This window comes from Asterias amurensis, chromosome 13 (assembly GCF_032118995.1).
Source record: "Asterias amurensis chromosome 13, ASM3211899v1".
NCBI lineage: Eukaryota > Metazoa > Echinodermata > Asteroidea > Forcipulatida > Asteriidae > Asterias > Asterias amurensis.
Genome location: NC_092660.1, coordinates 4,786,146 through 4,840,866, shown reverse-complemented (window position 1 = coordinate 4,840,866; position 54,721 = coordinate 4,786,146). Strand labels below are relative to the sequence as shown.

Below are 54,721 nucleotides of genomic sequence, written 5' to 3'. Positions count from 1 at the left end.
TGAAAATCAATGGGATTTAAATGGTTTTCCAACCCATTAACTCTAAAGGCCTTGTCACAGGAGTCAATTAACAGCAAGCAGTTTCAGGCAATCACCAATAAGAACAACCAGTTACATTTCAGTTTTCACATTAAATTTTTGTCCTTTGGGAATGTGAGCTACAGCTGTAGAATGTCTGTATGAGAGACCCCTTGCACGCGCGTCACATGCGGCCACTGATTAGTGGGTAGTTAGGTCTACGTGTATTAAAGCAATTGGCCACTTTCGGTAAACAGTTTGTCCAAAGGCCTACACTTCGTGTATAACAACTTATAATATAAATTAACAAACCTGTGGAAATTTAGGCTCAATCGGTCATCGGAGTCGGGAGAAAATAACGGGAAAACCCACCCTTGTTTCCGCACGTTTCGCCGTGTCATGACATGTGTTTACTATAATCCGTAAGTATCGATGTCGAGAATTGATAACTGTTTTAATGTTTTCTCAAAAAGTAAAGCATTTCATGGAACAGTATTTCAAGAGAAATCTTTTACCATTACCTTCTGTAAACCCTGTAAGTTATTTGTAAATCTGTGAATTTTTTTTTTTTTTTCTATTCCGAAAGTGTATAATGGCCAAAAATGTTTTTGTTTCGCTCCAGTAGCTGTTGAAATTCTCACAGGGCTGTTTATGTCATAACTTGTTGGGTCACATAAAGTGCGAGTAGGCCCTAATGCCCCTAAGAATGACTATTGCTACGTGCCCTTTGCCTTAATTTTTTAATTTATTTGATTAGACTCGGAGCTGTCTGTGAGTGTTCGAATCCATTTTTTATTGAAAATGTCTCGGCATTTGGAATTCGGTTAAAAGTGATTCGATAATCGAACGACTTTTTTATAAAGTAATTATTCGCCTCAACGACTACTTCGTGGGTTTAAAGGAACATTCATAAATACCTCAGACAGCTTCGCTATTCCTATTGGTGGAGAGCGCGTGTTAATTCATGGGCGTGACACGCGACCTTGCACCTGTTCTTATAAGACAGTTTCTTCATTCCTATTGGTCGAGAGCAACGGCTGAAACAGCAGTGCCACATTACGCGATACGCGCGACGCCCACAGCATTCCCTTATAAGGAGTTGTTTACGCGAGAGGGCGGCGGAGGGCTCCACCATTTCATAGCTGGAGGGGTGTTGTGTTAGAAAGAAATCATTTACAATTACAATTTTTGTCTTTATTTTACTTTTTGACCAAAAAGTGATGATGTTCTTGACCGAAAAGGTATTTATGAATGGAAATCAAAGTGTGGTAAAGAGGTTTTCAATTAGTGGTTTAAACCCGCCGAGGCCTGGTTCTTTATAATTTTACCTCGACTTCGTCTCGGTAAATTATCAAGAACCAGGCCTCGTTGGGATTAAACCACTAGTTGAAAACCTCTTCACCACACATTGATTCCCTTATTACAGAATTGGCTTTTGCTAACAAAACAGTTGCTGGCTGTGTGAGCACTTTATGTAATCCACTATATGAAATCGATCCACTAAAAATAAATGTGAGTAACACGCTCACCGAGCGATAAACTATTGGAAATGTAGTGTTATTTATTTCTCATCAAATGTGAATTTTGCCGCTGTTTGTGTGTTATTAGTGATTCCTTTGTAGAAAATGAACGATCCCGATTTGAAACGCGTGGTTGGTCATTAAGAACTCTGATGGTTCCCTCGTCACATTAGCTGTCAAAAAAAATAATTAATTAAGTTGGATCAATGTCAAATGTATTAGACAAACTAATGCATTATACAATAGGGGTGTTGGCAGACAGCCTGGATCTACTCATTGCCATATATTTGCGAATTATGACACATCTTGTCACCTTTATTATTGCATAGAACCGTGTACAGTGTGCGTGTGTAGCATTGAATGTGGGGACTCAAGACTACTGATGGAAATGGAGGGTTGGAAGATTTTTTGATAACGAAAAACAAAATTGCACTCAGTTTCTGTGAATCAGAAGATCAGAATTCAACTACTCTTTGAGAATCCAGGGCCCAATTTCACAAAGAGTTAGGACTAGTCCCAACTTAGGACTAGTCCTAGGAGATATACAAATTGCATGGGATGGATAGTCCTAATGTTAGGACGAGTAACTGGTCCTATCTCGAGATAAGACTAGTCCTAACTATTTTTGAAATCCACCCCTGGGCCCAACTTCAACTCGGATATCGGGTACACATTAATCGGATACAAAAACTAGCTCAATGCAATTCCTATGGGCTGTTTGTGGGCGTCCGTAATGGTCGTTTACGACCAACTTAATGACCTCGCCTTCGGCTCTGACGTCATTTGTTATACCCGGCGACCTTTCTATACATTAACCTAGCCTCTAGTTATTATTAGTCTAAAATAATCTCAGACGAATGTATTTTGCCTCTAAATCATCAAACTATTTTGACATTTGGGTCACGTACCTCTACAGAGCAGAAGTTCTGGGAAGGATTGTTAATGTTGTTTTCCCGCTTGTCTTCGGGCCGTTAATCTTGACCGGGAGTGCGGCACGTGCGTGGCGGGTGTCAACGTGCCATTAACCCACTATAGGTCGGTGGGAAGGAATTGTTATTGTTATTCTTTGGAAGCTCATAGCACGGGGTTTCTGTTTCCTCTTCTGTTATCCTATAGGCTGAAATGGATTTTTTCACGGTTTCACGGCACTGCAAAGAATGTGTTCACTCAATGGGTGCGTTCGTTTAGCTTTCCTGGGTCGACCTCGGTGTGTGGCGTGGTTTTTTTTCCAGGACGAACGTGTGCAGATAATAACCCATGTTCGTCCTGGGAAAAAAAACCGCCACACACCGGGGTCGACCTAGGAAAGCTAAACGAACGCACCCTATATTATAACATGCGCCGAAGCAAGTGTAGATCTGCGCTTTCTATTGTCAAAATGGGTCAAACAACTTCGGATGGTGTGCCATTTTGTCCCATAATGGCCACCCGATGTCTATTTCTCCCTCCATTTTTGAATTTAAGCAGGATGATGTATAATCTTTAGCCGGTGTAACTACCAATCGTTTACACGTATTAATGTGTATTTTTATCAGTAAAACCATAGCGCAAAGGTAAAACCAATGGGTTTGAAATCGACGGAATCTGAAATCGGGAACCCGAAGACTTCGGGTTGGACACTCAACGGTCACAAGCTCGCGCAAGCGCAAAATGGTATAACACAGGTTGTATTTTGTATGATGACGTGCCGTGATCCGTGACTAAAGTGCTCTTTGTTGATAATGTGTGCCCAGTCACAACGACAGTCTACCACAGAGAGAGTGACGTCAAAACCTGCTGGATTATTCAGAGCATGTTGTGACCGAGCAGCGGCCCAGACGGTAAGCCGTAAAACGACGCTGCATGACCCATCAACTTCACTTCACCAAGTATCGTTAAATCATATAAGTACAGTTTATCCATTTACGCACAGGGCAGGTGGGAAGTCTGGTGCCGTGACACACACAAGGTGCGTGTTTGTGCAACTGACAAGAAGAAGTCACCTAATTATGACCTGATTTTAGTATTTTCTGAAGTGTGTTTATATCCACATTGGATGCCGTGAGCAAGCCTTGGTAGGACGTCAGGCTGCGCCACTGCAACGGAGGACAGACCTGGGCTAGCCCTGCACATGCTCCATTGGTTCTACTATAAGTAACCTTGATCAAACACCGCTACTCCAGACAGGCAAAGAAACCTATGGCTAAATATTGCCTGGACAATCCACTCAGTAACGCTGGGCATTTCGAACTGTCAGCAGGACAGAAACTGGACAAACATTTGGTGACATTCTTCCGGACGCGGTGGTGGTAACTGATGGTGTGATTTTTAGGAACGTTTTGGAAAAAGGTAAGATTTTAATGATTTAAATTATGTTTCTTTTTAAATGAAATTTCACTGGAGACAAATATGAATTTACTATTTTGAGACGAAGAAAAATATGAATTTATTATTATGGGACCACTTTTGTTATATTAGAAAAAATGAATACACAAAATACACACTAACAGTTTTCGGATCAGAGTACCTCGGATCAGGGTCCTGTTGGTCCTGATATATATTTTTCTTCTGAGGTATTAGATTCAGAAAACTTGTTCAAAATGTCATTACAGAAATGGGTCGCAATTCAACCTATTTACTGGCTAAGTGCATTCTACTCCTTTTTCGAAATTTGTTGTTATCAGTAGCACGCCGGTCGTACGACCGATAATAACAAACTTCGAAAAAGGAGTACAGCGCCCAAGTAACTGGGATTTATAGGTCAAAATTACGCATACGCTCAATTAAAATCTCATTCCTCTTGTGTTAACCGCAATACACGAAAATGGGTTAGGACTAGACCAAGTATATTTCAATACAAGCCCATTCCCGCAGTGGACAGGCTATTTCTCAAACTGTCCAAAACGCCATCCCTAAAACACTTAGCCTACGATTTCCCCATCAAATTTGTGTCAACGTATCAATCAATTCGTCAAAAGTCATTGGTGTGGCAACACTGTGCCCTCAATAAAACCCTCCCCCTACAATATTTCTCAAAGTTTCCAAAAACGCCCACCCTATTAGACCTACTTAGCCTTAAGGTGGTATATTGACTTTACAATATTTACACTTACTTAAAGGCAGTGGACACTATTGGTAATTGTCAAAGACTAGCCTTCACAGTTGGTGTATCTCAACATAAGCATAAAATAACAAACCTGTGAAAATTTGAGCTTAATCGGTCATCGAACTTGCGAGATAATAATGAAAGAAACAAACACCCTTGTCACACGAAGTTGTGTGCGTTTAGATGGTTGATTTCGAGACCTCAAGTTCTAAACTTGAGGTCTCGAAATCAAATTCGTGAAAAATTACTTCTTTCTCGAAAACTATGGCACTTCAGAGGGAGCCGTTTCTCACAATGTTTTATACCATCAACCTCTCCCCATTACTCGTCAACAAGAAAGGTTTAATGCTAATAATTATTTTGAGTAATTACCAATAGTGTCCACTGCCTTTAAACACCAGGTTAATGTCATATACAAACGTGTAATGTTTACTTGACTCTTGTGAAATTAACACAGGTGTTGTACCGGGTACATGGTTTACAAAAAGTTTACAGGGCATACAGACAAAGTCCAGACTTCGGTCGGCTGTTAGCAGTCTGAAGTAGTTTGCATCGCAATGCGAAGCCTATATATAATGTGTAGTATTTGATTTATAATTTATTTTAAAGGAACATTACATAATTGGTAAGAAAAAAAACTCGTATAAGATCACAGATTTGCACGGTCTTATGGTGATGATAGTATAAAAAATCCGGCGAAAAATTTCTGTCTGAAATGTCATAAATATTTGATGAGAAATAAAAAAAGTCCTTCCCTATTTGGAGTTCATCGCGCAGTGAGCGGTTATTCCTTTTTTTTTTTTAAGTCAATGTCATGCAACATTGTGTTACAGGTTTTTCACTATTTTCTCGTGACCCAGATGGCCGATCGATCTCAAACTTTTATACAGGTTTGTCAGTTTATGTATATGTGGGATTATATAAAGTGCTTCACTGCCGGTAAATGTTTTGTTAGCAAAGACCGATTATGTAGTGTTCCTTCAAGCATCGATTCGATCCTACAAAACTCTTACGGGTCGACAGAACGATTGTTAAATATTGTACATTGATTGATGACTTTGCAAATGTTTGCAGCCAGGTGTAACCTTTAATGGAAGTCGGTTCGTTTTTCCAATACAGTTTAGAAGTGCTTAAAAAAACAATCCCTTTTAAAAAGAGGTTCAATATTGTTTGCGTTAATTTGGTTTTAATGAAAAAAGGGCACGTTTAGTTCACAACTTATCCCTATTTAGGATGTTTATCTGTGCTGTTTTACAGAGTCCTAAATATTAGGGCCCGTTTCTGGGGCGGAAAATTTTCAAAGCTTCACAACTCAAATATTAACCTTCAAGAAGCCACTTCTTTCAACAGTTATTCACATTCCATGGTAGCATACATTTGTCTGCGGTGGGATTTTGTCGTCATATATTCCTCACAAATCCGTAATTTTCGTGAAATATTTAGGACGTCACTGTTAGAATAGGCTAACACGTTTAAAAAAAAGCTGAACAGCAATTGACATTTTGCATCATATTTGGTACCTTATACGTTTTTATAGTTGAAGTAAAAAATATAGGCCTACCTTTTTTAACCGTTCGGAAGCGGGGAATTCCTTTTTTAATATACCTACACAGCTTAGTAGGTAATTTTCGCTCGTTGGGCTTATAAGTCAAGGCCTACTTCACGATGCTATGGGCATTCTTTGCCTACACAACTGGCGCATAAATCGATCCTTGCCCTGTAAGCAAAGAATGATGATCTCAAGCGCAGAATTCGGGGGCTAGGATATAAAATGTAGCACGTGGTTTCACAATATAGACCTTATGCATTGACGTCATCCAGCGGCCATCTTAGTGGAAAAACGATGGTGGAACAATCGAAACGCACAGATTTGTACGCGCGCAGCACAGGATTGGCCAATGAACAACCTCCTTTTGACCTTTAGGTGAGGGCGCCCTACTAAAATGACGTCATGTGCATAAGGACTATAGGGGCTATAAAAGCGTTTCAAGTCTGCGCTAAGCAGTGTCGTGAAACTCGGCAACGCTGTTTTATTTTTCGGATAACAACACTGTGCCCGATTTAATAGTGCTATTTAACAATTTTCAGCTAAGTAGAAATGAGTAGGATACCAGTCACCATTTGTACTTGTGCCCCGGTATTCCGATAAGCGTAATTTTGTTAAAGGAACACGTTGCCAGGATCGGTCGAGTTGGTCTATAAAAAGCGTTTGTAACCCTTTTTGTATAAAATGCATATGGTTGGAAAGATGTTTTAAAAATCGAATACAATGATCAGAAGTTTGCCTTTAAATTGCGTGGTTTTCCTTTTACTGCGCAAACAAACACGGTCGGCCATTTATGCGAGTCAAAAATTTGACTCCCATAAATGGCCGACCGTGCAAGTCGACGAGGTAAAAGGAAAACCGTGCAATTTCGAGGCATGTTTGTGTGGATCATAGATTCTACTTTAACAACATTTTTCTTCTCATATGCATTTTATAAAAAAAACCGGTTTCAAACGCTTTTTTATAGACCAACTCGACCGATCCAAGGCAACGTGTTCCTTTAAGCTCCACTTGGTGTACTCTGGTGGGCCCTGCTGCTGGTCATTGACTTTTCAATGTCTGCAGACAACCAACTTAATTAAATGATAAATTACCTTGCCTAGTAATAAACTAGTTTTAACTGACAGCCAGCTGCCCAAATATATTATGTGTGATGGATTTAATGACATGGCTTAATGTTGAAACCGAAACATTATATTTGTTTGAAAACTACTACAAAAAGTCATTGATGCCGAGACGCGTGTAATCTTAAGTGTCTGAGCGAATACCAATCATTTGGGATTTACGATTTACACAAATTTGTATCCAGGTTTAAAGACGACATCTTCGGCAATTGTCATAGGCCAATTTTCTCACTTGGTGTATCTCAACATTATGCATAAAATAATAAACCTGTGAAACTTTGAACTCAATTGGTCGTCGGAGTTGCGAGATAATAATGAAAGAGAAAACACCCTTGTCACACGAAGTTTTGTGATTTCAGATGCTTGAATTCGAGACCGCAAAATCAAATTCTGAGTTCTCGAAGTTAAATTCAAATGTTTTAGTGAGAAACACTTTCATCCTCGAAACCGATGCTACATCAGAGGGTGCCGTTTCTCACAATGTTTTGTGCTATCAACATCTCTCCGCTGATCGCTTACAAGTAAGTTTTTATGCCAACAATTATACTTTAAGCAATTACCATTAGTATCCAGTGCCTTGAGGGACACCGTCCTAACAGCAAAGCGAGTTAATCAATTTTTATAGGTTAAAGGCAGTGGACACTATTGGTACTGTCAAACACCAGTCTTCTCACTTGGTGTATCTCAACATATGCATAAAATAACTAACCTGTGAAAATTTGAGCTCAATCGGTCATCGAAGTTGCGAGATAATAATGAAAGAAAAAACACCCGTGTGACACGAAGTTGCGTGCGTTCAGATGGTTGATTTCGAGACCTCAAATTCTAAATCCGAGCTCTTGAAATCAAATTCGTGGCAAATTACTTCTTTCTCGAAAACTACGTCACTTCAGAGACAGCTGTTTCTCACAATGTTTTATACTATCAACATCTCCCCATTACTCGTTACCAAGTAAGGTTTTATGCCAATAATTATTTTGAGTAATTACCAATAGTGTCCACTGCCTTTAAGGGTGTATATAAGAGCAAAATGAGACTAAATTTTGGTTTTCTCTTGTTGGGAGGCGTAACGTTGTATGGTTGTAGATAGGAGACTGGGTCATACTTTGCTTGATTAGTAACCAGAAAAAAAAGTATGTAATTTCTATCCGAGAGCCTCCTTGTTAAGTAGATGGTATAATGGGAGTGAGCAACGGGGGAAATCAATTGGTCTGAAAGCTGCCCCCTGTTGTATAGAAATAAATGATGTAAAAAAATTAATTGAATTGTCAAAATTAACTTTAAAGGGAAAGTGTAGGCCAGCAGTAAAATGAAAAGCGATAAAAAATGATGGTGATAAAGCACATCAAAGTAATGGTGCACTTAAAAGTGATGTGCAAATGTAAAAAGATATCGGTTTTTATCCCCTAAATTTCGAATATGAGAAGCGTTACTGTCAGTAACGTTTGGAACTGGATTTCATATTACATACCGAAGACAGAATCAAAGTTAACTTCGCAGGGTGTTAAAACAACACCAAATGTAATTGTTTGGCAGATTGTAACATATAGGCCTATGGCGTAAAATACATATATATGTAGGTTTTTGCTGGGTTTTTTTTTTTTTGGGGGGGGGGTGGGCGTGGAGGTATCTAGAGAAACCAACACACAGGCTGTAAATGTTGAAATCCCAGTCCTTGTAAGTGCATCTTCGATACTTCGATGTAGGCCTATACTTATTGGTTTGGTTATGATGAGTGTATAGGTAAAACTTCTTACGACTGTAACAAACTGTATTCAGACACACGAGGAACAAAAATAGTCTTGTATTTGTTTTCGAAGTAGCCTATGGCCATTGTTCAACTTCCATATAGTTTTGTTTTTTTTGCAACAAATTACTAGTTGGGATTTTATTTTTTCCGCGTTAGATAGTTCGTCAATCCTGCAATATCTCATTTTGTAAAAGTTGGAAAAATCAGGGCTGATATTTCACGGCGGCAACGAAATGCGATTGACTTCATGTCGTCGCCTTCATGCCCATTGTCATTGCCTTGGTGCCATTGAAAAGCTCCAGTCCTCACCAGGTGCCCTTAAGGAGAGCATGCCTTGGTGCCCTTGTCCTTTTGCCCTTTCAAAAATTAAGCTTATACATGCATCCGCGGATAATATTCCAGACCTGTGACACAATAATCCATGGGAAGATTCGATCTTTCGAACAATCATTTTAGGTGTCTCGCAACTAGCATGCTTCGATTGCAATGAAACTTGAATGGCGTGTAAACTAATGATAAGAAAACGGTAAAGAAACATTACTAAGACCTAGGAGATTTATATAAAAATTTGAAATGGAGACGACGTTCCACAGAAACGTATCCACCCCGCCACGGGGTGTAGGCTTGTACCCATAAATTATAGTATATATTTTGTTTAGAGTTTAGATAAATTTGAGAAAATGTTTTTAGGTTTGCCTTTTAAAAAATGTAATATGATCTGACGGTTTTAACATTTTTGAGGCTAAAATAAAGGTATGAATAAATTCGTCACGTTATTCTGGGTTTTTTTTGTGCAAACTTATCATGAAAGAGGTGTTCGTGAATATTTTGCATACTTGTCTTGTTCAACACCTAAAAGCATAATAATAATTCCTGGTCACGGGCAAGTAGATCGCGTTTCTAGTGACCTTTTAACGCAATCCCCTCAAAAACTTCAGCCTTTTGACACATACCAGGGGATTTATTCACCTCTTAAGGGCAGTGATGGACACTATTGGTAATTACTCAAGAATTTTTCATCATAAAAACTTACTTGGTAACGAGCAATGGAGAGCTGTTGGTTGTTTAAAACATTGTAATAAACGGCTCCCTCTGAGGTAACGTAGTTTTTGAGAAAGAAGTAATTTCTCAGTAAAATATTTAAGTTGATTTCGAAATCTCGGCTGAAGTCTCGAATTCAAGCATGTTAAAGCACACAACTTGTGCGACAGGGGTGTTTTTACTTCCATTTTTATTCTCGCAACTTCGACGACCAATTAAGCTAAATTTTGACAGGTTTATTATTGTGTGCGTATGTTGAGATACACCAGGTGAGAAGCATGGTTTTTGACAATATTATTAAAGAGGGAAATGTTTCAGCGAAAAACTGTTTCAAGCATGAACTTCATAATTTATCAAACTAAATTAAAAATTGTTGATTTTCATCCTGCCACTCCTGTATTATACCTTTAATTGAACTGTGTTGATCAAACGAGAAAAACTGTCTCACACTCGCGTTTACTGGGTTCCGTCAAAAGACATTGATGACATTTCAGGGGTAACCAATTGCCCAAAGAACTTGGTAGTCGTTGTGGAAAGGTTGCTATGGAAACCTATGTTTCCCACCGGACAACAGAACACAGTTGGATGGTTTTAGAGAGAGAAAACCATTTTAGTTAGTACGCTGATTTGGTATCTCGGTAATGGAGGAACTAAGGTCTGGTTTTCAATTACACCCAGAAAAAAAAGACTGGATCGATAACTCACAGGGCCTTATTTCATAGAGCTGCAAAAGCAGAAAGTTCTGCTTAAACAATTTCTGCTTAAACAATTTCTGCTTAGCAAAATTAAGAAGGATATCAGCCACAGATAGTACATGTGAGATGGTATTTTGGCGGGTTCTTATTCTTGTACAAAACATAACTTTGATGCGCTTAACTACCTTTTGTGCTTAAAAAGCTCCATATTTTTAGGCCAATATTATCACATAACAATCCTTTTTAAGACACGCTTTGTGAGGTCATAAAACATGAGCTATTGAATATACCCCCATAAACTGGCTAGTTATATGGTTGATGTTGTATACTTTACGAATCGTATTTTATTAAAAGTATTTTTTATTCCAAGTTATTACTTTTTTCCACGAACCGACATCAATGCAATTTTGGGGCAGGGGATACAAATATTAATGACGGGATTAAATCATTATATTTCTTTGGATATGATGTCACTTTGTATTGTTAATCATGCATTGCGTCGGTGAAATAGGCTGTAAACGAACAATGAAAACCCGAACAAACAAGCTCATTTGGTTGTTTTATTTGTTATCTTATTATTATTATTAGGATTTAAAACTTTGCATGGTGGAAATACGATATAGAAAGGTTTGCGGTAACACCATGTAATGACAATCTCTAATGAGTTGGGGGTGGTTCTGAAAAGAACCGTTGATTTCAACTCAACGTTTCGATCAGTATGCTCTGATCGTCTTCTGGAGAGAAAGCTTTCTCTCCAGAAGACGATCAGAGCATACTGATCGAAACGTCGAGTTGAAACTAATAGACTATTTATTTTTTGAGCTGTCTTCTTACGCGGCACAATGACGACGTGTCATATATTGTTTGTTAACGGAAGCAACTTAATTAGACTAATGACTCTATAAGAATAGGAAGTGTTTTGACTTAAATTACTAATTCCCTAAAGGGAACCATTTACATTTGGTTACTCAGAATAACTACAAGCACACAAACTTACGTGGTAACAAGCTATTGGGAGCTGTTGACAGTTTAAAATTTTGTGAGAAACGGCTCCCTCTCAGGTAACGTAGTTTTTTTTCAAAAGAGGTGATTTTTTTCACTCAAGAAGTAAAATACTTTACTTTGGAAAGCGAACATCATTTTCAAAATAAACTACTAACTTGAGTTTAAAATACTTGAGTTTTAAATACACGAAGTAACGAGTTCACGAGTTTGTAACGAATCTACAGTTAAGTGTCTATTTACAAATCTACTAGATTTGTAAAAATAATCTACACTTTCATCAATAGAGTGACGTCACAGAAATTGTTGATGTAGATTCGAGTTGTAATATCTTGGCTCGTTATACGGCCACTTGTTCATTATTTGTCTGTTTGCCGTGGCAAGTCCAAAAATGCATTGACCTTGAAGACGTTATGAGAGATTTTCGTAAAGTGCTGTCTTAATAAATCGGAAGGAAGTCTTGTGATGGATGACGTATCACTAGTTATTCTAGCCCTGATTGCTAATGATGGGACTGCAGGAGTTTTGCTCCGTGGAACATTTTATAATTACTGAACGTGTGGATAAGTTATAAAAGTCTAAAATAATCTAGTTCCAAACGGGAGTTTGGAGAAGTGCACCATTAACGTTGGTACACGTTTCTCTCAGGAACATGCCATTGGCTATGTTGCAGTTGTCTAGTATCATTGAAAATGTGTTTGTTAATCAGTATGAGCGGTTTGATTTGATTGAACTATAAACTTTAAACCAATGTGATTTATCTCTGTAAACTGTTTTATTTGCTTAGAGGCAGTGGACACTATTGGGTAAATTACTGTTAGCATAAAACCTTACTTGTATACGAGTATGGGGAGTTGTTGATAGCCTAAAACATTGTGGGATACTGCTCCCTCTGAAGTAACGTAGTTGTCGAGAAAGAAGTAAATTTCGACGAATTTGATTTCGATACCTCGGAATTAGAATTTGAGGTCTCGAAATAAAACATCTAAAAGCACACAACTTCGTGTGACTAGGGTGTTTTTTCTTTCATTATTATCTCGCAAATTTTCACATGTTTGTTTTTTGGAGCATGTTGAGGTACACCAAGTGAGAGACTGGTCTTTGACAATTACCAATAGTGGTCAGTGTCTTTAACTTGTCGCCTCTTCTTTCGAGCAGATTTTGTTGACTACTAGGCCTATATGAACTTTAAATTACTGTGATTTATCTCCGTAAAATGGTTCAATTGTTTAATCTGTCAACTCGCCTTTTATGGTTGGACGTAACGTTCAGTTTTGTTCGAAATTAACGTTGACAGCAGCAGGCCGACGCCAGGCTAAACCGCACCAATACCATGCAGCTGTAGGGTCAGAGTCCGACGCCTTTATGGTGAGGCCGAAGACGTCCAAAAACAGTCTCTAAATTGGCCTCGCTTTTAAACTAATCACAAAGGTTATTGGTTCACATTGTTTTCAAGACAACAAGATTGAAAAACAAGTTAATTGGATTTGATAGCGATCAAACTCTTGAACTTTTCATCTTAATGACTTACGAATCAATCACAGTTGTGTTCATCCGAACCGAAAGTGACGTGTGCTGTGAATTTTTCTTTAAGAATAAATCGCTGCGCTGCTTGAGGGTAGAATTGGAAACACGGTATAACACTTGTTATACATAAGGACGAAAACAATCAGCTCCCGTCCGGCAGGCTCTATGCATTGGTTCCGCCATTGATGAAGGAGATATCAAAAAAAGATGGAGCGATCCTATAGTGCCAATTAAGAACTCATTCTCTTCACGGAAATCTGCCTGGGAGGGCACGTAGATCAACAATAGGGGTTGTTTGGAGGGCCTGAACGGTATCAATATTGGCGCAATCGGCGTGGTTCCGGGGCAGAACGTGTCCGAATGGGAGATTGGGTGAGTTTCTCACCATATCTGGCAGTTTGATTGGAGGGTATTCTAGGGACAGCTTCACTGCTTTTGTCAGCAAGAGGAAGGGGAAGTTTGAACTTATTTGGCTTTCATTATTACATTGCTGTTCGGTGTAAAGAAATATCAGCAGGTTGGTAGAGAAATATAATGACTAGCTGCGTATCCCATGTACCTCAATTTCTCTAATCATCATCATCATCAACGTTAAAAGGCAGTGGACACTATTGGTAATTACTCAAAATAATTATTAGCATAAAACCTTTCTTGGTGACGAGTAATGGAGAGCTGTTGACAGTATAAAACATTGTGAGAAACGACTCCCTCTGAAGTGCCATAGTTTTTGAGAAAGAAGTAATTTTCCACGAATTTGATTTCGAGAGCTTAGGTTTAGAACTTGGGGTATCGAAATCAAGCATCTAAAAGCACACAACTTCGATGACCGATTGAGCTAAAATTTTCACAGGTTAGTTATTTTATGTATGTGTTGAGATACACCAACTGTGAAGGCTAGTCTTTGACAATTACCAATAGTGTCCCCTGCCTTTAAGTCCAATCGGGTGCTCTATCTGCTGACTGTAATCACAATCAGCAAGACACTGACCTTGTCCATCCCTCGCGAGACGTAAGATTACCATGGATTATTATCACACTAATAAGGGCAGCCTGATGACAAATGAGAAATTACCGATTACGGCAAAACACTGTGCAATCGCCCAGTCGAAGGGCAACAGAAACGCTTGCAGTGTTAATAAACACAACACACGCAAGGTCTAGTGTTTTGAAGGCTTCAATCAAGCTGAGGTCGTGCGTATAAAATATCAACAAACCAGAGCCTTCCAAGTTCTGATAAATTTAAACCTGAATCAAATCAACTTCTCTTCCCATGGCTGAGACAAATGTGACCTACATGAATTGATTGCAGTGTAAAAAATTCGGCCATGCTTCAGGGTCTCATTGTGAATGAATTGTTTAAGGTTGAGGCAACTTAGAAGTGCAAATAATTAAAACAAAATGTTGAACCGAATCCCCTCATATTCTAACAATAATCATGTGCTTTATGTGACGGTTTTATCATGCGCTATTTTGTAGTATCAATTTTCTATCACGCGAAATGCTTGAACCGTTTAAAGTTTACGTTCCCTTTTGAGAACAGTGGAAATGAGCTCAAAATCAAGCATCTCACGTCGTCGTGTCTAGACCATGGAGGTATATAGGAATTCCTACCTCCATGAAAAGACTTACAAAATTTGCCTCATCTCTCTTAGGCGAGGAGCTTATGTCAGGACTCACACACTGTCATGAGCTACAAGTGTTACCTGATTTTATGTTCATCTGGTTGTACCAGCATCACAGTTCTGGTGTATCTTATTTGTACTTAATCGTTATAGCTAAAGCGATGTTCAACTTGCAAATACAGGTATTTGTAACGCGTAATGGCAGTTTATACAATGTTTTCCCCAAAAGGTATGACATTAGTTTGATTTGAAAACCAATCTCAATTGTCACACCTGCAATTCAGATTGCTCGTTTGCCCATTTAGTGCGATGTGTGAACATTGTTTTATCAGAAGTAACGTTAATGCGTTTTTGATTTGGTCGTTTTGAGAGATAATTTTGTACTATTAAATAACGTTCTAAATCACCTTTACCTTAAAGTCTGAGTTTTCTGGTATCACTGTCTTTTTAGGTTTTCTGTCTCTTCATTGGATGTTAAAGTCACCTGGACAACAATTTTTTTTTCTTTCAAACATAAGAGTATTGCTTACGAACAAAAAAACAATTTCTTTAGTAATTGTTTGTCACGATTTATATTTTAAAAATTATGTAAGGTTGTTTGGGGGCTGACTCCGCCTACCCCTTTTGGGACGTCAATCGAGGCAGACTTTGCCTGCAATGCGTATAGTAAACACACGTGCAAAGTACATGTACGTCCAAGTCGTGAGTTGGTATGTTTCAAAAAGTGTTTTTCTGCATTCAGCAGCAATACACCTGGTCGGCATTGCCGGAAAAAAAAAAAAAAAAAAAAATATTTTTGAAACGTACAAACTCACGACTTGGTCCGTACATGTACTTTGCAATTGTGTTTACTCTACGCATTACAGGCAAAGTCTGCCTCGATTGACGTCACGAACAGCGCCCTCTCGGGTCGGGGTCTACTCTTAAATTTGTGAATAACATAAGAACTGATTTTTTAAAACCTTAGTTAACTGTTTATTCACATTCCACTCATCCAAACACATATATTAGTGACAAAAGCTTTATTTTGAAAAAATACCACTTCCAGGTGACTTTAAAGTGTTTGCAGTGTACCTGTCTGTCTGAAGAAAACACGTACAAAGTTTGAATTGTACTTATCGGGGTTCAAAACAATGGCGTTGTTGTATGAACTTTTCTTGTGGCATTATCATAAAACTCTGGCCTTCACTCTAAAAAGTCCCGGGTCAGCTCTGACCCGGAAAGGGTCAGATCTGACCCGGAATTAATTGCAAATGTCTTTCCAAGAACATAACCAGCTTCATTTGTTGAGAACTGTAAGTCATTGTGGTTGATGGAATTCATCATCAGTTATAGGACGACCAGTAGGCATGGCTTATTATTTTGACTGGTCTGTTATCAGTTCGGGCGAAATCATTTATTAAAAACGGTGTCATGCTTTTAAGAGTTTACTGGGAAAGTCACACCAGTGAAACAGATGATTGTGTTTGAAAACTCGATATAGGAACTCAATAAAGGGGTAGGCTTAACCCCAAGGCGACCAGGAGAGGCATGCTATGTCATGTTCACGGTAGGAGATCTCACATTAATGTGGTTGGCATTAAACAGCCTCTGAGATTTCCCCCGTGTGCGTCTCGTCGGGGTCGTTGGGGTTTGGTCGAAGACATTTCGAGTTCGCTGAAATTAGTCCTAGTTGATTAATAACAAGAGCAGATGGTTTTGAGCTCGACCTGTGTTTACCAGTTGCATGTTTTTGTTTGCACTCAGAAATCTGGAGAACACAAAGCTACTATGATACAAAAAATAATGTTTTAAACAAACTGCATAGATTGAGGTAAATTTTACATTGTGATTATCAGTAAACCGCGAAGTGTGACGTATCGGACTACGTGCGTGTTGGGGCATTTGTGGCAGTTTTGGGCGCCAATGTATAATTCAAATCACAAGTGTGCACATGTGGTTTTGCTTCAGCGCTGAAAACGTGAAAGGGGTTATTAAAAATATTGGTCCTTGAGGAAGTGTATACAGCCAATATACTAGGCCTACTGGCGTCACAAAAGTACTAGGCCGCGATGAATTTCCTACGATTTTGAACCAATGATAACGAATATCGGTCAATTCAATGTACACGGGTAAGCGGACAGGGCTCAATTTCATGACTCTGCTTCCGGTAAGCAAAGAATCGGTGCTTAGGAAAGCGGGGAACTCCGCGCTTACATCAAGCATTGTCAAGCATTGTTCGCACAGAAACTCGGCACTTGCACACTTTATAAGCGGAGAATGGTGATTGTAAGAGCAGAATTCGGCGGTAAGCAGAGCCATTCAAAAGGACACTGATGATGGCCACAAATCATTGAATGTGATCTGTGACCGTTGGTTTGTAACAATAACGCAGTTGCCTTGTTTTTTGCTCCCAATGAGATTAGTATAACAGTAATGAGGTTGGAGAAGAAACAAAATGTCCTTATTTTCTGGCGTAAGAATCCGTATCCACGATGTGAACTGCGTGCCACTTGCGCAAACAGGACCCAATTTCATGAGGACTAAAAGACGCTAAACACAGAGTAGTGTTGCTGAACAGCATCAGGTAACCAGCCAAATTACTTTAAGTTTGCATTGTTGTGGCTGGTACCCGACTAAATTTTTGATCAGCAAAGACAATGTCAAGCAACATTTGTTGGATTTTGGGGAAAGGGAGTATTACTATTAGAACAACAATAAGAAGTCCCCACAACTCTGTGTGCAAAAATTGGGTGTGTACGCGGGGAACAAGGTTGGCAAGACAGAGGATGGCTTCCGGATTTATGCTCCTGTAAAGTGTTATGAACAGCTGTTGTCTCACTCCATCCACACAGACGCCCCGACGCGACGATATACTCCGTGCTTCATCGCTGGTAATCTCCTAAAGTAGATCCGTTTTCCTTTCAGTAAATTAGTTTTCTAGAACATGCCGAGTAGCCCAACTATACATCGCTCTAAGTGGGCATTTGTATTGGTTTACACATTCAACACATATCGTCCAATTAAAACGCAAATAACACACGCGGGTTGACTTTATGCACCCTCACGTACGTCGGCATGCATTAAAACAAAAGGAGGTTTTAATTAGAGAGAGCCTTTCGTTCGGACTTTCAATATGATTCTTCCCGCCTCTCTACTCCGTCAAGATTTGTAACTGAGAGTTCATATTTTAAAGGCACTGGACACTACTGGTAATTATACACTACTGGTAATTATTCAAAATTAGGTAGCATAAAATCTTCCTTTGTGAGGAGCAATGTGGAGCTGTTGATAGTATACAACATTGTGACATACAGCTCCCTCTAAAGTAACGTATAGTTTTTAAGAAAGAGGTAATTTCTGTTTTATATAATAACACCTCAGCTGAAGCATTTTATTATGCATCTGAAATTACACAAAGTAATGCAACAAAGGGTGTTTTTCTTTCAATATTCTCTGGCAACTTCCATGAGCAATACCAAAGGTGTCCAGTGCCTTTAAGAACTCTATGTTCGTGAGTTGGATCGAAACTTCCTCATGAAATTGAAATAGGGTTTAATGTCACGGCCATGGAGGTGACTACCGGTAGTTTGGATCTAATATTTAGAATCGGTGGGACTCTCTAGCTCATTAAACACTGTGTTCTCGTACGTGCCAGTATCGTCAAAGTGTCGGAAACGGTGCCGTTTCTGAAGTGAGGATGTTTTTTACAGTGTTTGTAATTAGAAGTTGTTGCGATATGCAAGGACACATTTGATCAGCCACTTTAGATGCGTATGAGCTTTATGCTTTATATTCACCGAGTTTATTACTTTCTTTCCTCCGTATTATAAACCTGGTTGGAGAAGAATTAGCAACTACACTGCAACCCCTTTCTCTCAATATATTTGCCAGCATTTTGTTGGCAATAAACAATCTATTTATGACTCCTCCTTGTGTAAAAAAGAAATGACACCATTTCTGTAACCTGTTTATCAAAAGTACATTAAACTTTTACATCGATTTTCACAATGGCGAGGTGATTCTCTGTAGGGCATTAGGCTTATTCATGTATAGTGTGAGTCGCACCGCCACGATCCCATATACACTTCCCCGAGGGGGTCTGAAGCCAGACCATTGCGGATTCCAGCCGCAATCCCGTACACACCTCCCCGAGGGGGTCCGAAGCCAGACCATTGCGGTATTCAGGGCGAATTTCTTTTTAATATCATCGACTTTCCAAATGGCGCGAAAGAACAGGCGGAGCAAAACAAATACAGCTACCGGGGCTGCTTGCTTCTTAACGGTGTCAAATTCCCCAGACACACATCGGTCAACATGGCTAAGAGGGCTCCCGCGCTTAATGAATTAAAATACTGGCCCTTTATTGGTAAGATCTGGTTTCAGGAAATGCTGTGTCGCGTAATGACCGATTGGGTTCAATTTCATTTTTTTTTTCCTTTCTTTCATGATTGAACAAAATTGTTAATCGTAATATCTCATTTGTGTTTACACGATGATGCCGGCGGTATGATGCAATGTGATCCTTATTACAGTTCAAAGGACATTTTCAGGGCCGAGTAGGATGTAACTAAAGTACGCACAGCTTACTTTACCTTGGCCATCTCCGCATTGACGGGGTTGGTACACTGTGCAATTATTATTTAGCAAAATGTTGGTGGGCTATGTTGTAGCTGAACCGACCTTCTTTAAGAGACCTGCCGTCAATTTCACCAAACTCTTCCTAACTTAGGATTACTCTTCAGACTTTTGGGACATATCCGAAGACGTTAGGACGCATTGAACCCATTCTTAGTTAGGACAAGTCACTTATCCTAACCCGAGGTATGATCAATCCTAGCATTTCTTGAAATCGGATGCGGTTCCTTGAAAGGAGTTTTGTTTGATTGACGTACTACTACCTTGTGAGCAGTTTTCCTTGATACGTATAACGTACAAGACTTGTTCCATGGGGTTGGGTTTGCATTAAAGGCAGTGGACACTATTGGTAATTGTCAAAGACTAGCCTTCACAGTCTGTGTGTCTCAACATATGCATAAAATAACAAACCTGTGAAAATTTGAGCTCAATCGGTCATCGAAGTTGCGAGATAATAATGAAAGAAAAATCGCCCTTGTCACACGAAGTTGTGTGCGTTTAGATGGTTGATTTCAAGACCTCACATTCTCAATTTGAGGTCTCGAAATCAAATTCGTGGAAAATTACTTCTTTCTCGAAAACTATGTCACTTCAGAGGGAGCCGTTTCTCACAATGTTTTATACTATCAACCTCTCCCCATTACTTGTCACAAAGTAAGGTTTTATGCTAATAGTTATTCTGAGTAACTACCAATAGTGTCCAGTGCCTTTAAGAACTCACTTCTAGCAATAGTAGTAGCTGTAGCCCTTTAGCCACAATTCTTGTAAACTTGAAAAAGCGGCCTAATTCACCTGTTATTTACCTGAAACTTGCGAGAAAAGCTTGGCATCGATCACATCTGTTTCTGGTTCGTAAACCCACAAGCGGCCTAATTCACCTGTTATTTACCTGAAACTTGCGAGAAAAGCTTGGCATCGATCACATCTGTTTCTGGTTCGTAAACCCAATTACCCAGTCCTGTCAGTAGTTTGTAAAGGAAACTTTGCTGTTCATTATAACCATAATTACGGAATTCATCAATGTCTCATTATTCATAAAAAAAAAACAATTATGTCAGCCTATGCATTTATTTGTACAACCGTAATAGGGCTATTGTGAATGTTGACTTAGTTCCACGAGTAATCAAGTAAAAGTTAATTTGTACAAACTACATCATTAATTAGGATTAGTAGCTCGTGCGTGCTACCGACCATTCGTTTCTTTTGATGTTCAGCCATACGTTAATGATACCTCCTTCATCAAAGCCATATGCCTACGCATAACGAACATCTAAATACACGTCATCGGACGTAGCTTGAATTCGAATGTGGTCCGAGTTCCTGACGTTAACAGGAAGATTTATAGGTTCCTGCCTTAGACTTATAAAAGTTATCCATTTAATAACGGCTCCTTATTACGAATTAATCCGGATTAGTTCCGGTGACGCGGCAATTCATCCAAAGCAATTTTTTCAGATAAAAATGTTCTGATTGCATGAAAATACAAAAATCAATAAATTAATTAAGAAAAAATTTAAAAAGACCAAATTAATTGTCGTACCACTTAATTGAAAGTGAGGGGGAAATAACATTTAATATTAATGGTACAGTACTTGCTTTCGTTTGCAAATTACCTCCATTTTGGAACGGTAAACGTTTATTGTTGCATGAAAATGCAGCTTAACCACTTTTTATCAAATCAGGTTTATAACAGAATAGGAACTTTAATGGAGGCAGGGGAAACAATACATTTTATTAATGGTACAGGCATTTCTTTCGTTTGCAAACAATTACCTCCATTTTGGAACGGTACAATGTTTCTAAATGCATTAACATACAACTTAACCACAATCCTTCAATCAGGTTTATAACTAAGAACAAATTTAAGTTAATGTATAACTTCATGGCTTGACAGAGATTTACCGTCCTTATTAAAATATTCGTGGTTTTATGGAGCATTAATTTGTAATTTATAAAGTGTTGATATTGATTGTGTATTCTTGTATATTTGGCCAGTGGATGTCAAGTTTCTGTTTGTTAACGTGGACAATAAATAAGTCTTTAATCTAGCTAACTATCTATCTACCTTACTTTTTGTTTTGAATACCAAATTCTATCTTCACTATCAAATTAGTTTGAATTAACAAGGTTGGATTGTTTGCAATTAATTTTAAAGACCTAATGAGCAGAGCTTATAGTTGGTGAACAAAATTATGCTTAGCAGACATGAGCAAGATATATCAGACACAAGTGTTCCAGTGAAATAGTAGCTTGGCTGGTTCTGGTAGCCGTAAATTTGTTATGCTTAGCTACTTTTTGTGCTACAAAATCGGGTCCTGCTTAGCGGCTGGGTTCGACGTTGTAAAGGAAATTGGCATATAGGCCAACGATGTGCAGCAGTGCCTTGATGTTCTCTCGAAATAAATTCGTTGTATATTTTAACAGCATGTTTTTTTTTAGGTTTTTGTTATGCAAGTCGCCTGACACACAAGGCCTGAAGGCCACTTCAAGGTGTGGGCTACAATTATTTTTTCCAGAGGCCGTTGCCACCTACTCCTAGGGCTGAAACAGGGTTAACCCCTTTACAGTCCATACGGATATAGGCTTGGGTATCATCAATTCGAAGCCTGGCCGGTAGAGCAGAAAGCACTACCTCCCCAATTTTATGTAGCAAGTGTCACGTCCGGGATCCGAACCCACACCCTGCTGATCAAACACCAGGCGGCCTGTGATTTCTTTTGTTCATAGCAGCCTATCTGGTTTCTACTTGATATTGACTCAGTCCGCAGGTGGTCGTCGTATTTGAATGATGCAGCAACTTGGTCAGAAACTCATTTGACAGGTTCTGTCTTTCGTATATAGGCCTATCCCACTATTACATTTTCCCACCGTACTCTCTAAATGTAAAACACGACTCTTTACATTTCGAGCTGTCCTTCGTATATGGCTCTTCAAGAAGAGTGGTGGTTATTTCACTTTTTTAGAGGGGTTTCACCCCAGGACAGAGTGAAGAATCACTAAAAAAGATGCAAATCTCGATCTAAAAGAGTGGAAGACCACTCAAAAAAGAGTTGTCCTTCATATGGCTCTTCAAAGAGTGCTTTTTTACTCTTTTACATTAAAGGCAGTTGACACTATTGGTAATTGTCAAAGACCAGTCTTCATAGTTGGTGTATCTCAACATATGCATAAAATAACAAACCTGTGAAAATTTGAGCTCAATCGGTCATCGAACTTGCGAGATAATAATGAAAGAAAAAAACACCCTTGTCATACGAAGTTGTGTCCGTTTAGATGGTTGATTTCGAGACCTCAAGTTCTAAATCTGAGGTCTCGAAATCAAATTCGTGGAAAATTACTTCTTCCTCGAAAACAATGGCACTTCAGAGGGAGCCGTATCTCACAATGTTTTACACCATCAACTTCTCCCCATTACTCGTCATTAAGAAAGATGTTATGCCAATAATTATTTTGAGTAATTACCAATAGTGTCTACTGCCTTTAAGAGAGTATTGTTGAGAGGGTATACGTTTGGTCGAAACAATTATACTTAATAGCTGTTGGTAGTAGGCCTCATCAGCTTACGATAGTATAAAGCATTTTCCTTACCGCAGCAACATTTCTCAGGTTGTGCTATTCTATCAGTGATTATCCTGTCTGCATGAAAATTATTCGCTCAAGATTTTCGGCGACATCTAAAAAGCGAAATTAATTTTTCACATGTCAGTTTTGATGACACATCTAAATTACAGGATTAAAACAATCGAGCGGTTCAAAAATCAAAGGTACACTTTTTAAGATTCTGACCTATATATTCCAGACTTAAGAGCTTTAAGAGTATTATTTACCGTGTCCAATCTGTTCTCCGCAATAACACCCCAGTTCACGATAAACCTTTCTCTTTGACGTAATCCCGATGTAAAACCCCCTGGTAAGATCGCTAATACCAGAGGTGAATAATTAAACCAATGAAGTAAATCTGTACTCTGACTTTTTTCTCTTGCTGTTTATTCCTGGAAAATAACGGCAAGAATGTCGGTCGTTGTGATGACTGGCACGGCTTGGGTCTGGTAGCAACGCGGGAAGCTACTCTAAATTTACCATAAAAGGGTCAACTCGTCATGGGACACCGTGCATGTTGTTTATTTAAAGCAATGTAGGAAAGAGCAAATTAATGTTTCTATAGTTTTTCAATATGACCGACCACGCCTGCAGCTGTGACATTTCGTCGAATTGAGGGTCAAGTTATGCTGAAAACGACGCCAGATCACCAAATTGTGCACGTTCATACCTGTTTATGAGATATTAACTTTGCATCAGGGGATGACGAATATTAATTGCGGGTTTACATCGTTGTGTGTCAGCACATACTCAGCATGCACGTTCACACATTCTCAAAATATGCATCACTTTGGAGACTATATTTTGTTCTTTCCATTATACCTGTAGTTAAGATTTTTCCTTGGACTTTTTACACAAAATGGCTTGTGGAGCACCCCGGTCTTTGGAATTTCCCGACTTTATTTTCCCTTCTTTGTTTTGTCATTGGTCTCCAGAAGTCACCAAATATTATGAGAGCACACCGCTCTTATTTCCATCGCTGCAATCGATTTAAGGTTGCTTTTCCCAAAAATGTTATAATTTTCAGTTTTGACAATCTCATTAGACGAAGATTTGCCCCCAGAAATGTTTCACTTGAGCTGTATGGTCACTTGTGTTACCGGTTTGGAGCTTAATTTTGTATACCACCCAGACGGTTAGATTCGGGTTAGATTGGTAAACGGCGTCAAAGACACCATACTTGCGTCTGTGCAACAAACGTCGATGTTACACTGTTTGAACATTTTTTTTTATGTTGGCATGTGCGATACATGTTTTAATAAACAATTTGTTTTAATTGAATTGAATTGAATTAAGTCAACAAATACAAAATATGCTTTATTTGCGTCTTATTGTTAACCTTTCAAAATTAAAGTGATGTCCAAACATTAATTAGAATGTTACACGGTCAGTAACAATAAGTAGCGTCGTTAAAGGAACACGTTGCCTTGGATCGGTCGAGTTGGTCTTTGAAAAGCGTTTGTAACCGTTTTTTATAAAATGCATATGGGTAGAAAGATGTTGTAAAAGTAGAATACAATGATCCACACAAACATGTCTCGAAATTGCGTGGTTTTCCTTTTACCTTGTCGACTAACACGTCGGTCATTTATTGGGGTCAAAATTTTGACTCCCATAAATGGCCGACCATGTTAGTTCGCACAGTAGAAGGAAAACCACGCAATTTCGAGGCAAACTTGTGTGGATCATTGTATTCTACTTTTAAAACATCTTTCCAACCATATGCATTTTATAAAAAACGGTTACAAACGCTTTTGTTTTGACCAACTCGTCCGATCCAAGGCAACGTGTTCCTTTAATATGATAAGAGAAACAAAGTCACAAACTTGTGTTGGACGGATGCGTCCGGACGCGACGACAAAACAGTATTTTTTTGTCGGAAGAGGGGGGGGGGGCAATAAAGGGGAAACGAGAAGGGGGCTTCCGCCCCTTCTGCTTCCCTCTTAAAACTCTTCATTAATTTTTTTCCCCGCGTTTTTCACCAATTTTGTATAGATTTAGAGAAGTATATAAAAAGGCATCTATAGGCACAATTGGTATAATATACCGTCTAGTTTCATTAGGCTGTAGTGTTCAAATTTACCTAACGAATAAACCACATTGCTAAGCAACGGACGTATAACCAGCTGTTTGCGACTGGTTTCTCCGCGTACATTTTTTCAGCAAATGAAAAATGTTCTTCAAATTTGCTTAATTTTTAATGCAGTTAAGCCGAGATGGAAGATTGAGTTAGGCTTTTTGAGGTAATGGTGGACACTCTTTTCGCGCACTGTTTGGATTGGGTTTTATACACCAGACAAATTTACCCCAACCAAACAGTATGCTCGTTTTCGGTTATATATGGTGGCCCTGAAGGGACATCGCACATCGCAAATATCTTTGCAAATATTTGCGATGTGGCAATTATTTGCAAAGATATTTGCGATGGGCGATGTCCCTTCATGGCCACCATAGTTATAGGTCTAACTGATGGAGACCAAGGTCAAAACAAAAAAGTGAAAATAAAAAGACTCCATCTGGGGAAATCTAAAGCCCGGGTGCTCCAACGGGAAATGTGTGCACAAAGTCTACAGAAACCCGCTAATTGTGGGTGGGATAAATGAAGGAACAAAACAGTGTTCCACAAGGATAACGGTAATGTTAGTTTGATAATGGATATTGGACATTCATTTAATATTTGTATAGCAAATATCGATGTTGCTTTTAAGATATTGGATACTGGACATTTCCATATGTTTGTACAGTGAATGTCTACATTGTACATCGATATTGGATATTGGGCATTCCCGTAGGTTTGTACAGTGAATGTCTTTGTATATCGATATTGGATATTGGACATTCCCATAGGTTTGTACAGTGAATGTCTACATTGTATATCGATATTGGATATTGGACATTCCCATAGGTTTGTACAGTGAAGTATCCACCCAGTATATCGATATTGGATATTGGGCTTACCAATAATTTTGTATATCCAATATCGATGTACAAGGTAGACATCCACTGTACAAACCTATGGGAATGCCCAATATCCATTGTCGAAAAACCGACATCCATCATCTGTACAAACATAAGTCCAATATCCAATATCAAACTAAGTTTACTGTCATTCCACAAGGATGCATTTTGAGAATGTGTGCTTTATTTGAGTGTCCACCCCACTGTACTTCAAATATGCCTCATGGAGTTGATCAAGTATTGTGCACGGACGTCTAGTATTAATTTATAATTATCTTCAAGAGAACAGTTATTTCCAGACGGGTTCGAGTGCAAGGGACTTTTCATTAATTATTGTATCAATATACCATGAATATATAAGTGGAAAGTAAACACATCTTGTTTTTAATCCTTTCAAGTGTTCGAAGGGGAAAATATTAAAGGTAGGCAACAACCCGAAGGCTCAAACTTGGATCAAATAATAGTTACCTTTGTGAAGATTTTGACTATTTTGGTCATCGAAGTTGCAAGAGAATATTTAACGAAAAACACCCATGTTGCACAATTTTTTGTGATTTCATCAAATGCCTAAAAGGGGCTTTAGGTCTGAAGTCTTTCAATATTATTTGAGTGAGAAATTACCTTTCACCAAAAACTACGTATTCAAGAGGGAGCCATTTCTCACATTGTTTTATGCTATCATGAAAGAGCTCTCATAATGCTCGTTACCACGTAAGTGTTTATGCTCAATTTTTTTGAGTGTCTAGGATGATTTCAAAAAGTGTAGGAAATATAAATTACGTTTAACTCGTCCTAACTCGAGGTAAGACAAGTCTTAACTCTTTGTGAAATCCAGCCCAGTGTATTTAATGCTAGTAGGACAGGTTAAAGGTGTGAGTGCGCGATGTGGGTTCACTCATAGCGTTAACTAGAACCGCCGGTAAGTTAGCGTTCCGTTTTCCTCCATCTGTAATACCATTAAACGGGTGCAGTCACAGCTTTGTTTGTGCTTAGAGAAGGGACTTTTCTTCTCTATGGCCCGTCTTACTGTTGACCATTACCTTCTGTCAATTACTTATGACCGGTGTTGTTATAGGATGTCACGACCGTGGCCTGTTAATATTTACTCATCTAATGGAGGAAAGCTTCTGTAGTTTGCTCAACTACTCCTCTTGACTGCAAACATTTTGCAATATAGCACCTCACCTGAAGATGAAATACCAAAGAAGCAATTGCAAAATCAAGTTATAAATGTGAACGGCTTCAATTGGGTCAACTCTTTAAGTGGTTTGGAAAGGAACTCAGGAAATACCATTCCACTTGTTGAGAACATGAGATAATTTGGGAGTTGTTTTTTAGAATAAGCAATCAACAGGTAAATACAAGCAAAAACACTATGCAATAAAAAGCGAAACTTGATTGGTAATCCTGTTTTTATCAATGAAGACATTTCATGCTAAGCAAACCTTTGTGCTGAGCAGCTCTATGAAATTGGGCTCTGGTGTTTAAGATAAGCAGAGTGTGGGTTGGAGAGTCGTGACCCTTGTGTCCTTAAGCACGACACTTAACCAGTATTGACTCGTCCTTCGGATGGGACATAAAGCCGTTGGTCCCGTACGCTGTGTAATGGACGTAAAAGATCCCACAGTTACACTTATCGCTTAGAGAAGGTGCTGCATAATTGGGTCTCAGAATGCATAACTTAAATCACTCATCTTTCTGAGGAAAAGAAGTATATACATAAAAAATAAACGCCTCGATACGTGCGCTATATAAGACTTCTACTTTTTGTGGTGGAACATCATTTGAACTAAATTTGGTACTGAAATATTTTTGTGATGTTTTATTCTTTACTCAGAACCGGTCCAGTGTTGATATGGCGGATCCACCAGTTGCGACTTTTACCACAGACATCATGACTCGTGGCGTCTTATATTGGGCGAATCAGTCGAATTCAATTACCAACTCGTCCGACTCCACTTATTCGTACGACGTTGAAGCTTTCCAACGAGAAAAACACATCTATTTGATCATGGAAATCATCACAATCATCTGCTACAGTTTAACAATGGTGGTCGGGACCCTTGGAAACATCTTAGTTATTTACACCATTTGGAGGTGTCGAAATCTTCACACGGTCATGTATACTCTCCTTGCCAGCTTATCTGTTGCCGATCTTATCATGGTCGCAATTGTGTTACCATGGCTTTTGAAGATAACTATTTATGCTGGATCGTGGAAGTGGGGTGAAGTCCTATGCAGGACCCCTGGATATTTGCAACTGCTTTCCGCCATCAGTTCGGTTTTTCATCTCGCTGCGATCAGCATGGAGAGGTAGGTACATTGTGAGCCAATGATAGATCATTGAGTAAAACTAACTGAACTGAAGTGAAGGTACTGAAACAGTTACTTAGTGCAGCTATCTGTTTTTGTTTTTACTTATAGGCAGTGGACACTATTGGTATTATTGTCAAAGACTAGCATTCACAGTTGGTGTATCTCAACATATGCATAAAATAACAAACCTGTGAAAATTTGAGCTCAATCGGTCATCAGTTGCGAGATAATAATGAAAGAAAAATAACCCTTGTCACACGAAGTTGTGTGCGTTTAGATGGTTGGTTTCGAGACCTCAAGTTCTAAACTTGAGGTCTCGAAATCAAATTCGTGGAAAATTACTTCTTTCTCGAAATCTATGGCACTTCAGAGGGAGCCGCTTTTCACAATGTTTTATACCATCAACCTCTCCCCATTACTCGTCACCAAGAAAGGTCTTATGCCAATAATTGTTTTGAGTAATAACCAATAGTGTCCACTGCCTTTAATATTATTTGACATCTCATTTAGCAAACATGATTGCCTCTTTGTGAAATTGAACTAAATTAAATAAGTAAAATCTCAAGTCGAAAACCAGCATTGCTAAATTGAATGATGGCTTTTAGCCACGAAATAGTGGCGATAAATTATGCTAAATTTAAAACAGTGCTAAAAGGAATTTGAATGCCTCACAATGAAATTGAATGACCGAAATTGAAATTTGAAACATGGAGCGACAAATTAACTTTAATTTGAACTAACGAACATTAAATCGGCTGCTCATTTGCCGAAATGGACCTAAACAGAAAACGTACAGTATCAATGACTTTCATTCTTAAGTCAACACATTCTTTTATAGGCTATGGCCAGATCGCTAAAAAGTCATACACTCAAGAACAAGAATAGTATCAAAAATCAGAAGTGACATAAATTCCTGACCTGGAAGTTCTTTACCCATTTTCAGATGCAAATGTGATTTTTGGTTCCGTAAACCAAGTACGCCTGTCTTTATCTTGGGCCCCCATCCGTTAACCAATTTCATAGCGCTGCTAAAAATGCTAAGCAAATTTTCGGGCTTACTGTAGCAAAACAATTTGCTAAGAAGTAAGCGTATTTCACAAGTTAGCAAGAAAATTAGGCGGCCATCTTGCACGTTCACCATTGCATTGTGACGTCATTCATTTGCGTGCAGTCACCACCGACATGTTTCCCTTTTCGTGTGCTTTAAAAAAAAAGTTTAGCATCGCTCCGAAATGGAAATCGCACAGTACAAAATCGGCCATTTATAAAGCACTGCGCTCCATAAAATTGGGCAGAGTAAGGCCGTGTCCGAAACGACGACTTCGGCTACAGCTACGTCTAGATCAGCGCGTCTACCAGTGTTGAAGAATAGGCAGACGCGGGCGATCTAGCCGTAGCTGTAGCCGAAGTCGCCGTTTCGGACACGGCCTAATGTTTAAACTTCTATATCAAGCGCCCTCTAGTGCTTGCCTGACCCAATAAAATTGAGTAAATTTTTACTCTTTCAGGTGTTATGCGGTAATGTTTCCGTTGAAATCACGTACTAAGCTGACCATAAGAAACGCCTACAAGATCATAGTGACTGTGTGGATAAGTGCAGCGATCGCAAGTGTTCCGCATTTGCTTAGCGTGGTAAGTGAATTTCCCCCTTTTTTTGTTATTGGAGCTCCGGAATTGTTATATTTTGCTGAGCGATATCATGATATGCTTATAGCACCACTTGTGTGGCCAAGGATAGCTGTCCTTGACCACACAAGTGGGGCTATGCTTAATCATAGAGTATGAAAGACTACCAATGTTGAACATTGGCACTGAAGTTAGCCCAGGTTGGACTCCTCCGTTGCAGACGTCCTACCAGGGCTAGCACTGAAGTGAAAGTCACTTGAAGTTATTGTTAATTACTTCAAAAACTTCTTCTTCTTCTTCTTTTTCCTAAACGAGTACGAGCCTCACATGTGAGTAACATCGTACTATAAAGTGCAAAAGTAAAGCATAATTGTTGTTGGCATTAAAACTTACTTGGTATCGAGTAATAGAAAACTGTAATTGATACTCAAAACATAGTGTGAAGTATCTTTTTGAGGGAAGCATTTTACTGGGCATACGAAAACACACAAATGCGTGCAACACGTGTTTTTACTTTAGGCTGCTAAGCCAAAAAATTGCTTTTAAAACATGAAATTTTTGTCTTAATAAAAACAGGATTTACCAACCAAATTTTCACATGATTTTTCAGGATATAAGCAAACAACAGCTGAATACCAGTATCAAGCAATATGCAACAAATGGAAATTTTGTTGCAAGTTCTGTTTTTATCAGGCAAGATATTTCATGCTAAGCAAATTTTTGTGCTTAGCACCTCAATGAAATTGGGCCCAGGTTTTGACATTACCAAACGTGTCCAGTGTCTTAAAAAGGTCCACACAAAATTAATATCAACTTGTTCATTTGTAGCCTAGTATAAACAGATTTTATACAATTTGGTAAACCTGTGTCCAGTGCTTTATTACAAACCATCAATGTTGATAATTGACACTTAACCTGCCTATTATGCCCAACTTGTATGCAATATGTTTTAAAGTGGTTGTGAGAGCACCAGTGTAAAGTTTCGCTCCTTTCTCTGCGACATACGAGGGGCCACTTTCACAGAGAACTAAAATGGATCTTTACTTCAAATCAAACGTAGTTGCTAAAGTAAAGTGTCAGTCACAAACACTATGGTAAAACTGACAACAATTGTCTCATGGTGAATTGTGTTGCTTTGTGTTGCAGTGGACCGTTCCGGCTTTCCACTAAGCTCCACCCACTGCGCACGTGAGCAAGACACGTGTACGAGCACTCCCAATGACATTCTGCACAATTCTGCCGCGCGTGCCAAATATATGCGCACGCATGACCGAGTTTGTCCGACCACAATCATTGCTGTGATTGGTCAAATGGGTGAACGCGCACAGTTTGATTGACAGGCCGGATCGGTTCATTAGCCCAAGGGGTTGATTTCACAAAGAGTTGGGACAAGTCCTACTAAAAAACTTGAGGCTTTGTCCTAAGTTCGAGTAACTCGTCATAACTCGTCAAGTTCAGACTAGTTTCCACTCTTTGTGAAATCCACCCCTGGTCCTTGATATTCTCAACGTAACTTAGAGCACTATATTTGCTTTCAGGGTGTTGTCTCCATCGACATGTGGGGAATAACTATCCAATTATGCAAGAACGTCTGGAACGAAGAGGGGAAGCAAGCTTACTCCCTCTATCTCTTCTTCATAGTGTTCGCCATACCGTTAGTCCAAATCACCGGCTCCTATGCTTTCATCATCCGAACAATATCCACCCGCCGGATACCAAGTGTGGGCGGGACGAATGGTTCAATAGCCTTGAACCAGTCCCGTAAATACAAGACTGGAAGCACCCGCAATGGTAATGGATCAGTCCACGCGCCCAGGACCAGCTCCGTGTATGTTGCTTATAGCACTTCGAAGTTGAACGTTAACTCCACCAGGAATAAAGAGGCAGAAATCAGACAGGTAATTCTCTTCCCCATGCAGAGGTCAAGTTTTTTTTTTTCACTTTCAAAGTCAACTTTTAAAAAGTGCTATATTTTCAAAAGGGATTGAAAGTACAGCAGATTTAATAGTAATAATAATAATAATAACCCATTTTTATATAGCGCTTTTCACACCAGGAGGGCTTCCAAAGCGTTTCACAAATTTTAGCCCCTGGGGCCTCAATTCACTCCTTAAACCATCTCAGCTGCCTGGTGGGGAGTATGCAGCCTGTGCAACATTAATACACATGTATGCACTACTCGGCTAAATCAATCACAAGAACCATCTCTGCCCTCACAGGTACCCATTTACCCCTGGGTGGAGAGAAGCAATTAAAGTTAAGTGTCTTGCTCAGGGACACTAGTGTCACAACCGGGATTCGAACCCACACTCTGCTGAACAGAAGCACCAGAGCTTGAGTTCGGTGCTCTTATCCGCTCGGCCACGACACACTATGTCTAAAGCATTTTCCAAAACTTTTCACTTCGAAATACTGTTGTTATAGAAAAGTTATCACTTATTATCCACCTAAAAAGCGTTACTGACAGAAAGGGGTTTTTCAGATAGTGTATTCCAAATGCAGATTATTCTTCTCGCGTGAACAAAAGTGCTCCAGATTTTCGGCAAAGCTCTAGCAATTTTTGAAATAGAATACTCACAGGTGATAGTTATAGGCGTGTGGTCTACAACTATATGATTAAACCAAACAGTTGGTTTCAATGACCAAACATATATCATCCCTTTTATAGATGCTATGTCAGATTTTTTGCTGATTTGACCCAAACATTTTGATGGGGGTCGAGAAAGTTACAAGCTTTCATTTGAGCCATTGCTCGAAAAAGTCCGCCAATTATTAGTAGCAGTGAAATGAAGTGCTCAAAATTAGTAAAAGTTAAACTTTTTTTTGTTAGAGCGGGTGATACTCTTTGAAATACCATTCACTCAAAAATAATTTTTTTTTTTTAATGTTTGGGGCCAAAAATCTGACATAGCATCTTTAAAGTCACCAGACACTATTGGCAGTTACTCAAAATAAATGTTTGCATAAAAAAATAATTACTTGGTAGTAAGCATCGGAGAGCTTGATTTTATAAGACATTGTGAGAACCGGCTTCTTCTGAAGTAACATAGTTTTTGAGAAAGTTGTAATTTCTCACTCAACATTTAAAGACTTCAGGCATGAAGCCTTTTATTAGACATCTGAAAGCACACATATTTGCAACAAGCGTGTTTTATTATATATTATTCTTTGCAACTTCGTACACCAAAATGAGTAAAACACTTTACAGATTTGTTAGTTTATGCATACTGTGTCGAGTGAGAAAACTGACCTTTGCTAGTTAAGACTAGTATTATCTCAAGCTAGGATAAATAACTCGTCCGAAAGGACCTAAACTTCGTCCACACTTTAAAGGCAGTGGACACTATTGGTAATTACTCGAAATAATTAGTATCATAAAACCTTTCTTGATTACGAGTAATGTGGAGAGGTTGATGGTATTAAACATTGTGTGAAACAGCTCCCTCTGAAGTGACGTAGTTTTCGAGAAAGAAGTAATTTTCCACGAATTTGATTTCGAGACCTCAAGTTTAGAATTTGAGGTCTCGAAATCAACCATCTTAATGCACAGAACTTCGTGTGACAAGGGTTATTTTTCTTCCATTATTATCTCGCAACTTCGATGACCGATTGAGCTCAAATTTTCACAGGTTCGTTATTTTATGCATTTGTTGAGATACATCAACTGTGAAGGCTAGTCTTTGACAACTACCAATAGTGTCCACTGCCTTTAAGTTACTAGTCCTAACTCTTTGTGAATAAAATAAATACACCCAGTGCCTTTAAAGACAACTATTTAAACATGCGTTTAAATTTTGTGTTCTTGCGTCTCTTTTTAGATGACAGCAATGCTTGTAGTGGTCATCATACTCTTCGCAATTTGTTGGGGTCCCAACCTTGGCTTCACCGTCTATAGTCGCTTCTACCTTGACCCCGCAGAGAGGAACATACAGAAGTGGAGGTTAATCTCATCAGCCCTCCAACTTCTGTCGCTGATGAACAGCGCTTGGAATCCTGTCATCTACGCCTTGATGTCAGTCAGCTTCAGAGAGAACTGCAAGTGGGCTTTACAGGTAAATAAGAGTCTAGGTGCTAGACCTGTCGATTTTGAGAGAGAGTGATGGGAAGATGACGTCAACATCAGCTTTGTTTGATGAACTACTTCCAGTCAGCACATTCTCAGTTGAGTTGAAACTTCGCATGGTGTGAAACAATTTGTGGGTCCTTAAGTATTGAGGTGCAATAATGTGACGTGTCGATCAGTATGTTCATGACCCAATTACTCAAAAGACCCTTCCCATGAAATATGTAAATTGCACTAATGTTTTGGTTGGCAAAACGAGGGAACATCGCACTGTTGTACACGGCTAATGGGTGCGTGACGCAGACACGACTGCGCGTCTGCTTAGTGCACAACTCTTTAGCGTTTGCCAACCAACAGGGTCTGTACGCATGCGTGAATGTAATTAGCATATTTCATGGGAAGGGTCCATTTGTTTTGCTAACGTTGGAAATGCCGGTACCAGAAATGTTTGTTGGGGGGGGGGGGGGGGTGGGGGGGCTCTAACTACCAGTTCAGACAGTAGCACACAATTACTGAATGGAGTGACTAGAGACACTAAAGATCAAAAGATCAACAGTTCTGTTGCAGTCGGTCGGAACAATTCTGGAGCATCTTGGGTTCAGAGGTCGATTTTAAAATGAATACATCTCTGTTCACATAACAACAATTTAGCAGGGCTCCCTCGCTTGATTTGAGCATTTATTGCACTTAAAGACACTGGACACTATTGGTAATTGTCCAAGACCAGTCTTCTCACTTGGTGTATATCAACATACGCATGAAATAACAAACCTGTGAAAATTTGAGCTCGATTGGTCATCGAAGTAACTATGAAAGAAAAAACACCCTTGTCACATGAAAATGTCTGCTTTTAGTTGCTTGATTTTGAGACCTCAAATTCTAAACTTGAGGTCTTGAAATCAAATTCGTGGAAAATTACTTCTTTTCCGAAAACTATGTCACTACAGAGAGAGCTGTTTCTCAGAATGTTTTATACTATCAACCTCTCCCCATTACTTGTTACCAAGTGAGGTTTTATGCTGATAACTATTTTGAGTAATTACCAATAGTGTCCACTGCCTTTAAGATGACAGGACAATAATGCTTGGACTGTGTCATTTGTCCTCAAGTAAGTCTCAGTGTTGCAGTCCTTAGTGGACATACAGTTTATATAAACATTATTGTCCTTTCACACGAGTTGAATTTTTGCAACCATGCTTTAGGAACCCTTGCTAAATTGCTGTCGTGAGAAAGAGGCATTTAGAATCCAATTAAACTCAGCTCTAAATCACCATAATCATGTTTTACACTTTGATGTTTCTTATTAAATTTTGCTAATTCTTTCTGTTCAGGTTTGCTGTAAGCCAAGGAGTGTTCGTCGGAGAATGAGCACCATGTCCCGGGCGAACACGGTCAGCCGGCCTGGCATCAGTGCCGTAGGTGGCTCCACTGCGTTTGACAACGTCAGTGAATCTTCTCACTGCGTCGCGGAGAAACTGATAACGACGCACGAACCATCCAGGATGTCACGGTCAGCGAAATCTTTCAGTTTACCAAAATAATCTTTAAAAAATAAATATATTTTATAGACTTCTATGAAAAGGTCTTCACCTGTTTTAAAATGTTTAAACTTTGTTGATTGCATTTCGCTATAATCGTGCAGTATTCAATTAAAGGCAGTGGACACTATTGGTAATTGTCAAAGACTAACCTTCACAGTTGGTGTATCTCAACATATGCATAAAATAACAAACAAGTGAAAATTTGAGCTCAATGGATCATTGAAGTTGCGAGATAATAATGAAAGAAAAATAACCCTTGTCACATGAAGTTGTGTGCGTTTAGATGGTTGATTTCGAGACCTCAAGTTCTAAATCTGAGGTCTCGAAATCAAATTCGTGGAAAATCACTTCTTTCTCAAAAACTATGGCACTTCAGAGGGAGCCGTTTCTCACAATGTTTTATACCGTCAACCTCTCCCCATTACTCGTCAGGTTTTTGGCCAATAATTATTTTGAGTAATTACCAATAGTGTCCACTGCCTTTAAAGCAAGTCTGATAACGTCTTATCAGTTATTTATTTGTTTTATCAAGGATCTTGATGCCGATGAGAACCTTGCTATATTTAATATAGCCTATGAATTTTCGTGTTTCGTAAAATCAAGCACAAGGGGGGGGGTAATCAAAGCGAGTCTTTGGGTGTTGTTTTTTATTAGATGCACAGCATACTGTTTATTATTGTGCCTTGCTCAAGTTATTTAATCAATCGAGTCTGACATCTTATTAAGCAGCTTGTTCAAAAGAATAGCAACAGTTAATGAGTATTCTTATCAATCTTAACTTTTTACAAGATTTGTTATTAATATTATTAGCCTACAGGAAATCATCTCATCGAGAATGCTGACGCGCTATTTTGTTTTCATTGTAAATAATATACTGACGAGGCTGAAAATAAAATAGATCGACCCAGTAAAACGTAAGCTGTATAAAGTACTGTTATAAGTATGGGCTGAGAAGTTATTAATGAAACAATTTGGGGCTGATCCATTCAGTAGAGAGGGTGGGACAAGAAGGGGCATGTAGTTAGTTGCAAGGAGGGGCTAGTGAATAGGGGTTTTCTGGCTGTTGTGCTGAGTATTAGAGACCATCTGCCATCTGGTTATTTTTTAATCAATGTAACTAAACCGAGGGTGGAAGAGAAAAAATGGTCTGTCACCATTTCAGTATATATTGAAAACCAGTGTTATTGTTAAAGACAGCGGACATCATTGGTAATGGTAATTGTCAAAGACAAGTCTTCTCACTTGGTGCATAAAATGCATAAAATAACAAACCTGTTAAAAATTTGAGCTCGATTGGTCGTTGGAGTTGTGAGATACATGAAAGAAAAAAACACCCTGAACACGAAGTTGTGTGCTTTTAGATGCTTGAGGTCTTGAAATCAAATTATTGTAAAACTACTTCTTTCCAGAAAGCTATGTCACTTCAGAGGGAGCCGTTTCTAACCATGTTTTACACTATTAACCTCTCCCCATTACTCATTACCAAGTGAGGTTTTATGCTGACAATTATTTTGAGTAATTACCAATAGTGTCCACTGCACTCGAATCATTGCAACAAAAGCGAGGCTATCAGGGAACATTTTTCATTTTGGGGCAATCTCGTGTAAAGTTGTTCAATCTTGCATCAGTTTTGCCATCCTCACAGCCAGATGCGTAGACTTGCACAGTCCCTCCCAGCAAGTCGATGGTGCCGCTCACTCTAACAAAAACAGCGGCAAAAATAAAGACAAGAGTTGGACCGGACTCCCCTGAGGAATTCCCTTTATTTTTAATTCATCTCTTTGTAATCGAGATATAATTGTTCGCCAGTAAGCAATATTTTTATAATTAGAATATCATTGGTTGCATCAACAGCTCTTCTTTCAGTTCTAAGATGAACAAATATTTGCCTGCTTTAATTTCCAGAGCAGCTTTCCAACTCAACTTGAAAAAAAGTACTGAAGTTTTAGTAATAATATTAAACAATTTAGCTATTATTTAAGTGTCTATTGTCAATTTTAAGTGTTATTGAATAATTTTAATTAATTATAATTAAATTAAGTATATTTTCTTCTACTATAATTATAATTCATGAATTTAAAAAGCGAAACAGCTGCTCCTTTAGAAAATCTTTGATTTGTGCATTGCTTTAAATGTTTTAAAAAGAATAAATCTATATATAAATATATATATATATATACAAACTAACTTCTTTTGCTTGTGTTGATATTTTTTAAATGCAGAATTTGTATTCAAGTTTGACCCCATTTCACAAGTGTATTTGCATTTTATAGCATTGTGTACATCTGTACTTGTCAAATTTTGATTAAAAATTTACATAAGGCCTTGTGTATTTTTCAAATTTTGAAAATGTTCACTAGGCTATGTACTTGTCAAATTTTGCCTGAAATGTTAACAACGCTCTAGCCTTGTATGTCAAATCTTTATTGAGAATGTACACAAGTTTTGCCTGAAAATGTACTTGCCAAATTTTGCCTGAAAATGTAGCCCTGTGTACTTGTCAAATTTTGAATATGTTCACAAGGCTTTATATACAAAATTTGACAAGTAAAGGTATATGATAGCCTTGATATAGCCTTGTGTAATTGTTAAATTAGGCCTTGTGAACATTTTCAGGCAAAATTTGACAAGTTCCCAAGGCTTTTGTGAACACATTCAAAATTTGACAAGTTCACAAGGCTATATATATAGCCTTGTAAACATGTTCAGGCAAAATTTGACAAGTTCACAATTGTGATGTTCAGGCAAAATTGTGATGTTCAGGCAAAATTTGACAAGTTTACAAGGCCTTGTGAACATATTCAAAATTTGACAAGTTCACAAGGCTATAGCCTTGTGAACAGTTTCAGGCAAAATTTGAAAAGTTCACAAGGGTAGCCTTGGGAACATGTTCAGGCAAAATTTGACAAGTTCACAGGGCTATAAGGTGCTGAAGTTTTTGAGAAATGAGTAAAACAATGTCATGAAAATACGTTTTCACGTGCTGAAATAATTTTCGTCTCACGATCATGAGATGAAAATTATTTTCATGACATTGTTTTACTCATTTCTCATTAACTGCAGCACCTCAGCAAATTGTTTTCAGGAATCTTTTCTACCATCATTATCTTCAAACTGTGTAAGTCTAATGTAAATCTGTGGACATTGTGTCATTTTGTCCTAGAAAAGGTACAGTCAAAACCCGTCTGCTTACTTGGTGTGTCTCAACATTATGCATCAAATAACAAAAAACTCCCCTGGTCACATAAAATTGTGTGCTTTCAGATGCTTCGAGGTCTCGAAATCAAGTTCGTGGAAAACTACTTCTTTCTCGAAAACTACGTTACTTCAGAGGGAACCGTTTTTCACAATTATTGTGAGTAAGTTACCAATAGTGCCTTTAAAAATTTGAGAAAAATTTGATACACACCTCGGTGAAATTCAAGAGGCGCAGCGGCGGCAGGGTGAAAGTTTGTGACAAAACTTTATTGCTTGATTTTAGGCGTTAGTTGCTATCGCCAAATGCCAGGATATCCGTGAGTTGCAAGCGAGTCTAAAAGCAAAAACTGCAAGCGAGTCTAAAAGCAAAAACTTCAAAACCAAAAACAATTCGCTAATCCCCCAGCAGCAACTAAAACAACTTTTTAAGCCCCTCCTGGTTGTTTATAACGTAAACTCACCCTATGGTTAAAAATAACAAAATGCATTGAGGACACACGTAAAGAATAACAATACCGAGGGGCAAAAACTATTTTCCAGCATTATCATGATTAAACAAAATCATGTTATAACATTATTTCTTTGATTTTTTTTGCATATTTGTGAGTGACAACTTTTATAATGTTCTAGGGATTATTTTAAACAAATTTAAAGCGATTTTTATTTAGAAGTATTTGGAAGGGATTTCTCTCTTAGATAGTGATGTGGTGTGGTCATTGTTGATCCTATTGCACTTGGTATTTTTAACCAGGATTAATCAAATTCATCCAGCAAGTGCATCAATTAATCAATACAACTCATTAACTTTGCGCGGGAGATCCTACAATCCGCCGACAGAGGGCGCGGTTTTCATTTAAATACCTAGTCAGGTACCCCAAACCAAATTCAACGCTGAATGTATGGAAGAAGTCAGGCTTGATAAATCACGTGCGTCCCATTCAGAAACGCATGCGGGATCAGAATTTCTCTAAAACATGGACGGAAAGGAGTGAGTTGCTTCTTCGAGAGAATTTTGCCCGCAATAGGGCTCCATTTTACCGTTTTCTGCAAAAAGAACGGTAGTTATGAAGTGCAAGACATGTCCTGACAAAGTAAATGCAAAAAGTAAGTTTGGAATATAAATACTTATTGTGGAAACCGGAGCTTGTAAAGTTGTCTGCGTGACAGCCCCCTTGACTTGTGCGTTATTTATAAAAGGGGTAGGCGGGGTCGGGACGTGGCCAAGGAGGCGGTGGGGGAGGAGGCTGATGCATGATCGCAACAGACTTTGAATATTAATGATATTAAATACATTAATGCAAATTAAGCTCAATGACTTTGATTCTGATGATATAAATGACCTGTGACTGGTAATTTGCTGTTAACAAAGGATAAATTTCCGTATGGCGCCACCACTTTTTCACTCATTTTTACAAAAAGGGATATATCAGTCAGGTAAATTAGATACTATATTATTTTATTTCGAATGAAAAAGTGGTGGCGCCATACGGAAACTTTTCCTTAACAAAAAATGTTGAATATTTTTTTAGTATAAATTTTTTTTTTTATAGGATAGTACTGCTAGGCCTACTCCTAGAACTATTTCGGTTTTGTCCGGCTATCGTCTCCCATAACCTCATAGAAGGTCATCTGTCACGCGTTCAACGACCCATGGTTCAATGAATTTTGGAATCAGAAATCTCTCTTTTTTTTTAATCTCGCCAAAATTAGGCTCTATGTGTCCTTTGATACATCAATGTGTATGCTATCGACCAGAGAATCAACTCCGCAATCTCAAAAATTGTTAAAAATGATAGAGAAAATAGAGAAAATAAAGACTTCCTATCTACTGTACGTGTTACTCCTCTGCCAACAATAATTGAAATTACCCGACCTCGTTTTGCGAGAATGCGTCGCGAGAGGGCGGGTACGATCCGTGATTTGTGTACAAAACATACACGGAACCACGAAGCTCGCACAGGGTACCAGTATGTACACGGCTGTGTGCAAAAAGATTATTAATATTAATACATGTATCACTACCATAAGCACAGACAGCTTTTTGAATGAATGAAAAGTCACTCTTTGTCTTCCTTCTCATTACAGCTGCATTATACATGGTGTGGTCTATCATTTATACCTGCGTCTCAACTCTCCCAAGGATGTTGAAGGTCGTTACGAGGTCGTCGGCCAGAAAGACCTAGGACCACTGGTGAGTGAAACTGGAGTTTTATCTTAGGAAATGTCCAAATTGTTTAGGTTTATATCTTGATGTTTGCATACAGAAATGCTCGTACTTTATTGTTGTTTAATTGTCTATACTATAACCACCAAAACATTGTTTTTCTTTTTTCTTTGAGAGGTTTCATTATTTATATTTAACTCTGAATGAATAAAAAAAGATGTACAGAAAAAGGTTCACCACCCACAGCCATTTTTAAAATTGGTTTATGAAAAAAAGATGCACAATACTTGAAATTTATTAGGTGATTTATTTCATATAAAATTCAGTGACAAAGGGTTTGCCACCCAAAAGGAAACTCCTGGCCAATTTTTTAACTGTGTTTGATTGAAAATTTGTCTACTTCAAATTAAAAGTTGACATTTGGTAAATTTTGAAAAATAACGTAAACCCCAAAAATATTTTGATATTTAAATTGGTTCGGTTTTTTTTCAGAGGTTTTATTTAATTTTGATTGTGAAAACAGAGGAGCAAAAATCAGTGACAATGGGTTCGCCACCCATAAGGAAACCCCTGGCCAATTTTTTATCTGTGTTTGATTGAAAATTTGTCTACTTCAAATTAAAAGTTGACATTTTTGGTAAATTTTGAAAAATAACGTAACCCCCCCCCCCAAAATATTTTGATATACAAATTGGTTCGCTTTTTTTCAGACGTTTTATTTAATTTTAATTGTGAAAACAGAGGAGCATAAATCAGTGACAATGGGTTCGCCACCCGTAAGGAAACCCCTGGCCAATTTTTTATCTGTGTTTGATTGAAAATTTGGCTGCTTCAAATTAAAAGTTGACATTTGGTAACTTTTGAAAAATAACGTAAACCCCTAAATGTTTTGATATTCAAATAGGTTCGTTTTATTTCAGAGGTTTTATATTTTAATTGTGAAAACAGAGGAGCAAAAATCAGTGACAGTGGGTTCGCCACCCGTAAGGAAACCTCTGGTCAATTTTTTAACTGTGTTTGATTGAAAAAATGTCTACTTCAAATAAAAAGTTGACATTTGGTAAATTTTGAAAAAAAACGTAAACCCCCCAAATATTTTGATATACAAATTGGTTCGTTTTTTTTCAGAGGTTTTATTTAACTTTAATTGTGAAAACAGAGGAGCATAAATCAGTGACAATGGGTTCGCCACCCGTAAGGAAACCCCTGGCCAATTTTTTAACTGTGTTTGATTGAAAAATTGTTTACTTCAAATTAAAAGTTGACATTTGGTAAATTTTGAAAAATAACGTAAACCCCCAAATATTTTGTTTTACAAATTCGGTTCGTTTTATTTCAGAGGTTTTATACTTGTGAAAACAGAGGAACAAAAATCGGTGACAAAGGGTTCGCCACCCGTAAGGAAACCCCTGGCCAATTTTTTTTTAATCTTTGGAAAAAAGCAAACCTTGTATCGAAATCTTTACCTCGGATGGATTCATCGCTACTGTGACAGGGTTTTGCTTCTTTCTGTTTTCTTTGAAAGTGGAACCAGTAGACCTATTTTGCCGATTCTTTCACAGTTTTATTTCATCTTTCTATGTTTTGTCCATTATGGCCCTACCTTTTAGGGGTAATATCACAAATTCGTTTTTTCAATGCTTGGTTATTTTTGATCACTTCTTAATTTCATTTTTGTACCTGGTCTGGTTTCAGATTGACAGAACATGTGCCAAGTTCGGTCAGGATGGAATTCATTTCCACACCAGGCAAACTCGATCAGCTGATGAAGGACAAACTGTCTTCTATTTCTGCCCATCATGCAAGTAAGTTAATCACTACTTAAGCCTGGTTCATACTTCCTGCAAATGCAAAGTGAATTTTGGCGACACAGCCCTGTTTTCTTATGTTCCGAAGGGGTTGAACACAGTTCAACTGTGGCGAGTAATTCTTTGCAAGTTTATGACAACAAAATTTGATTCGCAGTCGCAGAAAGTATGAACCAGGCTTTAGGCTTGTAGAGCCTTTGAGGTTTATCATACAGTTTCCATAGATTGCACAGGGGTTAGTAGGTACCTGTGAGGGTTGAGATGGTTCTTGTGATTTATTTAGCTTGGTCACTAGATATCTGGCTGCAGAGGCAGTTTACTTCCAAGGAAGCTGATTTGGTTTGATGAAAGAGTTAAATGTCCTAGTGATCTGGGGTAACATTGTTGAAGAGCCACGAGATTACTCAATGACGGATTTCAGTGCTACACAAGAATTAGTACAAGCAGAAATTCACTGTTCACATAACATGTGTGTAAATCGTCGGCAGAAGTGCAGTGGCCGAGCACCGGATTCAAACTCTGGTGTTTCTGATCAGCAGAGTGTGGGTTCAAATCCCCAGCCACCACACTTGTGTCCTTTTAAAGCAAGACAATTGACCATTGCTTTGTCCTTCAGATGGGACGTAAAGCTGTTGGTCCCATGTGTTGTGTAACGAACGCATGTAAAAGAACCAAGTGCATGCACTTATCAAAGGTTCATTTTTTATGTAAATGTAATTTTAGATTTTTTATTTATTTTATCTACAGGCATCAAGAGATTGAGTATTCTTGAAGCGAAGCAACATATTCAGATCGGTCTATACTGAGAGGAACTCCAGGCAAGAGCTCACTGGAATAAGGAGATGAAATCACCACCGACGACGACCACCACCTAATGCAAGAGAGATGTCTTACTGATGAGGAGGCCGATTTTTTTTAATTGAAAATGCGCCACTTCATATAAGGTGATTAATCATTTGGTAAGTCTTGAAGAACAAGCCCCCAAATATTTGGTTTTATATTTTTAACTCTGAAAACTGAAGAGCAAAATTTCAGTGACAAAGGGTTCGCCACCCGTAAGGAAACCCCTGGCCAATTTTTTAACTGTTTGATTGAAAATTGCGCCACTTCAAATTGAAACGTTGACCCTCCAAATATTTTGATATACAAATAGGTTCGTTTTATTTCAAAGGTTTTATATTTTACCTCTGAAAACAGAAGAGCAAAAATTCAGTGTCAAAGGGTTCGCCACCCGTAAGGAAACCCCTGGTCAATTTTTTTGAAATGTTTAAGAACAAAAGCAAACCTATCGAAATCTTTACCTCGGATGGATTCATCGCTACTGTGACAGGGTTTTGCTTCTTTCTGTGTTCTCAGCAAGTCGAACCAGTAGACCCTTTTTTACTGAAACTTTCACTGTTTTATTTTAGCTTTCTAACTTTGTGAAATCGACCCCAGGATGGTTAGGGTAAAAGGTTCACTTTTTATGTAAAAGTCATTTTTTATTTATTTATTTGTTTTACAGGCTTTAAGAGATTGAGTACTCCTGAAGAGAATCAACATCTTCGGATCGGTCTACACTGAGAGGAACTCAAGGCAAGAGCTCACTGGAACAAGGAGTTGAAATCACCACCGACGACAACGACGACCACCTGATGCCAGAGAGATGTCTTACTGATGAGGAGGCCGAGCATCCATCCCAGTATGGGTACTTAAATAAGATAAGGATCCTTTATCACTGACAGTGCCATCAGGATTGTCTCAAGAAACAAAATGAGGCTTGACATCCAAATTTAGTCTGGTTCCTTTTTTTTTTTACTTTGAGAGTTTCAAGCTGGTTTTGATGGGTACACAGGAACCAGACAAAATGGCCGAACTGTGGTAAAGGTGTTTTAAAACTGTCAGTGTTGCTTACATTAATTTGTGATAACTCATGCTGTATAGCTAGTTTCAAAGAACGATTATCTAAAATTGAATTGTTTACCTTCATGAATTGTTGTTATTGATCGATACTCCCCTTACTCCTGGGGTGGGTTGATCGATTGAAAGAACGAACAAGAAACTTGAGTGCACACCTTCTATGATGAAAGCCTTCCAGTGCCCATTTTCATGGCTCTGCTTACCGCCAAATTCTGCGCTATTGCAATTGCCTAATTTCTGTGCTAGCCTTGTAAGCGTGGAATACTAGTAACGTGAAGTACACATGCGCAGCCCAAATTTGCTGCTAACCCGTGAAATATGCTTGCCGTAAGCACAGAATTCTCTGCTTCCGTAAGCGCCGATTCTGTGCTTAGGGTAAGCAGAGCCATGAAATTGGGACAAGCTCTGGTTAGGATCATTGCATACTTTGTAACTTATTGGTCGTGACAAGACTTCAATTCTCTTTTTCCCTGAGAGTTGGTCATTGCACAAATGTCATCCTCGATACTGTTACTACGACAAGCCTGATACATTACGGAGGCAACGTTGCAAATGTTCTTGCAATTTCTCCAAAGAGGTGCCCTTTACCAAGGAGAATGCCTTGGTGCACTTGCCCTGTTTAAATGACTGAGCTGCCCTTTTCTGCTAGGGGTGTGTGTCAAAGCAAACTAGGGACCTATCAACGGTTTCCCTATCAGTGGCTTTACTGTTGTACCATGGTGCATGAATTCTATCCCCTTTTTCGCTAGAGGATTGGGTCACAGCAAACTTAGTAAAGTTTTACATTAGTGGGTTACCGTTGTACCACTACCATCACACATGACTTTCATCCCTGTCTGCTAGGGATTGGGTCACAGCAAACTTAGTAAAGTTTTAGTTTAGTGGATTACTGTTGTACCACTACCATCACACGTGACTTTCATCCCTTTCTGCTAGAGGATTGGGTCACAGCAAACTTAGTAAAGTTTTACATTAGTGGATTACCGTTGTACCACTACCATCACACAACATTTTCATCCCTTTCTGCTAGGGACTGTGCTGCAGCAAACTAAATGTTTTAGTTTAGTGGATTAATGTTTTACTACTACCATCGTACATGACTTTCATCCCTTTCTGCTAGGGACTGTGTCACAGCAAACTAAATGTTGAGGTTCATATGTACACACATGACCTTTGCCCCTTCCTACTTGGGGGAAGTGACTGGTACTTTATATTAATCCACCTGCCATGTGACCTCTTACCCTTCCCCTGTGGGGTAAGGTTACTATAAACCTTTGCAGCTGTATGTCAGAAATGGCCGCCATTTTACATCTGCCCCTTCCCACCTGGGGTGTTTGTCGCAAAAACAGTATGATAAACCTTGAATCATGTGTTCTGAATTGTTTCTATAGACTTACAGGCCTGTCACCAGAGCATTATCTCCCTGGTAAAAGGCACCCTTTGAGGAAATTGTAAATCTGTACTGGATCATTTCCAGGGCACCAAGGCAATGACCAGGGGCATCGAAGCTATCGCCTTCGTTGCCTCTGTGAAGTATCAGGCCTGGATTTTATTCATGATTGTGCATTTCACTGCATCTGTGATCCAACTTGTCAAAAAGAAGAAGACAAATCATTACGTGAAACATTTCGCTCATCGTTCTGTGTGTTGGCCACACACGCAAAATAAATTGTTGTCAATCAAAGCTATTCTTAATTTTGGCTTTAAACTTAATTTTGGGACGGGAAATACGACAATGCGAAAATATTTGTTCTTTTTGGTAGTTTGGGTCACAACTGCATAATAATTGTGTATTTTACATAAATTTTCTTAATACATTTTATCGAGGCATTCCCACATTACGAGTTCACGCTATTTTGACAAAATGCATACATTTTTCAACGTTTTTAGAACGCTTGTCTTTCCTTTCCAAAATACGGAATTTTACTCTTTTTTTTAATCAAAACTCTCTTGGCAAATGTTTTTTTTTCCCTTCTGCTTTTAACACTTTGCTCGCTTTAAAAAACTCTTCTTTTCTAGATTTTCCCAGAGTTGGAACATCTTAAATCGAAGTAGGAAAACAAATTCTGTAAAATTTGCTTGTGACTCAAATTGTGGGAGTGCTTCCGGCTCTATATATTGATACTTTGATGATTGTGAAGCCAAGTACAACTTGCACTCAATACAGTTAATGCAAGCGGAACACATCCTAAAGTTGTATTCTTGGGACCAATCTTCATGACATACAAGTACGTCATCATTTGAACTAAATTTATCTCTTTGGCACGACATGTATGGATAAGTGTGATGCACACCTGTCCAAACTCAAATTGAAATACGAGTACATCATCAATTTCTCCAAATTTATTCATTTGTAGCATGACATGTTTGGATAAGTGTGATGCACACCTGTCCAAACTCAAAATAAAATTGATTTAAAAGTACAATCCTTTTACGAAAAAGTCACAAACTTCATTTGAATATTGCGACAGTAACAATTAACAATTCTAAATTTTATTGAGTTTTTTTTTGCATCAGCTGATACAAAAAAAATCTAATTTCAAAGATAACTTTTATTTCAACTCTAAGGATAGTGAATGTTGTACTTGGCTGTTTTTATAGTTTAAAAAAAATTATGTCTTAAATTAATTGGTTACCATTCATTAAATGCTATAGAAAGCACCACTGAACTGTAGAAGCAGCAGAGTTGTGCAAACGTGTGTGCCTGTCGGTGTGGCCAACTACTATCTGGAAAGTGTGACGACCTAATGATCCAAGAGTTAATGGTTGGGTAAGCATTTTATTAAGTGAGATCTTGTTAATGTGGCACTGGTAGTCTGTCTTACCGGTGTCCTACCTTACATGATTGACAAACTATTTCAACTTTCTCGATCTCCGACAAAAAAACAAAACCTAAGAAAGAAAGGATTTGGTTGCCTGTTGAAGTCTTTGGGGGCCTGTATCAAAAGTGTCAAGGACTGAGGACCATTGCACTTTTTTTGCACATTTTTTACCTGATCATTTTGTTATCCTAAGTTGGTACCCGTCTCTCTATACTGTTCCTGTGTAAACGGGTCTACTTTTTGAGCAACTTCTCTACACTGGACATCCACTTTTGATCTGAGGGAGCCTCTGAACTTGACGGATGACGGAGACTTCTACCCAGATGTTGGTGCGAGGGTTGGAGAAACGAGATTCTGAACATGGCGTTTACATTTCAATCAGGTACTCAGGCTTTTACATTGGTTTCACTTGTGTTAAGAAGTTTTGACTGTATCAAAAGGAGATATCAAAGATGACATTGGGATTGTGTAGGAAGTTAACAGGGTCCTTTATAGAAGAAACATCGTCGCTTAGAAAGATGCTGTTGTGCATTAGGTAGTTGTGACTGGTTTAATTCTCAGCCACAGTAGGTTGTATGTACACTCCTTCGTAAGTTAGAATAGTGTTGAGATTTCAGATTTAGTTAAAACCCTTGTTGAACTGGTCGACTGTATTCAGTCTATGATGTTAACTAATGGTCTATTTCAGTGACCAATTCACTAGGTTGTTCATTGTAGGTTTTGAGTAGTCAGCTTTAGGACAGATTCTACAGTAGGTTTGTTTACGACAGTCAGTTGAGGAAATTATTTACAAATTATGTTGACCAATAGACATTGCTGTTTTAACAAATACTGCCACTGTGGTGTGCATGATTTGTATACATTTTTCATAAATGTAGTAATTTAGCTGCAGTAGGTGTTTTCAATCCTTCAGGGTATTAATTATTGATAAATGTGAACAGTTTTTACAACTGGTTAACCCTTTTCCGGCTGAACATGGTGACGACTTTTAGGCGGTTTACAAAAACTTACAAAATTTGTTCAGCCGCAATGTTGGAATCTTGTTTCTCTGATCAGCACATCATCCTTTAGGTTGAAGTCTTAGTTAGCTAGGCTGTTAAAGTGACAAAGACACTTGGTCATTAATATTTTGACAGGTTCTAAAAAGAGTAGGCAAGTTTAAGATATTAAACCCGTAGAACTGTTGGGAACAAATGCAACCTACTAGTTTTTTGTCAGTATAAACCATTGTATTTTTGTTTGGTTAAGATCTCTTTGAAACAAAAAAAATTGTGTGCGATGTCCATCAATTATTTTAATTCTTTTATGGTAAACATGAGAATGTCTCAACATGTACAACAGCGAAGTGTACAATGGATCAAACTAAGTAATTATTAGCAGTATTAGTGTAGTATCAGTTAAATAACCTCAGAACAAACATAGTAATTTTTCACATGGCTAGGTATTTATAGGAAGCGTACACACTAGTCCAGTATTAGTGTAGAATTATTAAATAAATAGCTAAATTAACTATTTCTCAATTCGCTTGTTAGATTGATTTTGTTATGAATATTATGCCAAAAAGACACAGCAGGAATAGGTATTCTAAATAAGACGTCACCTTGTTACTTTAGTCAGGCACTGTTTGCAGAATCACAGGTGTCTTTCTAGAATGAAAATACACCAAGTTATCAGTGATCTTATCATCACTGATAAAACCTTAATTTTCCGACATCGACGTCAGAATTATTTTTATGCAAAAACACTGTAGTTTGTATTTGGTACGAAATCATTAGGATGCAGTTGTTGGTTTGCAGATTTACATGAAGTTAATCAGTAGGAGTAGTTGTTGATCCTAGATGTTCAATACTTTGTTGGGACTTCATTAGCAATTTGTAGTTCCGTAGGATTTGAAACTTTGTTGTACTTAGGATCTTATCGTCACTTATAAAACCTTAATTTTCCGACATTGACGTCGGACTTATTTTTATGCAAAAACATTGTAGTTTATCATTGGTATGCAATCATTAGTATGCAGTTGTTGGTTTGCAGATTTACATGAAGTTAATCAGTAGGAGTAGTTGTTGATCCTAGATGTTCAATACTTTATTGGGACTTCATCAGCAATTTGTAGTTTCGTAGGATTTGAAACTTTGTTGTACTTAGGAGTTTAGAATTTGTTTAGAGATAGGTTAGGTTTTTTAAAGATTTTTTTTTCTCAGTCTAGTTATCCTCCATAATCCCAATGTCATCTACAATATTTCCTGTAATGATACTCAATGCAATGAAGATGCAAATCTGATGTTTGTGTACAACCTCACTTTTGACTTTGAAATTTGACTTCGTTTAAACGTGTAATCACACACTGTTAAAATGTTGCGATATTTTAACAAATCCAAAACTTATGATTGATTTGAAACAAAATTTACGAAGAAGTGTAGTACTTCTAATGCAAGTGAAACCAATACATTCCTGAGTATGCTGTTAATATTGAAAAGAACATGCGTATTTTAGTTCTGTTTTTTGTGCTTGTCACAAAAATTCACAAAATTGTTCAAGTTCAGCCGCCATTTTGGAATCTTGTTTCTCTGATCAGCGCATCATCATCTGGGTTGAAGTCTTCGTTATTCTGATGGTACAGGACTCAATCAGTGACGGAGTGGAAGCGTCCTTTTACATTTCAACCAAAATTCAAACTTGAAACTTTACTCCAAGAACTTAGCGACGTGTTTGCCCGAACAGGGGGAGACGTCCGATGGTACACTTGATACAGATTCATCAAACATTTTAACGGGCAACAGAATCCTTTCCGACCTTTGTTTTGGACTTTGCAAAAAAAATCTTTAGTTTGTTTTTGGCTTCGGACTTTTAAAAACCAATCTTTTTAGTTTGTCAATCATGTAAAGCAGGACTTTGGTAAAACAGACTATCAATGAAACATTAACTTGATTTAACTTAATAAAATGCTTTCCTTCCATTAATACTTAGATCATTAAGTCGCTTCACTTTCTAGATAGTAGTTGGCCACATCGACTGGCACACACGTTTGCGCAACTCTGCTGCTTCTACAGTTCAGTGGTGTTTAAAAAAATCAAAAAAATCCCTTAAAAATTGCCTTTTTTATATAGACTAAGTCAGCCAAAAAAATTTCTCGTGCCGTTGTACGGTTCGAAATTAACTGCGTAAAAAGTTTGGCCCTACCCCCCCTATTATTAAAATCATGATCAACCAAGTGCACCCCCTATAGGGGTGCAGAAGAGACTGTATTCCATAGCAATGTACACCAACAATGTAATCAACTAGAAATTTGCACATGACACTTATACAAGGCGTCAAATTCAAATTACCATTAGATTATATAGCCAGGTACATCAAAATGGAATGCAGCCCCTTATTAAAGGTATCGTCTTATAGCTTGTTGTGACTTTAAATAACAATAAAATGGAGTCCCAAATCACTAGCCATTGTTTGTACTTAGTAATTTTTTGAGCTGAAACTCATAGTCAATGTTTGTACTTAGTCATTTTTTGACAAAAACACTTAGTAATTATAGGCTTTCTGTGTCCTATTGTGGACTTAGTCATTTTTTTGACCAAAACACTAGCCATTGTTTGTACTTAGTAATTTTTTGAGCAGAAACTCATAGTCAATGTTTGTACTTAGTCATTTTTTGACAAAAACACTTAGTAATTATTGACTTTGTGGACTTAGTCATTTTTTGACCAAAACACTAGCCATTGTTTGTACTTAGTAATTTTTTGAGCTGAAACTCATAGTCAATGTTTGTACTTAGTCATTTTTTGACAAAAACACTTAGCAATTTTTGTGTCCCTTTGTGGACTTAGCCATTTTATACTTCTTTCCAAGATTGAGATTATAAAGTCACAGAACAAGCTATAAGATGCGGCCTTCACAGAAGATACAACATTGGTAGTTACGCTATTGCGAATTGAACCTTAAATTTTGGTAAGCATGCAAGGAAACATTCATCTAAATGTCCACTTGATGTAAAAACTGTATTGAGTTAAACAATAAATAAAGAAACTTGTTTTGAAACGCTGCAAGTATGAAATAATGTTTTTTTGTGTCCAAACTTGTGCACTCTATATGCAGTATATGAATACCAATGTTGTACCTTCTTTATAAGTAAGAAATGCAACCTGTAAACCATAAAGGAGTCAAATTTAATTAGATTTGCTTGAAAAGAAACAAAAACGCTTTGATTCGGTAAATATTCAGAGTTCTTGTAAGATGAAAAAAAAGCACAACGGTTATTTGATAAGTTTGCAGAAACCAAATAGTTAATTCGTGTTTTCATGAGACTAGTTTTTTGTTAGCCATGTGAACTCCTTTTGTAAAAAACAGGTTACATTTCTTCCTTGGTTGATCATTTATGTTTCTTAGCTATGGTTGTAATTTGCCAGCTGATGTATTATCGGTTAAATTCTCAACTGGTTTGGGGTGGGGCGGGGGGGGGGGGGGTTAAGTTCAATTTTGAAACTATACATTTGTACATCAACTGGCATATTTCGAACCATCAATTTAAGCAACTATCAAAATGAATAGTAAGGAAGCAATAGGAGTGCCTAAGCACCCCAAAAACAAAAATAGTTTTAATTAAAACATCCAGGAAACATAAACATACTACAAAGCCATAATTAAGTTCTTGAGGTTGGGTGGGTGGGGGACATGTCTAACAGTGTGGATGCACTAAGTGATGTTATTGTTTTCTTTCTTTGGAAAACAAAGTTTGTTCAAATAAAGTCTTGAAAATTCAAATAAACAATCTAGTCTGGTTTGCTTATTATTTTCTGATGAATCATAATTTGGACAATTGGTTCTATAAACAGCTTATAACTTTGATGATTCCCTTCTTGGTGTTGATGAACTAATTAAAAGTAACTTTTAGAAAATAATAAAGGTTGGAGATACTTTTGGTAATTATTCAACACCAGTCTCCTCGCTTGGTGTGCCTCAATAAATGCATAAGTAACAAACCAGTGAAAGTTTTGGCTCGAATGGTCATCAAAGTTGAAAACAAAATATGAAAGAAAACCCAATATTCCATACATAAAATTGTGTGCTTTCAGATGCATGAGAAAGGCTTCATGCTTGAAGCCTTTCTCAGATTCAAATATTTGGGGGTGAATTTTTTTCAAGCACTTTCCCTAACACTTTAAAGGGTGTTTTTCCAACAATTACATCAACATGACCAGTGCTCAAACTTTTCATGGTAATTAATTTTTGGAGTAACAACCAAGTATACCCTGCCTTGGACTACTCAAAATTGATAATCAGAACGATCAGATAAACTGCACTGCTATTTAATAATAGTAGGATGCATTCAAAATTTTAAAGCTATTTTTGTTTTCAACATCATTTAGGGGGGGGGGGGTAGAGTTACATTATTATTCATGAACAGTAATTCCATGTTCGCAAGTACAGAAACACAGTGTAATCGTTCCTTTTGGTGAACTAGAATCAGTTGCAAAACTCTTTAAATGCTAACTTACAGTATTAGGTAATGACCTCAAGGGTAGTTTTGTACCGAATTGACAGTGCTTAGCCTGTAACAGGCATGATGTTTGGCTCTTCAGGGAAAAGTGAACATTTGATCGAGAAGAAGGGCTGAACTAAATGAAAGTTTTCAATACAAATTTAACTGGTTCTTCGGAGGCCCCACAAAAAAAGAAGTCATGAACTTATGTGGGTCTTAGGAGTCCAAAAAAATTAAATAGAAATTTTGGCAAATGTGTTGGTATAAATTATTGTGTACGTTCCTACAGCTAGGAATAGAAATATACATTTTGGTTGCCTTACAGAGCGGTGGAGGCTTTGTACCTCAGTGACTGCTGATGTGGCTGGAAAGACTGCAAGATGCAGGGAGAGGCAGCATACACTTCTGATGAAAGGGAAACATTCAGATTCCACGAACTCTGAAAAAGAACAAAATATTTAGATTTTAGAGTATGGATGTAAATAAGTGTTCATACATAATGAGGGGATATAAAAAGTACCGGGCATTGGAAAATTATGCTTCAGTTAAATTGTCTCCAAATATACATGTCAGGTACAGTACTTCATGCCGTAAAATCTAATTCCCAACACACAAGAAAACAATTCAAAGACAAATATGTGAGCCCTGCGATTTAACTCTAAACACTTGCATTGAAAGAATTGGACAATATTTTCCTCACTTGTATTGAGCGAGAATTCAGTGGTTTAATAAATATTTTAACACAATCTAGGTTTCTTCGATTTGTCTTGGGTATCATCAGCTGACAACAATTTGACGTTACATATGATATTGCCAAGACAATCTTGTCTTAGAGAAACCCCCTCAAATTTCCTCTAATGCATCAACACATGAATCATTTACCTGATTAAGAAGATTCTATGAACATCCGTGCAGTTCTCATCGTTGAAGTTGTTGAATTTTGATGTCGGTTTTCGATGTAAATAGTTGCAAAAAATCTGCTTTTTCAACACACACATGTGGAACACACGATGCCCGCGCTCAGAAAGAAAATGGCCGCGGGGAGTAAAGGGGTTCATCAACTTCGTTCCCAGGGGTGATTGATCTCGCCGCACCATTTTTCCCAGCATGCCTTGCTCGACGTGCATGCGCGTGACGTAGTTCGAACTTGTATTGGCCTAAATTTGAAAGAATCATAGGGGGTGAGGCCAGCACTTTCATCAACTTTTGCCTCTTTTCTCGGTGCAATGTTGTGTTCTTAATGATGAAGTAGGCTTTTCTGAAGCCTTTTATATTAAACAGAAACCAATAATAATATTTGAAGCAATAATTGGGAAGTTATTATTTTTTATTTTAACTTGAAAGTTGGGGCGAAGTTTGAAAAACTTTAAGGTGTAAAGTCCCGCATTTTTATCAAATATAGCCTTATGATTTTTTTCGAGGGAAAAGTTCACAAGGTGTTTTTTTTCGAGCAAAAAGTTCACAAGGCTATATATAGCCTTGTGATTTATTGTAGAGCGAAAAGTTAAAGAGGACAGCCTTGTTAACACATTCAAAATTTGACGTTCGCAAGGCCTTGTGAACATGCTTGGGCAAAGTTTGACAAGTTCACACAATTTGACAAGTTCACAAGGCTACATATAGCCATGTGAGCATGTTCAGCCAAATTTGAAGTGAACTCTCAAAATTTGACAAGTTCACAGGGCTACTTTGTGAATATGTTC

At 38.1% G+C, this 54,721-nt stretch overlaps 2 protein-coding genes across 2 annotated transcripts; both read left to right on the top strand.

Moving 5' to 3' along the window:
* Window positions 1-3,294: 3,294 nt before the first annotated feature.
* LOC139946094 (galanin receptor 2a-like) lies at window positions 3,295-37,738 on the top strand. Its single transcript, XM_071943697.1, has 6 exons — window positions 3,295-3,866; window positions 27,943-28,418; window positions 29,930-30,053; window positions 31,586-31,945; window positions 33,866-34,099; window positions 35,442-37,738. The coding sequence occupies exons 2-6, from the start codon at window positions 27,961-27,963 to the stop codon at window positions 35,649-35,651; spliced, it is 1,386 nt and encodes a 461-aa protein (XP_071799798.1). The 5' UTR covers window positions 3,295-3,866; window positions 27,943-27,960; the 3' UTR covers window positions 35,652-37,738.
* A 2,085-nt stretch (window positions 37,739-39,823) lies between these two features.
* On the top strand, window positions 39,824-51,973 carry LOC139946223 (DNA-directed RNA polymerase I subunit RPA12-like). Its single transcript, XM_071943840.1, has 6 exons — window positions 39,824-39,837; window positions 39,942-39,953; window positions 40,935-41,040; window positions 42,709-42,818; window positions 43,569-43,780; window positions 44,326-51,973. Exons 1-5 carry the CDS (start codon window positions 39,824-39,826, stop codon window positions 43,591-43,593), a joined length of 267 nt encoding a protein of 88 aa, XP_071799941.1. The 3' UTR covers window positions 43,594-43,780; window positions 44,326-51,973.
* The last annotated feature ends 2,748 nt before the right edge of the window (window positions 51,974-54,721 follow it).

Coding starts and splice junctions, on each gene's coding strand:
- LOC139946094 (XM_071943697.1), top strand. CDS start 27,961: ATGGCGGATCCACCAGTTGCGACTTTTACCACAGACATCATGACTCGT. Junction 30,054..31,585: donor TTCCGCATTTGCTTAGCGTG/GTAAGTGAATTT, acceptor ATTTGCTTTCAG/GGTGTTGTCTCCATCGACAT. Junction 31,946..33,865: donor AAGAGGCAGAAATCAGACAG/GTAATTCTCTTC, acceptor GTCTCTTTTTAG/ATGACAGCAATGCTTGTAGT.
- LOC139946223 (XM_071943840.1), top strand. Junction 41,041..42,708: donor AGAAAGACCTAGGACCACTG/GTGAGTGAAACT, acceptor GTCTGGTTTCAG/ATTGACAGAACATGTGCCAA. Junction 42,819..43,568: donor TATTTCTGCCCATCATGCAA/GTAAGTTAATCA, acceptor TTTTATCTACAG/GCATCAAGAGATTGAGTATT.